Below are 72,089 nucleotides of genomic sequence, written 5' to 3' on the forward strand. Positions count from 1 at the left end.
TAGGGTATCAAGTCTCTTCTTGGTAGCCTGCTATTCTTCTTCTGAGTGCCACCAGGTCTCCTCCTCCAGAGGACATGGTCAAGTATGAGGCACCAGAGTACGTGTGAAAGTCATACCCCACTCTCCACTCAACTGTGGAGAATGTCCTGTCCCATTGGCTAGATCTGGGTAGGGGTTTGAAGTTTACGGCCTGTATTGTCCTTGGCTGGTGCCATAGTTTGAGTGGGACCCCTGGGCCCAAATCTGCCTATCAAACTGTGGTATATTTACACTATGGAATACTACTCAGCTATTAAAAACAAGGAATTCCTGAAATTTGTGGACAAATGGATTGAGCTAGAAATGATCATAATGAGTGAGTTAACTCAGAAGCAGAAAGACTCAAATGGTATATACTCACTTATATCTGCATACTAGCCCAAGGGGCATGTCCCATGAAAGTCTTCACTTACCAGGAAACTGGAACAGAGGGAAGGACATCCTATTGGGACTCTAGATGAGAGAAGCATGGGAGAATAGCAAAGTAGAAGGATCCAGAGGGTCCTAGAAACCTACAAGGTGACTATTTTTTTTAACAGCACCTAAAATGTAGGAGTTATCATTTTAGCTTGTGGTAACTGTCACAAAGGAACAAAAAATAACCAATGAAGGACATGGGAAATCAGGGCAGAGACATTGTAGTGTTGGTGTGTGAGTTGATTCAAGTTAGGAGGGAGCCGTCTGAAGATCGGAGGAACGGTATACTTGGAAGCCTGGGGCAGGGTGGAAGTGAGCTTACCAAAGGCTAGAAGAAGGCCAGCTGTGGTGGGTGACGCCTAGTGGACCTTGCCAATTCTATGGGAGTTGCAGGTTTCTTCCTGTGCGCTTTTCCAGGTGGCCATTGAGAGACTCTGCAAACTGTGGACTCATTGGCCTTGGGTAGGAAGCAGTTGGGCTAGCCCACTGCAAGAGTCTGAGAGGAGCTGCTTACCTGACGTATTTTCACTGTCCTTGGCCATCTGGCTGATGTTTTTGATGGAATGATGACTTAAGACTCCAGTCTTATTAAGTATTAGTTTTGCTAGAAAGCCACTTTGGGGTACAACAGATGGGACAGGGTGTCGCTTTGCCAGCACAGAACCTTAAGCTGGCCTAGAAGACACCATAATCAACGGACATCTTGATTATGAGTGACAGGAACATCCTCTAGCCTTCATGTGTTGTTTTGCCACTCCGAATGCCACTTGGTCACTCCTGGGAGGATCCTCCAGTAGTCAGAGAGGACAATGTTAGTTGCCTGATTTTACAGATGGAGAAACTGAGGCCCAGAGCACAGTCATACTGGGCATTTAAAGAGAAGATAGGCTCCAAGGTTGGATGCCTGCAGTGCATTCTGGGATCAGCTGTTGTTCTGACAGGGCCAGCTGCCCTCACGCAGGCCCTCCACTCATTTGGATAATGGAGCAGGGCTTCATCTGTGTCATGTTTATGTTCCTAATGTTAAATAGTCACCTGGGGAGGCTAGTTGGAAGCTCCACCATTTCCAGGAATGAGAGAGACTAGCCGCTGGGAAAGACCATGTTCAGTGGAGATCCTATACATGTGTGGAGAGAAAGGATGTGACATAGGAATTTGAGAAATGATGGTAAGTTTTCTCATTACTAAATGCATACTTATCTACTAATATTTACCTAGGTGTCCATCCATCCATCCATCCATCCATCCATCCATCCATCCATCCATTCTACTCACCATTCACTTTCACACCTACTCATCCATCTGTCAAAGCTCACTTACTATCTGTCATCTGTCTGTCTGTCCATCCGTCGCCTGCCTATCCACACCCCCATCCACAGCCACTCTTCTAGTAACCCATGCTCCATTCATCCACTCCCTCCGTCCAGTTACATGCCCATACACTCAAACACCTAAGTAAAAGAAAGAAAGATACAGTCAAGGGAAGAAATCAGCCATCCAGCCATGTTTATTTGTCATGCTGTAGCCCAGGTGGGGAACTGGACATGACCTAGGCACTGCTAGGCTACCCAGCACACAGGCCAGGGCGCTCAGGGCTGTGGTCTCCCAGGCATTTGAGTTTCAGCAGCAGCTGTGGAGACACAGTTGAGTTGTAGTCTCTTTGTGGCTCGACACAATCAAAATTGTTCCCTGCTGTCTACCCAGAACCCCGCCCACTAATACAGATACCTGGTAATCGCCCCCTGCTTCCCCGGGACAAATGCTCAGGCTTACAGCTCCATACACATGATCTGATCTCCCAGGCACATAGAGATACATGTAAGCACATGTACATGTGAGCACTCTGGAGGTACTTCAAAGCGCTGGCACAGGAGTGTGTGCATGTGCTTACATGTGCTTACATGCACACAGGTGGAAATGCATGTGGACACACATAAAAAACCCTTCTGGAAGGGTTTCCTGGTTCCGAGACACAGGTGTAGCTGGCTCTACTGCAGAGGGGCCACTTTCACTGTGGTTGGCCAACAATTCTTGGCTTGCCCCTTCTCCCTCCTTTCAGACTCCCTTCTCTTAGGACTACACCTCACCTGCAGGCACACAGGCAGTGGCTGGTCTGTTCTGCTGAGATATCAGCATCCCTGAGCTGGCCTCTGCCTGATGGTGAACGTCAGGTCGCACTGATGATGATAAAATGTGCAGGACACTGGACTCATCCACCACTGCAGCTCATCCTGAGGCCGCCTCCCAAGATTTACCATTTAGTGACCTCATCCTAAGACCTGAGCTCATCAGGCTAACGCTGGGGAATGATTCCTTCTCCTTTAACACAGAGGATACCCCAGCCCAGGCATCTGGGAACTGCTGTGGCCCCCTTGGCAAATGGAACTCCAGAACCCAACTGTGTGAGGGTCCCTAGGGGACCTGCCCACACACCTGGCCTTGTCCTCCTGCCCCTGAGTGAGTACCAGTGTTAAGAAGAAGCAATGGGCCATGGGGCAACACAGGCAGACTCCACATAAATAAAGTATTCATAGAAAAATAGTCTCTTAGAAACCCTCTTATCCAGTGGTTCACTTTCCAGGAGATGGAAACTTCTGGGAATTTATGATTCATGTCCCCTCACACACGCTATTCCCAGTGGAACTTTTTTAACGGTGAGCTTTGAACTGCGGAGGGGAAAAAAAAAAAAAAAAAAAAAAAAAAAAAAAGAATGAGGGTGTGTCCTGCAGACAAACAGCTCCAGATCTGGACCAGCTTAGATTCTGGATAGGTAGCAGCAAACAGCAAAAACAAAACGAAAAAGTACAAATGTGTGGGCATATATATCTATATGTGTATAAAGACCATTTTCTCTTTGTACTTAACACCTAGCACTGCAGAAGGGTACTTGAAAAATCAACTAGTAGAAACATCTGCATAAAGAATGACTATGTACAGTTGTTCTCCGCTCCCAGTCCTAGCGGCAGCCTTCCCACCAGGACCTCAAGCAGTCCACTTTGATTGCAGAAAACGGATCCCGACGAAGTGGAAGAATTCTCTTTAATTAAATAAATTAATATTATTTCTTATCAGAATAAATTGTTAAATATTGCTATGACGAGGCCCGAGGCTCCAGGGCTCCTGCTGAAGAAAACTTTATTCCAGCCGTGGAACAGCTCGGGCAGTATCTGGGGGAGGGAGGCCCAGCAGCATCCGTGTGAGATAGGAGGGGCGAAGCCTCTGAGAGATGCTTCCCACAGGAGTCTGCAGGAAAGCCAGAATGCCCATCCCCCTCAGCAGAAAAGACAAGGACAGTGCTTCTGTGGTTCCCCGTATGAGCACCCAGGCAGTGGCCTACAGGGAGGTTGTGTCCTGCCTGTGGTCTGACTTATGACCGCTGTTCACTTGCATGTGTACATCTCCGTGCGCTCGCTGCACGTGTTGCACTTGACATAGCAGCACCAGTGGAATTTGCAGTTGCACTGCCATACCCGGGCATACTGGTGCGTGTTGTAGCCACGGCCGCAGCACATGAGGTCACAGCCACTAGCCTGAGGGGCTGTTTTATTGCAGGCGCGGCCCTGCGTACCCACGCTGCCTGTCACTGGGTCCTCTTCACAGTAGTTGGGTGACTTCTCGATGTACACCAGGTCAGTGTCCATGGGCTTACGGTAGGACAGGGGCTTCTTGATCTTCAGGAAGGTGGGCCGCTTGTTTCGGCTGGCTCGCACAGGTTCCACATGGACGGCCTCATTGTATTTGTCCTTGAGCACGTAGCCTAGCTCTCGGAATTGTGGCAGTGTGGTCCAGCACGTCTTAGTGGTACAAGAGCCGGACACACCATGGCACTTACACTCTAGTCTCATGTTCTCCTCCAGGATCTGCAGAGAAGCAGGAAAAAGAAAAGAGAGAGAGAGAGAGAGAGAGAGAGAGAGAGAGAGAGAGAGAGAGAGAAAGAAAGAAAAGAAAAGAAAAGAAAAAAGCACAGAACTCGTCACTGTGGCTCATGGCTAAGTGCAGACCCAGCCCAACCATCCAGGCCCTCTTGGCCCACTATAGCTTTCATTCTCTTCTTTGGCACAGGAAACGTGGCCCTGGACTCCAGTCCCTCTGCCTCCATAGCCTTGATGTAGTGCTCTGCCTGCATGTGTGTGCCCTCTTGACTCTCAGCTCTCCCCATTTGGTGAGAGCAGCCCCGCTCGGTCCAAATGCACATTGGTTCTCCTTGGTTTGGTCTGAGTGGGTCTAAGATCAGTTTTAACCTATGCTTACAACACAGGAGGGTTCAGTTTAGAAGACAGGCTTTTCGGATTCCTTGCCAAACCTATGGCATCCATCAACACTTGGATGAGGACCAAAGACCTGCTGGTGTAAAAGCTGGCCCAATGTTGACAAAGCTCTCTATGGTGTCCTGGAGCAACTGTGACTTACTTACTGCCCAGAGTCCTGTGGCAGCAGGTCCCTGAGCTGAAGGCTGGGTTCCAAAGCTCTAGGAGTATAGTGGCCACCCACTGCCTCGTGCAACCTGCCTCTCCCATCAGGCCTCTCCCCTTCCTCTGCAGTCACTGTTGGGCTGGGGCTGTGGTGACCTTGAATGGGCCCTTAATCAGGTGACAGCCAGCCTAGCTCTGCTAACTGTGCACTCTGCAAGTCTCAGAGATCTCACTGTATTCAGCATAGTCACAACTGTCCTGGCCAGGGCTGGCCGCCCATCGGGCACAGACAGCAGCACTGCCCCCCACCTCGGGCACAGACAGCAGCAGAGGAAACACAGTCTTTTATGCTAGCTCCCATCCCTCAAGGTCAGGCTAGATCCTGGCTTCTGAGCAGCCAGGATTCCTAGGCCCCATGCTTCAGGTCAGACAGTGGAGGTTTTGAAGCCCCTATGGTGACAGTCACCAGCACCTTTCAAGGTCTAGTCCCCAGCAGGTACTTGGACTGCCCAAAGGGAGTTCACCAGAGGGACATCTGAACTACTCCCTAACAGGTCACACCTCTGGGTCCCAGGTAAAGGAGGGTTGTATGGGCATACTAGGGTCTGCCACTCTTCAGACCAACACAAGGCCAAAGGGAAACCCAGGAGGAAAGAAAGACACATCTGGGTCTAGCCTCAGCAGGCTGGCCCCTGGAAAATGCTAAAGAGTTTTTGTTCCTGCCAGATTCCCACTGGACCTCATGGGAGGCTGTGTCCCCACCATCAAAAGTCGCAGTACCTGCTGGACACCCTGTCTAGATTCCAGCAGGCCTCCAGTCCCAGGCAGTGGGCCACCTTTTAGACCCACTAATTTTATTGTATGGATTAAGAAATCTATTTGAGTAGTTCCATTCTGATACAGCTCATATGCCAAGATATAAAGTAAAATAATGTTGCTTGTTCTAGGAAGTTTCCCCTGATTAACAAAGTAGGGTCCTTCTACCTGTTACTCTCCTGGGCAGTGTTGAGCCATCCATATATCAGTGTTCTCCATTAAGGCAGAATTCCTTGGGACATACGGGAGCTCTGCCCTAGTGGCCTGTCTCAGGGAACTTAGAGACATCCTGGCCACTCCAACTGAGGCAGTGGCACAGGTTGGTAGCGTGCGCGCGCACACGCACACGCACACACACACACACACACACACACACACACACACACACACACACACACACACACACACACAGAAGCACCTCAGGGCTTAGTTTCCATCTATTTCCTGCAGAGCTCAGATCTGAACTTTGCCCAGCCTCCTTTCCCCGAGAACCCCAACTGGGGCAGTCATCAATCCATGACAACTGGCCTGGTGTAGCAACAGTGCTCACTTCTGTTGGCAAGGAGAATGGAGGGCTGTTTGGCCCCAGGTGCATTCCATCATTCACTTGTTCATTTTGCAAAGAATACTTGCCCTGTGCTGCTGGTATCACCTGTGCTATGGGCAGGGGCAGGGGCAGGGGCAGAGGCAGGGGGCTTCCTCTGGGAGGGCTGGAAACAGCAGACCTTTGCCTGCTCTGAGGTGCACCCTCTTCTGTCTCTGAGCTTATGGTTCAAGACCCAAGGTGTTCATGGAACTTACAGAAACTGGTGGGCACTGTGGGTTGAAGGAGTAGTGGGGGACACGTGGGAAAGGGTTGAGGGTGGGCTCCAGGAAGGCAAGAAGTGTGCAGGATCCAGGGAATAAGGAGGGCTGACTAGAATAGCATTTCCTGTGCCTGTGTGGGTGGGATGCAGGCCCTGGGAGGAAGGCGAAGTAGGCCCTGTGGATGGATGGGTAGAGGCTCAGGGTGGCAGAGCTGAGGAGCCAGCAGGAGGGCAGAGAAATATCTTGGCAGCCAGGAGCTCATTCTGCATGAAGTAGAGATGAGGATGGAGGAGAGAGTGGCAGGAGAGAAGCCTGAGGGACACTGTCCTCGGTGTCTGGGCCAGAGATGATGTAGCTCTAATGCAGGCAGCAGCCATGGGAGGAGAGAAGAGGTGAGATGCAGTGACTGTGAGTGAGGCAGCCATGGGGGCTGAGGGTGGGCGGGAATCTGCACCGAGTCAGGAGGCCGGAAGTTGGGCTTGAGGAAGAATACATGTACAAAACACAGGGGGCACATTCAGGCTGAGGCACTGGCCAGGACGCAGGGCATCTGCAGAGCAGGGGGTCGTTTGGTACAGCTGGATCTTGGCTTCCACCACCTGGCATGTCTCGTGTCGGTTGTGTGGAGTCCCAAGAAGAATTCTGCCCCTTCTGCAGACTAACACACCTGTGAGTGCAGCCAGAAGACAGGCAAACACTCAAGAATTTTTATGTTAAAATCGGCTGCAAACATACAGAATGGGAGAGACTGAGAAAGACTGCATGCTTTGATGACCACAAACCCAGGATTTGCTATAAAACTGCTAGAAAACCAGCAGTCTGAGGTCATGTTGGTGGATGCCTAATGTACACACACACACACACACACACACACACACGAGAGAGAGAGAGAGAGAGAGAGAGAGAGAGAGAGAGAGAGAGAAAGAGAGAGAGAGAGAGAGACAGGCAGAGAGAGAGACAGAGAGAGAGAGAGAGACAGACAGAGACAGAGACAGAGACAGAGACAGAGACAGAGATAGAGACAGAGAGCAAAGTCTTATACTGCACTTGGGGAGCTGGGCTAAGAGAACTGCAGCATAGTGAGGTCCTGTCTGTCAAAAGAAAGGCGAATCAGATGTGACAGAACTAGAAGAGAGGCCAGCACAGCTCAGCCTACCAAAAGCAATGTCCAGGGTCCTTGAGCCTGGATCCATGGGCTCTGCATTCTTGTTTGGGACGGGGTAAGCAGGAAGGACAGTGTGACTAGATTGGACACTGGTAGGTGGGGGTCTTCCTTGGCAGCAGAGCCCTGCTCCTTGAGAGGCTAGCCTTCTCTACCAAGCTCACTCCTGCTGGGAGGGGGCTCTTGTGAAGGGGTAAGCCCTCTGTCTTGGAGTATATACAATCAGCAACTGGCTCTTTGGAGAGGCTTCCTGCACCCAGTGGGTGTGATTGCAGCTGAGATGCTTTTGGGTCTCCCAGCAGTGCCTCAAACCTGTCTAAAGCAGCAGGAAGGATTTTCCGCACCGCCAGGAGGGAGGGACATCAATCTCTTTCTGACAAGTCCTCCAGGAAGTTGCCGACAATGTACCAGGTGCTGCCCAGAGCCCAGAACTCCTCAGGGTGGGGTGCTCAGGTCTGAGGAGGCCTGGGGAGAAACTTGGCTCCAGAAAATACCTTGACTCATACATAATGCCAAGTAGATACTATCAGAACCTGCCCACGGAGGGTCTGGCGGACAGGAGGAGTTTTGAGAGAAGAGAGGTTGGACGTCATCTCTTGCTCCCGCTCAGTCTGTGCTTAGGGCACTGGTCACCAAAGTGTGGGCCACGCAATACAGCGTCCAAAGCATCCAAAGGGCCATCCCACCCTACATGTTGTTTCCCTGTGTGGAACATCATTGTTTCTGTCCACGACCCCCAGCCTGGAGCTACACTGAAACTATCTGAGCTTCTCAACACAGTCAGAGGACTTCCTGATTCCTGAGAGAGATCACCTCTGCTGAGCCCTCCTCAGGAATGTGCCTCAGTCTAGGAATGTGCCCCCCTCCAGGATCTTGGGTCCTATTCATCTCCTACACAGGTCTGGCCTACCCCAGCAGGACACTCTTATTTTTGGTACTTTTTTTTTTAAATCAAGGCTGATATGGCTGACACTGGGTCCTCAGTGAGACTTTCCTTAGTTACCATAATGGAAGTCACCCCACTGGTCACTGATTCCAGCTGCCAACAACCATCTCTCCAGTTCCCCATCAGCCACTTCCCTTTTCCAGTTCCCACCTGTCATTGCTCCTAGTTCCCACAGTCACCTCTTGAGTTCTCACTAGTTATCTCCCCAGTTCCCACCAGTCACCTCCCCAGGTCCCACAGATACCTCCCCACCTCACACCAGTCAGTATTCCCAGTTCCACCCATCACACTAATCATTGGTAAGGGCTCATGGCTTGACCCAATCACAGCCAATCAGAGAAAGTCTTGGGTATTAGGTGTGAACTGAAGACATGTTGCTTATTTCTCACCTGAGATGAACAAATGGGATGGTGAAGTCCACAGCTATGGACAAACATCTTGTTAGTTTGGGAAACTGAGTCCAATACCGACTAAGAAAGTGAGCTGGGAAGTAGGGATGTGAGCAGCTGGTTCCTGGGAATAGTGCTTAACCCCAGGGTCAAGCTGGGCCTCAATTCACTGCCACAGGACCCTTCAGTTTCAGGAACCAGTGAGTTCTCTGTCCTTGAGCCAGCCTGAGTCATATTAATACATTGTAAAGTATCTAGACTGCTACAGAAATCCTTCCATCTGTGCTGGAGGGGGGTTTGTTGTTGTTGTTGTTATTGTTGTGTGTGTGTGTGTGTATGTGTGTGTGTGTGTCTGTGTGTGTGTAAAATAGTCCCCAGCCAATAGGTTTGAGGCCATAGCAACATGGCCTGGGTTGCTGAGGATTGGTTTGCATATTAAAAAGGACTTAGGGACAGGTGGGGAGATGCCAGTGGGTAAAGCCCTTGCTGTAGGATTGGAGGACAAGTTTGGATTCCCAGAATCCACTGGACACAATCACATGTGCATGTGAGTCTGGGTGCTCTTTAGCAAGGTAGGAGGTGGAGACAGGAAACTCCCCAGCAGCTAGAAGGCCAGATATCCTAGTGTATGTCACAATGAAGAACAAAGAGATCCTGTCTCAAAGACGGTAGAAGGTGAGGAGTGACATTTGAGGTTGTCCTCCACACAAATGCCTCATGTCACATGTGCACCTATAAACACACATAACGCCAAGCACACATATACAAAGCACATATACACCACCATCACCGCTGCTGCCACTGCCACTGCCACCACCACCACCACCACCCTAAGCTATAAATTCAAAGGGCATGGGGAGGCCAGGACCTGGGAGCTTATGGCTGAGAATCTGAGTTAGCTGACATTGCTGCTTCCTTCCCTGGTCCCCTCTGAGGCATCAATCCTGGGTCATTTGTACCTCAGGTGGTGGGCAGAGATCCAGGTGTTCAGAGTCTCTGTGATAGCATGCTGAAACAAATCATCCAGAGGCAGGGAACATTTGCTCCTCCCTACTGCTCCTCTTCCTGCTGCTCCTCCTCCAGCTGCTCCTCCTCTAGCTGCTCCTTCCCCACTGCTCCTCCTCCTCCCACTGCTCCTCCTTCTCCTGCTGCTCTTCCACTTGCTGCTTCTCCTCCCACTGTTCCTCCTTCTCCTGCTGCTCCTCTACTTGCTGCTCCTCCCTACTGCTCCTCCCCCACTGCTTCTCCTCCTCCCACTGCTCTTCCTGCTACTCCTCTCCTACTGCTCCTCCTCTCCCCACTGCTCCTCCTCCTCCCACTGCTCCTCCCCCACTGCTCCTCCTCCTCCTGCTGCTCCTCTACTTGCTGCTCTACCTCCACTGCTCCTCCTGATCCTCATCCTTCACTGATCCTTTTTACCTCACTCCTCCCCTTCTGCTCCCCTCCCCTCTTTCTTGGACCCATCCATCATGAGCCAAAAGCTTCCTTGCACTTAACTGCAGCTGTATTCCTCTGGGCAACTCAGACCAAAGAAGGAAATAGCTTTTTCTGTAAATACTTGGTGTATTTTCTCTTTGGTCGCATTCTTTAAGCCATATTGAGTACACTCACTTCAAGCCAGTGTCCCTATCTGGCGCAGGTGGGTGTAGGCACAGCTGCATTCCACAGGCTGGGGCCCCTGCAGCCCTTATGCTGCAGAGCCCAGCACAGAAGACATGCCCTAGAAAAGGGGCTTTGGGCCCAGTCAGAGAGGCTTTCTTGTATAGACTAGAGGCCTCTGGAAATCATTGCCTATCGGGTCAGAGAGGCTCAGCCCCTATTTGTGACTCTCTGCTGTCCTTGAGTTATGGACTTGTCTGGAACCCGTCCTCTAACACTGGGGTCTTCTAGGAACTTGCACTTCATAAGTGGTCCATCTTGTCTCCTTGGGTACACCAGCAGGCCTGGCACTGTTCTGCTGTGGTCAAACAGCAGAAGTAATGCCTTCCCTCCAGTGGGGAAACCCACACAGCTCCACAGGTACACACCCTTGCACTCATTACCATACAAGAGGTGCCAAGTCTCATCTGCATACGCATTGGAACCCTCCCTCAAAGTCACACATGCTCACACACCTCCACATACCACACACAAGACACACTTGTGTATCTCTTTCTTGGTTTTTTGAAACAGGGTTACTCGTGGAGATCTGGCTGTCCTGGAACTTGCTCTGTAGGTCAGACTGGCCTCAAACTCACAGAGATCCTCCTGTCTCTAGAATTAAAGGCATGTACCCCCACCCCCTGCCATACTTGTATACTTTTACATTTATATAATGACATACCTACAGTACATCCCTCACCCACACTACACACACACACACACACACACACACACACTAATCTAGAAGAATGAGGTGGTAGCAGCCTTAGGCCATGGCTCACCTCACTCAGGCTGGGGTTAGGTTCTCAAAAGTGTTTACTATCACAAAGGGGTTGTAGGTATAACAGTTGATTTCTCTCAACTCTTCAATTGAAGGAGGTGGGGACAAATGCAAAAAAAAAAAAAAAAAAAAAAAAAAAAAAAAAAGATAGCTAGTGTTCATGCCGCCCACCAACCTGATGCTCTGACCGGCCCTTGGAAATCTAGGATGTAGCTGGCCTATGCAGCCCATTCTAAGACCTAACATCTGTCAGTCCCTCCTCCTCTTTTGGTCCTAGACTTATGCACTTTTGGAGACAGCTCCAAGGTGGCAGTGCCTAGGCAAATGGACAGCACAGAGGTCAGACCAGAAGGACAAGGTGACATGTGTTCTTTGCAGCAACAACCGTGGCAGTTCAAATGGAACAACTCCCAAAGCCCTCACCAGACAAACAGGGTTTGATAAGTTCCTGCAAATAGAGGCATCTTGTCATATTCCACTAACATACAAAGGGCCATGAGAAACGGGGCGGGGGGCACTCCACCAGTCCTTAGGGCTATTTTCACTCAGCAACTAACCACAGAATAGCCACTGTGACCTGAAAACTAGCTTTACATAGGTAATGCTACCAAGCAACAGTCACAGCTCCTACCAGCGCTCAGGGTGCCATCAGACCTTACCTCAAAGCAAGCTATGTAGATCTCTCTCTACTAAAGTTCCCAACTTCCCTTTGTTTTTCCCCAAACCAGAGTTCTCTAAGGGATGTCTGTATGTGTTTCACATTGCATTCCTATTCTTGGTTTATTTCCCTTAATACAATCTGAACTGGAGATTTAACTCGGCATTTTGTTAGGGTGTTTTTTTTTTCTCCATATAACGGAATAGTCTTCTTCCATGAAAAGGAAAGGAATATTGTTAGTCAGATTTATGTCACTATAACAAAATTCCTAAGATCACTGATGCACAGCGGGAAAGGCTTTATTTAACCTGTGGTTTCCAGGATCTCTTTCCATACTTGCTTGGCCCTGCTGCTTTGGAGCTGTGAGGCACTCAGAGGAAAGCTGCTCTGCAGAGTCAGTAGGGGCTGGATATCCAGAAGCCTGGCCCAGGGTCTATAGGTTCTGACTTGGTCTCAGCTGTGGACAGGCATGGAAGAACATTCAAAGCTCTTCTGATACTGTTAATCAGGGGACATAACCCTTGTCTGTCCTTCCAGAGCCATTTGAGGGCCAGGCCCTCTGCTACATAAAGCCTATGTTAGGTGCTGGTGAAGTGAGGCTGGTCAGGCAAGGTCTCTCTCCTCAGGAGACTCTGCATGGTTAGGGGGACAGACAGGCCAGTGAATCTTTCTTCCTTAGATCTGGCCCACAGAGAAGCCTTTGCATTCTGTATACACCAAGCACGTGATGTGCCCGTGAGGCTTTCTGGAAGAAGGGACCTGTGAGTTTTGAGGCATTCAGGGAAGCAAGGCTAGGGCATTGCCAGGAGCCGAAGTGCCTGGGCAGAAGCCCAGAGGCTGCAAAGACCAAAGGGTGACAGGGAGATGTCGGAGAGAAGCTGGGTGTATCTCAGCAATGGGCAGCATAGGAAAGGAAGGGTGTGGATGGCTACAGAGCTCTGGACAGACTTCCTGGGAGATGTGTACTGGGACATACCCACTCCTGAAAGCCAGGACGCATCTGAGCACAGCTAGGCTTCACTGCCATGGGATGGAGGGCAGTTATCAGAGATCAAGTGGCCACCTCTTAAGAAAACAACTTCGTCCTACCCTCTGGTGCCCAGGACACCTGCTGCCTCTCAGCCATGCCAAACACTCTCAGTAAACAGTTTGGTACCAGGCAATCCTGAGAAGCCATGTTTATTCCCAATCAAGATCCCTATATCTGCCACTGTCATCCTGTGTCATCCTTCTTGTGGGCCCTCAGCTTCAGCACCCCTCCTCTGTCAGGCTCCCTTGCACCATCCTACTTTGTATCCTCCCAGCCATGAGGTTTTTTGAGGACTTGCTGTTTTCCCTGTGTCCAGCTGTGTGGTCCATGAGGCACATGTAAGAAGCCTTCTCCAGGAAGATGCTTAATAGGCATCTGTGAGTTAGGAATGGCTGGCCTCAGGTAGCTGGCATATACAGGCTGGAGCATCTCCTCTGAGATACCCTTTTCTGACTGGGGATTATATTCGATTCCTATTGAATGGAACTGGTTGGTCCTTCTGGTTGAGTGTCTGGTCTTGATCTCATGGAAGTTTCCAGCTGAGTACAATGGACGTCCTCCACTCAGGCACAGAGTGGGCATGGCTGAGAGGACTCTGACTTCCTGGTGCTGCTCTAAGCTTCAGGGTCTGTTTCAGGAGCTGGGACTCAGGACTTCCCAGGACTTGTGCTGTCCCAGCCCTGCCAACCAAAGGGCTTTCCTTCTCACAACAGACGCTCTCTTGGCTTCATGGTCCACGTATCCCTGGCATATCTGTAGAAATAATGGGTAGACGTTCCCCTGAAGCCCTGTCATGCTAAAAGACATACTCTCTTACTGCAGTGGAGAAAGAGTTTCAATATTTTTGCTTCAAGTCCCAGGTCTGTCACCTCCTGGCTGGGCCACTCTGAGGACACTGCTTAGATTCTCTGAAACTGATTCTTTGACCACAAAATTGGGGACTGGTAAGAGAAGCCCCCTCGGGGTTGTATAATCCAAATGAGGTAGAGAACAGACCTGCTGGCCCACCAGGGAGGGGAAGGGGCTGCAGGGACCTAGTGCCGCCTCCTCATTTCTCCAGGATTGGCCTTGGCAGAAATCTACAGCTGCCTCAGGGACCCAGGGAATGAAGCTGCATCTCTCCAGGCAGTCCTAAGTCAGATTCGGAGCTTATAGGGGTACAGGGAAGCATGTGACAGTTCCGGACTTAAATGTGCGGAGAGTATAACACTAGGTCGAAGACAATTATTATGGAAAAGCAGCACCCAAGGCCTCAGTATTCGTATACTGGTTACATAGTGAATGGCAACAGTACATTAGATTAAATAAAATACATTATTCCATTAACAGCATCTTTTTTCCCCCTCCTTCAGTGCTGGGGATCAAACCCAGGGCATTATGCATGCTAGAGACGTGCTCCCTGCCCAAGCCACATCCCCAGGCCTCTAAGACTTCTATAGGATGGTATAGGACCAGATGCCTGCTGCCAAGCTGTAGTCTCCAAGCCAATGTCCCAGCCTGTTTTCTGTGCCTATAATGGAATAATAGAGAGTAGGTAACTTCTAAAGAATACAGAATTATTCAGCTTATTTCTAGAGGCTGAAATCCTAAATGCATGGATGCCACTCACATCTGGGAGGACCTTGTGCTGTGACACAACATGGCAGAGGGTGTCACACACGGGGGACAGAACAGTGTGGGAGCTCAGGCCTCTCCTCATCTTCTTATGAAGCCATCGGATGCCACCGTGAGGGCTGGCCTTAACGCTATCACTCTATCTATCCCTAAGCACCTCCCAAAGGCTTTAACTGCAGATCTCCTTTTGGTTCGGAGGATTAAGTTTCCAGCACCCAAACTTTGGGGATACACAATCCAGCCACAGCTCTCAGCAGCAGGGGTACCTGGAGAGACTGCTGGAGATGCAGAGCCTGAGGCCCTGCCCAGACCTGCCATGGAGTCAGAGGGTGTTTCCACTCTCCAGGCATTTTACAGGCAGCAGGTGAAGTCTGGGAGCCTACAGGGTTCTGGGACCTTGGGTCAGCTGAGGCAGAGCCTCAGACAGACTGGGAGCCCATGCCTGTAGATACATGTTGATTCGTGGTGGCCTCTGACAGAAAGCACGCATCCTATCAGAGCAGAGAAGCAGGGCACTGGATAGCTATGGCCCCATGTCCGTGGACAACAGTGATTTCGGGATGGCTGGGGAATCTTGTCTCAGAGGACGACTTTAAAAAAAATGGATCAATGCACTTAAAATCTCATACTTAACTCCACCCTCACATTCTGCTTTCTTTTTTCTCTCTGAAAACTTGGCCAACAGCACCCAGGGGCACTAAATATAGAAATGGTGAGGGAGTAAATCTCTGAAGTGCCACATGTTGCCCAGGGCCTGTTTCACGGTTGGGCTGCAAACCATTGAGGACTGGGAGCTGTAATTAAAATGCTGATGGCCTCCCAGCTGGGACACCTTCCAAAGGAGCAGGGAGGGGAACCTCTAAAGCAAACTAGCGCAGGTTCCCTGGTCTCCACTGGCTTCCAGGACAGCCAGACACAACTGCCCTTGAAAGCCTTCATAGCCAAGAGGCAAGTTGTTCCTCTCTCAGGTGTGCCTGCTCCAAGCAGATCCCCTCACTACTCCCTAGTGCAACCCTGGGCCCCACACCCCTACCTGTGACCTTGTCACCCCTTTTCTCACTGCTCACTTGGTGGGGCCACACTGGCCTCTGGGCTATCCAATCCTCTGACCCGCCTTCTGTTGGCACCTCACCCTCTCAGGAAGGTCTCTTCCACCTACCCCCAGTAGCGTCCTCTTCCTGTCACCTCTACTCTCTCCCTCTGCTTTATTTTTCTGCCATAGCATTCATTACTCTTTGACAACGAGTCTCTCTCCATCTGACTATTTGTTGTCTGACTTCCCTGTGGAATGCCAGCTCTATAAAGGCAAGTGCCACACCTAATCCCAGAGCATAACACAGCACCGGACACACAAATAGGTGCTTACTGGTATTTGATGAGTGAATGAATGTGTGGATTTGCAACCCTTTCTTTCAGCTGGTCTGGTGATCTCACTGGGAAAGTGTCCAACTTCCCAGCAATGAGCTCAGCTTTTTACTCATTCATTCAGTCAACTAACTATCCTTCCAAATAACTCTCCACCCATCCACCCATCCATGCATCCAGCCATCCTTTCAAATCTTACTTGTCCATATTTCAAATATTTATATATACATATATCCACATAACTGTACATCTATCCATTCAATGTCATACCCATTCATTCGTCCAACTTCCCACTCATTCATTTCCATATTTATTCATCCATTCACCCATCCATCCATCCTCCCATCCACCCACCCTCCCTCCCATCCATCCATCCATCCATCCTTTCCAAAATCCTTCTTCTCTATCTGCATAGTAAAATATCCCTGTATCTATCCATTCACCCATCCTTCTAGCCACCCACTCACTAATCTATCCACCCAGTCTTCTATCTGCTCATCCACCATCACCCACATATCCATCTTTCCACCTTTCTGTTCACTTACGCAATCATCTATCCACACACCCGAGCAGTCGTACTACCACTTAGCCATCTGCTCATTTCAACCAACCCGCAAGCAGAGACCTCCTCTTCTGGGTTCCCACAATGCCCTATATTCCTCTGTGTCAGACTCAGTTTCTGCTGTCAGATCTGCAATAATTCACTTTCCCCCTATATTGTCACGATGTGCAGTCCTCAAAACCAGCAGCCATGCTTCATCTCTGATGTCCAGAGCTGACACATTGCAGGTGTCAACACATGTTTACCAAACGAGAACATTTCCCTGTCTGCGTCTTGAATCATTCAATATTTCCTACTGGACTGTGAACTCCTTGATGAAGGGCACCATTTTTTTTTGGTCATCTATTTTTATGTCCATCTCCAAAATTTATAGTTAACATGAAGTGGACAGATATTTAACAAATGAAGGCGTGGGCAGGTATAAAAGACATGAGCATAGCGAACATAGGCCCTGTGGTTCCTGGATACATGCCCTAGCTCTTTATTTATTGGCTGTGTGATCTTGGGCAAGCCCCTGAACTTGCACCTCACTTTCTCTATTTATAAAGGAAGATTGTAAGAGTGGTTGCCTCACGGGTTCTTATGAGACGATATGCACAAAGAACTTAGGAGAATGCTTGCCATATGATGACAGCTGTAATGGAATAAACCCTTTTCACTGGCTCAGTGGGACAAGGTATGGAGGGCACAGACTCTTGTATGTGGTGGGGAGGAAGCTCCGGGCTCGAGCCCTCCCCCAGGAGGCCTTCCACAGCAAGTGTTCTGACTTTTCCCAGTCATGTTGGGATCTCTGGCAAACTCCCAATATTATGTCAGGTGGTCAGAAGTGCTATGTGGGAAAACAAAACATGGGCGGGAACAGGAAGTGGCGAGACAGATGGGAGCAGTTTCCAGCGGGTGGTCAGGAAAACCCTCCTTAGGTGATATTTGAGCAAAGACTTGAGGATGGGAGGTGGGGTGAGTGGTGGAGGTGCAGCAGTCTAGAGAAATTGGCAAGAAATTGGCAAGTGCAAAGGGCCTGTGGCAGGGGACTACCCAGCATATTTGAGACCAGTGAGGAAAGTGGCGGAGGAGGAAGGGAAGAGGCAAGGGGGAAGCAGGGAGTAGGGTCAGAACAGATGAGGGCCGAAGTCACGGCAAGTCTCGGTGGATATTTTGAAGACTTCACAAGTCACATTTGGAAAGACTGCAGCCTCAAGCCTGGGGCTGAGCAGGGCCAGATTCTGTTTGCAGAAGATTTAAACTCAGGGTCTGGTGAGTGCCGGGTGGCTGTAGGAGGGCAGAAGTGGGGCGGTAGGTGAAGTCCCACCTGTGGGGTGTGAAAGGAAGCTCCTAGCCAGAGGCAAGGCCAAGGCTCTGTCCTTGCGTGGCACTGCATCCTGAAGCAGGGCAGGGAAGTGAAACAGGAGGGGACGTTGCAGGCCACCAGACAGCCTGCAGCCAGGAGGACAGTTGCTGGATGCGGTAGGCAGGGGCACGGACAGGAGGAGGACTGGGTGTAGACAGGGCTTTGTGGACAAGTTTGCAGGCCCCGGAACACGAGATGTATGGGAACGGGGCCAGCGGGAGAGGACAAGGTTTCTCTACTCAGACGCTGCTCAAGTATGACTGATTGACCTAGAGACCCATCCGGGAAATTCACGATGTCACATGATGGCTTGGTCCCCCCTTGCCTCTCCCTGTTCAGAAGTGACAAATCTCAATGGCTTCCAGACAGCTCCTTCTCCCCAGATCTTTCCAACGTGCTGTATGCACAGGGCTTCAAAGAAGGAGGATCTCAGAGCTAGCAAGAGGCTTAGACGCAGAACACAGAGTCTTGCCAGGTGTAGGAGTACTAGAGACCTTCAATGCCAGCACTCGGGGGACACAGGCAGGTGGATCTGTAGGAGTTCCAGGTCAGCCAGTGAGAGCCTTGACTCACTTAGCACCTAGAAGACACTCTGGCTTTCCTGCGTTGCTTCTGTAACCCCTGCTGCTATGACCCAGGAAGTCCTGGAACTGCTACTCAGGGCTCCCAGGGTTCCGCAGTGGAAGGTTGGCCATCCAGGGCTTTGCAGGCATTCAACTTGCGCTGTGGACCCAAGAAGTCTTTTATTGGTGCCTTCCCTGCTTGGGGTGGGGGGTGGGGGGACATGGAGGCTCAGAGACAGGCTGTGTGTCACAACTACATAGCAAATAAGCAGCATAGTCAGGGCTGGGAGGAACCTCTTCCCACACCCAGGCTATTTCTACTGCCAGAGCAGAACAAAAGCCCAACTGGAAGTCTTAGGAGGTAGACCAGGGTGTGTCCAGCAACTCTACCTGCCCCAGATCCCAGCAGCGCAACCCTTGTGGTGCACAGAGACCCACCAGTGCCTCAGTAGCCATGCTTACCACAGAGGCCCAGTGACACTGTTCACTCACTCAGAGTTACAAGGCTTGGCGGGGAAATGGTGTTGTAAACAGTGAAGGCCTTGCAGGAATAAGGTATGTGCAACTTGTCAGTCATTGTGACATCAACATTATCAGACCTGCCATCTAAAAACCATACATGGACACACACAGTTGAGGGCTAAGAAGCAGGTATACAGGGGATGGGTGGGCAAGAGGGTAGCTTGCCAACATGGATGACTGGGCCACCTCAAGTTTGCTCCTCAGCCATTCAGTGCCTCAGTTTCCTCCTGTGGCAGGAATAACAACAGGCCCTCTCTTGTGATGTGAGAATAACTGTGAGGCACATGTGGATTGGGACAAGCATACATGCAGCATTTGTAGTCTTGAGAGGGACATTTGGTACCAGCCAGTAGCTGAGGTTGGCATTGCTCACAGCTAGTGCCCGGGTCTCACTGACCTGGAGGTGCTGGTATCGGAAGAACACCCCCGCCCCAGGGGCCTGCTATGCTCCTTTAGCTGCTGCCTGGACCTCGCTGACCATCCATGCAGTGGGCAGGTGACATATCATCTCATGGGGAACAGGGAAAACTTTCCTGCTGCATGGCAGACCCTCCCACCCTGAGCTACCTGCCTTGGTTCAGATGTAAACTGAAGGCAGAAAGTCCTCTTTACCAATATGACCACACCTGAATTTTTCTGCAAAGGAGACAAGTGTCCAGGATCAGGGAGAGGTGACAGCTGGGCTCCTAGAAGCCAGGGCCACTTTCCCTCCTGGACCATGCCATGCCTCCGAGGCCCTCGAATCCCCGTCCCCTGCCCACCTCCACTTATTTGACAACACCCTGAGTACTAGTCCCTCTCCTGAGGACACAGAAGGCCATTGTGTGCCCAGTGAGCACATTTTGACTTGGTCTCACTGTGGCGTAACTGAGCCCTGCCTTTGCCTCACCTTGCTGCCCCTCCCCTCTTCTGGTTACTTTCCAGTAAGCTCCTGCCAGGACCAAGCCACATGGGGGGATTCTTTCCAGGAGAAATCACATGGCTCACCCTGGAGGCCAGGAAGGTGGGCTGCTACTGAGGCCTTCCCAAGTTTCCCTAACAGTGCTAAGTTCTGAGTGCCCTGTGCCCATCAGCTGTATAGAGAATTTCCTGTACCAGGGAAGTCATATGTCAATCATGTGCCACATGCAGCCACCAAGCACTAGAGACTGAATTTTCCTCACACTTAGTAGCAGCTTGTTCACATAGCCACATGTGGCTTCTGGAGACTGTTCAACAGTGCGACCATAAATGCTTCCGGTTCACTTGATCATTTCATTAGCGTTACTCTGTGAGGTGAGCCCCGGCTTCACAGATGGAAAGAGTCCGGCAGAGAGAAGCAGGAGGAGAACCTCAAGGGTACCTAGGCCAGAAGCAGCAAGGCCAGGTACAGCCTAGTCTGCTGCAGCACACGTGGACAGCAGTGAGACTGGCACTCCCAATCCCACAGCCCACACTAGTTTGTGGATTGGGCCACCCCACGACGTGGAGAGTATGCCCGGCTGGGCTCTGGGAGGTGTTGAGTTGAAGTTCATGCTTGCTTAGACGAGCAAGAAGGACCCTGCAGGTCGGGGCTCAGGGCTCCCAGCCTGCCCTCTGCCTAGCACAAGCCCTGGGCTGTGAAGCAACAGAACTCTTCTCCCCAAGTGGCCTGTTCCAGGTGGAAGATGATGTCCAGGACCCCATGACTGGATCAAGACAGGACACAGTGTCTGAATGACTCTCGGTGCCCAGGTGATTAGAGAGTGGGGTCTCGGGGGCTGAGGACCAAGACTTCTAAGATGCTTCAGAAGGTTCCAGGACTCTTGGATAAAATCATGGAAGCACATGGCATGTCAGGGTTGAACAAAGACATCCCAGACACTGCTCAGCCTGGAGCCAACTTGAATTCAGGGTCTAGGGCAACCTGTGATCTGTTTGGCCTCGGGCCACTACACCTCTATTCTCTCATGTGTAAAGTGAAGAAGGCAGGGAGGTTAGCAGTTGTGGGGATTAAACTGGAATTGTACAGTAGATGCTGGTATTAGACTTGCCTGTGTGCCATTGCCCCCCTCCCCCGCAGAGAACAGCATCTGCCTGTATCAACCCTGACAAAGGCCTTGTGACTGCTTCACCTGAACTTCAACCTGTGGGCCTGAGGGACAGTGACAGCTCACTAACGTCACCTTCTTCCTGGAGGAGTGGCCCAAGTTCCTCTGAGCCACTGATGTCCAGCCATTCTCTGGGCCAAGCCTAGGCTGTTATGTCTGCCTAGGATTAAAGTGGGAAGTGATTTTGGCAGCCCAGAGCAAAGTGATAGCTGGGGACCCACAGGCATTGCCAGTCGCTCCAGGAAGAGCTGTCATGTCCTTTCACCGCTTTCCACTCCTCTCTTATCTTATTCCTCTTTCCCTGGACACTGGTCATGGTTATCATTATGGCATCAATGACAGGAGCTGGCCGGGCCCAGCTCCAGCTGTGTCACTGAATGAAGGGGAAACACCCTAGCTCTCATGAGTACCCTCCACCCTGACCTGGCCAGTCCCCTTCTGACCTGGTCTCTCAGTGGCTTCTTTAGACCATTTCTATCTCCCTCAGTATCACCAGCCTGGTTCTGTTCCTGGATGCTCAACTCCATCAGCGTACCAACCTCTTGCCACAGTTTCTCATACAGCCTGTTTTCCCACAGGGCAGGGGCGGGGGTCTAAGCTGAGCCTGGGTGTCAATCTTGCCCTGCTTCTCCACTCATGGGCCCTCAGAAGGAGAGTCCTCAGATCCAGAATAGCCTACAAATCCTTCTCCTGGTCCAACACAGAGGCTGTGCTCCTTGCCTGGGCACCAGGGCTGGGCAGAGGAACCGACAGAGTCACTGTGAAAACTAGGTTGAAATAGGGATGTTGACACACAATTCATACCTACAGCACGACGGCCTGTAAGACACGAGGCCAGTTCAAGCAAGACACAGAAGGAAAAACACCTCAATCCAGCTTATGCGGTCGCCAGAATGGTCAAACTTATAGAAGCAGAGAGGAAAATTATGTCACTTGGTTGGGAGAGGAAGTGGGGAGTCTATGTTGTGTTTTGTAGCTTCAGTGGGGGTGGTGGTGACTGAAGGCTTGGGTTGTGGTGTTGGGGCAGAGGCCCTGGCACAGGGGTAGGGATGGAGGCCCTGGCACAGGGGTAGTGATGGAGGCCCTGACACAGGGATAGTGATAGAGGTCCTGTCACAGGGGTAGGGATGGAGGCCCTGGCACAGGGGTAGGGATGGAGGTCCTGACACAGGAGTAGTGATGGAGGCCCTGGCACAGGGGTAGGGATGGAAGCCCTAGCACAAGTGTAGTGATGGAGGCCCTGACACAGGGGTAGGGATGGAGGCCCTGACACAGGGGTAGTGATGGAGGCCCTAGCACAAGCATAGTGATGGAGGCCCTGACACAGCGGTAGGGATGGAAGCCCTGGTACAAGTGTGATGATGTCTCCTGTACAGGTGTGATGGAAGTGGGGAAAGTACGATGGAGGCTGTGCACAGATGTGGTCATGTTTCAAGGTACTAACGGACCTTAAGCCACTTAACCATCAACATGAGCACAGTTCAAGTGGAAAGCTTTATATCTGGTGTTTTTAAGATAAATTAAAACTTTAATCAATTATAAAAATGACTTGTTGGCTCAAAACAACTAGTTATAAAATGAATCATGGGTTTAAATGTCTAATTTTCTTTCTTTCTTTCTTTTTTTTTGAGTCAGGGCTTCACTGTATCGTCAGGCTGACCTCAAGCTCACAACCTCCCTACCTAGCCCTCTGAAGCCAGGTTTTACAGGCACCAGGCACCACACCAGGGATTTAAACGTGAAACTTTTAGAAATAAAGCACCCAAGGACCCAGGGTAGCAAAGCGTTCTTAGCTAACCCTGAAAGCACTTTCCTCCCACAGGTTCAAGGCCAGCTGAGCTATAGTGACACCATAACAACAGCAACAAATAGGCCCGCCTTTGCTGGGCGAAAGCCCCTGATGAGGATAAAAGACCAGCTGTAGAGTGGAGAAAGACTCGCAAGCCTGACAAAAGCATCTGAATAGAAGAATAAAAAATGTCCAACCCCAACAGTAGAAAACTAAGCAGTCCAAAACGTGAGCCAGAGGACGGACAGACACATTCCCACTGTACCCACTGGGGTATACAGATGCCCAAGACACAGAGAGATGCTCACCTTATTAGCCACTAGAGGTGTGGCTAGAACCCCAGTGAGATACGGCACACTCCCATCACAAGGGCAGAAATAAGAACCTGTGTTATCAGCGAGCATGGCCATGGATGTGGAGAAGCCAGGTCACTCACAGATTGCTTGTGGGAGTGGAAAAAGGTGACGCCAATGCTGTAGTTCAACCTGGGATGTCACCAGAAGACCCACGTAGTGAAGGGATAAGGTTACCAAGTGATAGTGGAATCTTTAGGAAGCGAGGCTGAAGGGGCAAGGGGCGGGTTCAAGTCATTGAAGGTGCCCTCAAAGGGGAAGGTGGGACATGCTCCACCCCATCCCTGCCTGTCATCGTCCAGACATGCTTTGCTCTGTCATCCATCCTGTTGTGGTAAGCTGCTACAGACCTGAAGCAATGGGATCAACCCACTGTGTGATGAACCTCCGAAACCATGAGCCAAAGCATCCCCTTCCCCTTATGGTCCAGTGGGCTCAGCAGTTGCCATATAGTGATGCAAAGCTGGCATCCCCTCTGTAGGATGGTTTGGTGCCTTATCATAAAGCTAAACTATCAGCAACAGTAGGCTGGCACTCCTGGCATTTAATATGGAGAAGTAGACATTTGCATTCATAGAAAAATCTGTACCCACACATTCACTGTAGCTTTATTTACGACAGCCCAAACCTGCCAACAACCCAGACGTTCTTCAGCAGAATAGCTAAACCAAAGGTGCTGCCTCTGAGCCGTGGACAATCACATGGCCGCCAAGGGGGGGAAAGAATCATTGTGGCTCACAGAGACTTGAATGAGTCTAAGAGATTATATCCAGCAAGAGGGGATTCTATAGGCTGCACATTTTACAACTCCGTTTATACACACTACACAATTATAAACAAGGGAGTGGATTAGTGATGTGTGGCAGCTGGACACCCTGAGGAAGGGAAGGTGGCACGTGGTCCTCATGCTCTGAATCTCTATGGTATCGGCGTCAGTGTCCTGGGGTGACAGCATCCTACAGTTCTACAGGCTGCCACTATGAGGGAGCCAGACAACAGGTCCTCAGAGTCTCTGTTCTTTCAACTGCATGTGAGCCCATAGCACAGCATAGGCTTTATTCAGAATACAAGAAAGAGTTAAATTTGAATTTGATACAGAGAAAGGAAGCATTTAAGTGTGTGTCTCATAAGACATTTGGGACACACATAAATAAAATTGATTTCTTAGTTATCTTGAAGCCAAATATAAGTGAGAATCTTAAATTACATCTGGCACCCTACTCCCAAGACACTCCCAGGACAGAGGACCACTAGCCATTCATTCATGCTCTCTACAAACCTTTCTTGAACCCTACTGTGTGCCAGGTGCCATTATAGGGATAGGTGATTCAGCAGTCCTGAACCTCCTGATGCTGACTTTGTACTGGGCAGTAATAGACAATAGACAGGAAGGGCTGTGCAAAGACAGTAAGTTCAAATGGTGGGGGTTGCCCTGAAAAATACAAGCAGAGCGGTGTACTGAGACTAGGTGGACACGGGAGAGACGTCTTCCTGAGAATGGATCGAGGTGGGCAGCATGTGCAAAAGCGCTGGGTGGGAGCAATATGATTGGCCCAGAAGTTCAGAATTAGAGGGTAGCAAGCAGGAGAAGAAATGGTCCTTGGGAGCTTTGTGTCTTCTCCTACCCTCACATGTCAGACCTAGAAAAGCCTGTGAGGCCCAGGTCCTGCCGCCCCCCCCCCCCCCCGCCCCATGCTGATCCAGATCCTCTGAGGCCAGATGCAAGCCTTTCCTGCAGTTTGAAGGTGAGATCCTACATCCACTGTAATTGTTGGGCAGGACTTGCCAGCACAGTAGCCTGAGGACTGCCAGCCAGCTTCCGGGGAGGTGGGGCCTGGCCTCTCGGGGGCCCTTGACATGCCACACTGTCCACTCTCTCTAGTCAAGTATGCAAGTGGCTCCCAGAAGCAACAAAGTGGAGCAAGTCTTATCTGGGCCTCGCCCTCACTGCCAGGGGCTGGGTCTCTGTTATTCCCCATACACTGGCCTCCCTGAAGCCATGCTTAGAGTAGAAAAGCCAGCCCCCTGGGGGAGCACCCAGACCAGACAGGGCAGGGCAGGAAGGGACAAGAGCAACACCCCTTGTGAGCAAGAGGTGACTCCACGCTCAGGTGGAATTCCATCCCTCTTAGCTCACCTCCCTGGAGCAAAGGCACATTCCAATAGGGCTGGCATGTCCCGGTGGGGGGCCCTGCCCTCCAGCTGCCTGTCCAGTCTGGTCTCACTCCTCACTGTAGACAGGGGCTGCTGACGGCACGTCCTTCCCTGGGACCCTCCAGAGTGCCCCAGCCCACTTCATCCTAAGGGTACAGCAAGGCCTCCACGGCCAGCAGGAAGGTACAATGTCATCGTGGAGACTTGGAGATACCACCGTCAGAAGAAGGCCAAGGGATAGCAGAAGCCACTGTAACAATCAGACCAGGGGAATGTTTCCTGTGCAGTCCAGCAGGGGGTGGGTGGTGGGTGGGGGGCTGGTCACAGGCTGTCCCTGTACTTTCTGGTCACCTCCTTGCCAGTCCCTCCCTCCCCAGAGCCCTCCTGCCCTCTGTTTAACTCCTCCTTCCCTGCACCTCCCAGAGGCCTGGTGTCCTTAGCAGTTCCTGTTGTTCCCTCCCTCAGTGGTTCCCAGGCCTGCTGCACACAGGCATCTCTAGAGGCAGTCAGGTGCCACAGCCCTAGTTGTTACCACCTCTACATCTAGGAGCACCCTGCTGTGCTCCCTAAGACCTGTCTCCTCTGCATAACCCAGGGAGGGGCACACCCCCAAACAGCTCAAAGGCTGCTCCCCAAACTCCTGGGTGTCCACATCCACTACCTCTAGGGCCTTTCATTCCTTTCCATTCTGTGCCAGGGAAGGGTGGGGACCTACACAAAGCTCACCCTGTCAAGCTCCTCCTGGCTACTTCTGACACCACGGAAGGCCTGTATTTGTCTCTAGCCTCCTCAGCAACCTTACCACCTGTTACCCAGCCTCAGACCAGGGAGCCCCTACTGCTGTTTTAAGATTTAATAAAGGCCCATGCTCATTTTTTTAATGCTGGATGCTGAGTGCAGGGCATGGTGAATGTGGACACTCCACCACTAAGCCATGCCTGCTCCTGCTAACTGCCCTCCTCCTTGAAAGCTTCTGCTTATTCCCCCTTCCTGCCCCCACCCCCCCACCCCGACCCCCATGCTGAGGCCTGGCTAAAGATTCCTTTTTCTCTCAGCCACCTCCTGTAGGAAACAGCACTGCCACTGTGTCTGAGCTCTGTTTCTCCTACACTGTCAAAAGTTTGGCTCCTCCGTCTGACTCACACTAACTGGAGTATCTTGAGGACACGAACCACGGGGCAGTTAGTTCTCCCGCGGCTACCCAAGGGACAGGAAAGAGATCATTCAGAGACACTAAGATTGGTGTGAGGATTTCAGGACCACACTGCAGCCCTGAGTCTCCTTCTCCAGTGTCCTGTCATTGGAGCCACCAACAAGAACAAGCGAGCCTAGTACCCTACTAGCCTCCTCGATGGCCTGTGACATCAGTCTAGGGATAATGTAGCCCCAAAAGGCCAACGCGAGAGACTTCAGTTCCCAGCCACCTTCCCCAGAGGCATCTGCAGTCTCCGGCCTGCTCTTTTTTTGTGTCCACCCCCACCATGGCAGAGACTATAAAGCACATCAGCCTGCCATGCCCTGGCCACCATAGCCTGGTCCTGGAGTCTGCTGAGGACAGAAGTGTCGCACTGTCCTCCTCCTTTGTGGGGTACACAGTGGGTACTCCTGTAGCGATGGCTTCTCAGGGGGTACAGAAGGCATGTGTAGCCTTTCTCCTGGCTCTTCTGACCCTCTTTTCTCTCACAGCATATGCTGACAAGCTCCAGAGCCTGTAGCCTGGTTGACTCTTGTCTCCATAAAGCAGTGAGTGATCAACGAGACATAATGATGAACAATGCTCCTTCCCAAGCACCTCTGTTATCTCTGCCCAACTGCTCTGGGCCTTTCCCTGCCAGCCACATGGGGTCCACTGTAGCCTGATACATGCTGGGGAGACCTGGGTGTAGGGGTGTGTGTGCTTTGCAATCAGCAGTATCCTCTGGGATCCAGACATAAGCCAGGGTCCCCAATTAACCTTTGTATCTGGGATAGTAACTGCTTTTGTGGGACAAGGGTCCTGTGGTGGTTTGAGTGGAGCCCCACAGGTTCACATAATTGAATGCTTAATCACCAGGAAGTAGCACTCGTTGAAAGGATTAGAAGGACTGGGAGGGGTGGTCTTGTTGGACTCATTAGGAGTGGACATTGAAGTTTCAAAAAGCCCATGCCAGGCCCTCTCTCTGTCTCTTCTCTCTTCTCTTCTCTTCTCTTCTCTTCTCTTCTCTTCTCTTCTCTTTTCTTCTCTTTATTCTCTTCTCTCTCCCTCCCCCCCACCCCTGCCTACAAATCTCAGCTACTGATCCAGTGTCATGCTTGCCGACATGCTCTCTGCCATGATGATAGTGGACTAATCTTCTGAAACTGTAAACAGCCCTCTATTAAATGCTTTCTTCAATAAGAGTTGCCTTGGTCATGGTGTCTCTTCACAGCAATAGAACAATGGCTAAGGCAGTGGGGAAAAAAATCCTTCCCTCCTATGCTCCCTCAACTCTATCCATACCCAAAGGTCTAGCTGGACTTTGCTGTCTCCACAGCTTGTTTCCATAACCTCTGCCCCTCTCACATGTCTCCACCTAGCTTCCAAAGGGCCCAGTCAGTACGTCTGTGCACAGTATGCCCATCTTCAGATGTAAGAGATACCCTTACAGTGAGCTCCATAGTGAGAAAGCTATGGAACAAAGCCACACCCAAGAAGAGGTGAGGAAGGAAGAAGAAGAAAGTTTCTTTGAGAGGGAGATCACAACTAAGACTTGGACAAGGAGAAGCCACATCAGGACATCCTGTCAGATTTGGAGACTCCCCCTAGGAATCCACAGACTGCACTGTGCAACAGCCATAGGTCTCACCCTTCCGGGCCTTCATGTTGACTAGAAAGTGGAGAGGAACAGCTGGGATGCCCACAGATGACCTGTTTGGAAGCATGGTCCCCAAGGCCACCCGATTTGCCTGAATGTCATTCTGGCGCAGATCAGGTCTCTTTCACTCACCAGGGCTCCTCAGAGGCTATTATAGACAGCATATAGCTGGGGGCTTATGGTGGGAGAGGGACACAAGAAAGGGGGTACCTCCTCTCCTCCTTCTGGAAACAAGTCTGTCTATGCTCTCACAATATGTAAGCCCCCAGATGCAGTCCTGACTGGCTTCCTCTGGGTGCTGCAAATGTGTGCAACACGGACTCATGCCTACCCTGGGCTGAACACTGAGGATGGTGGGTCAGAGGTCCTAGGTGGGCTGCCTTCCCCCCTCACCTTATCCCTGGCAGTTCAGGAATGAATGAGCAAGCCAGACTGAGCTCAGGTGATCCTTGCTAACCATCTCAGCCACCATGGCAGCCATGTACACATCTGTGCAGAGAACGTGAACACTGGGCCAGACATGCCTGGCTCCACCTGCCTGTGCCTCAGTTTCTTCCCCTGTAAAGGCAGGTTCCAATGACACCACCTCATGGAGATACTGTGAGCTGAACCATCCAGGCCAGAAGACATGTGACCCGGGCCGGGGCCTGCTTCACCAGAACAACACATTGTTTTGCCACTATCACCAGGCCAAACAGTAGACTCTCGTATCTGAGCCCTTCTGGAAACTGTCTTTAGTCTTTGCTTCTCCCGTGTCAAGAGAAGTTCTACAGATGAAATGATGGCACAGAAAACCAGAGACTTACACTTAGGGTCTGGCTATCCTGCTCCCAGTGTCCACCCAGCTGTCAGGCCTGAGGATGGGCCCCATCCTTACTTCAACCACAGCTCTGTCTGTGTCGTCCCTATCCACCCTCACTGATACCTCACAGAGAAGAGCACAAACTCACTCCGATCATTCACAGGTCTTCTGGGACCCATCCCAACCTCAGGCGTCAACCAGGGACTCAGCTAGCATCGACCTAGGTGTCCCTCGGTGCCTGGTCCGGCTGCCGATGCATGAATACTTCTAGGACGGGGTTCCCAGCCTGTACTGGTGCCTTTGTGCATTTCAACAACCATGGCTGGTCCTTACACTGACAGGATCTGCCTCCCTATACAGCCTCCAGCTCCTTGGTTTGTCTTATGGACTGTCAGTCTCATCTGCTTCTCCTCAGGAACTGGGCCATCCAATCCAGTTCCCTTCCCTTCTCTTCTAAGATAGACTTAGATCTTGGTTGAGGAGACAGGAAAACGGTAGCTTCTCTAGAGCTGGTCCATGCAGATGCCTCCCTCCGGCAACTGCCTCAGTCCTTCCTTCCTCAGAGTCAGTTTATACAGCTGACGCTGGCGCCCTAAAGAATACCTCCCAAGCCGCCCTCTTCCCTCCTTGAATGAGAAACACCTGTTTGTGTTGGTGACGATTCGAGCATTCAGCCAGTTACATGTCATATTGTATACCATGACACCAGAGTGGAGCAGAAGAAGGGAGCTAGTGCAGAGCTGGGCTTTCCCAGGACCCCATCCCTGTCACCAAGGACCCTCACTGCAGTGTCCTCCCTGCTGCCTACCTTCCGGCCCGCCTCGTTATTGTGTAAGTTCATGAGGGTCCGGGCATTCTGCTTGATCTCCCGGCATCCACGAAGACCTTGGCGAAGCCGATGCCGTAGCGGATGTCGGCAGAGCAGCCACCCCACTTCCAGCCCTCGTCCCGGTGGTACTGGCCTTGCTTCTCCTTGTCGCAGCCGCAGTCGCTCAGGTTGCCCTGGGTGCAGGCAGCTGTGATGGCATGGGCCACACCCGCAGCAATAATTGCATAGGTGAAGGCAGCCTCCCGGCTCCCTGGGGCAGAAGAGTGGAGAGAGCTTTGTAAGAGCTGATCTGGGGACACCCTCCCGGTAAAGACAGCTAGGGAGGAGGTGGGGTCTGGCTCAGGTGAGAGGCTGTGCCACAGTGCGGAGGCTCTCCAAAAATCAACCAGTGCAGAGAGCTCCTTAGGGTGATGACAATGCCTGGGACCCCAATCAAGTACACTCTCACTCTCTTGCAATCCCTGACCCTCAGGAAGGCTGGATTAGGGGTGGGGGGGTGGGGGGGCAGGGGGGGCTCCTATCCCATTTCTACCTACCACCTCTCTCCCAGCACATTTGACAGGATCATGTCACTTGTACTTGTCTGCATTATGGAAAAGCAACACTTATGGAACACATGTGGGCCGCCTGTCCGAAAGCTGAAGCTGGGGCTGGTAATCCCTGTCCCTGTGACTTGACCAGAGGCAGCCCCTGCCCCATGCCTTGGTCTCCTCAGCTGTGGCAGTGACTAGAAGGGTTGAGAGTTTGTCTTCAAAGCTCTAGCCAGTGGCCAGGAAGCAGTATCAGTGGCTCTCATGGTCACTGTTGATAGATACTACTGTGTGACACACTGTTCTTATACATCTGTCCTCTGCGCTCTCCATAGGCTGCTTGTTCCATTGCAAGGAGCAGAGAGGTCTGAGCATCGGGATGCACGCAATAGAACTGCTGAGTATGTGCAAGTGTCGTGCTGCTACTTAGCTTCTCTGGGCCTCAGTCTCCCCTCAGACAGCTAGGTTAAAGAGATGTGTGTGCCAGCCAAACACTGGGCGGAGCACAGGGAGCCTTGTGGAAGAGTGGAAGGAAGCATAGAAGGACCTAGAAGGAACAGGGACACCCCAACAGAGACAACTAACCTGGGTGCACCAGGGGCTTGCAGAGACTGAAGCACCAACCAAGGGCCATGCATGGACTGGGCCTAGGGCCCCTGCACACATGTATCTGATGGGCAGCTTGGTCTTCACATGGGTCCCCTATTAAGGGGAACAAGGGCTGTCTCTGACAAGGACTCTGTTGCATGCTTTTCTATCACTCTCCCTTGGCAGGACCGCCTTGCCAGGCCACTGAGGGAGAGGGAGAGAATGTATCCTGATTGACTTGATGTGCTGGGGTGGGCTGGTGGGGGAGGGCTCCTCTACTCTGAAAGGTAGGTGAAGGGGGATGAGGGAAGAGGGAGGGAGAGTGGGACCATGAGGAGAGGAGGGAGGGAGCTACTATTGGGATGCGGAAGTGAATAAATACATAAATTAATTAATTTTAAAAAGATGCGCATGCACTGCAGGTCAAGGAAACAGGACTTGCCTGTGATGATCACCAAATGAGCACTGGGCTCACAGCTCTTACAGCCTGGGCACTGAAGAAGGAGCTGGAGCAGGTGGATAGGTGGGAACACATACCTCAGAGGGGCGTGTGTTCTGGGAGCTGGGACAGAGATGGCAAGGGGTTGCCGGGGAGACTGAGGAAGCGGTGAGAAACCTGCAAGTAACCCAGACCTTTTGCCCAAGCATCTTGGCCTCCACCTGGGTCTCCCTCCAGCCTGCTTCGAATACCACCTGTCCTGCCCCCAACTGCTGTCTGGTGCCCATCTTGGCTGGACAGAGCCACTATCACTCCAGTTTGCATGAAGCCCATCCTCAGCATCCCTATTAAGACATGCTTATGTCTGGTTTCACGTTGCTGACTGTTGTGGGATAGTCCTTCTTCTCCAAGACTCTGCTGGTCTCTTTAGCTGTGAGCCTGGGGTAATCCCACTGCCTACCTAGGAGGGAATGGGAGGGCCATGCAGAGAGCCTGGCCTAACAAATGTCCAAAACTTGGGTCCTCAGAGTGGAGCCCCTGTCCTTCCTCAAAAGTGTATCTCTACACTGTGGCTTGCCCAAGATGCTTTAAGTACTTGCTGAGTTCCCCAGGATCATAGAGAGGCAAGAGGAAAGTCCTGCTACCTAGGCTCACTCCAGAAAAACCAAACACACAAGAAACAAATCCCTAGGAGAGATATTGACATCAATGTCAAGCCCTCAAGGGCTTTGGAGAAAGAGGCAATCAGAGGCAGCTGTGTTCCACTGCTTTCCAGCTGTGTGACCCCTGGTGAGGGAGCTGTCTCTCTGTGCCCAACTTCCCCCACTGTTAAAGGGGTTGTCACAACACCTGCTTCCCTATGGAGGTTATGAGGAAGAGAAAAAACTGCCAGTGTTGAAGCAGGAGAAAGCATCCCAAACATTAGCCATTACAGCATTTCTGCAGACAGTGCTAGCTGGAACTCACAGAACTGAAGGGGAAAGGGCGGCTTTTCCTTTACTTTCATTTACATTTAATGAGGCTGACAGAACAGTCTGGCACACCAGGGCACCCAGAGTGGAGCTTTCACACCTTCCCTGGGTTGCTGCATATGAAAGAGAGCTGTCCTGGGACTAAATCACTTCAGAACACAGCGATGGCCATTGCTGTCAGACTCCAGCACAATATGCAAACTGAGGATAGACCAGGAGCCCCAGCCCTTCAGTCTTACTCTTCTCAGGCCTTCTCCCTGTGCTGTGGGGGCTGTGTGAGCCCTGGGTTTCCTGTGGTAACTTGGCATGACTTCCTGCCACCCTGCATGTGATCCTTTCTATTTCTCTTGAGTCTCCTGAGCCACAGAGTGATGTAGGTGATGAGTGACAGTCAGCTACCAGAGGGTATGGTGATGGCCATGGCTTCTGCTCACACAGTCCCTGGGGCAAGGGAAGGAAGGGCAGCCATGCTTCTAGTTCAAGTTGTGCCTTACCATCATGGAGTCTGATCCTTGGCCGTGCATGGCCTTGACCTCCCTGACAAGTCAGCTTTTAGCACCCACTGCTCTGAGAAGCAAGGAGGGACAGCTACCCTTGCTTAGCACTGGAGCGCTCAGGGCTGTGTGCTCTGTACCCAGCCTGCTGGGGTTGCTGGGAGCTGCTGTTGACAGAATGAGACAGATCCAAGGGCTCCCTCAGCCTCCCTCAAGAAAGTCACTTAAGCCTTGCTGTGGCTTGTCCAGTCCCTTCTCTGTAAATACCTCAAGCCGAACCCCCAAAAGGAATGAGGGGTAAGCATCATCTAGGCTATAGCACGCACATCAATAAAGGATCAAGAGCAGCTCAAGATTGTAATTAATGAAATCATAGGCTCTTAGGAAGGTGCCGACACCCCCTCCCCAGCTTTCACCTTAGTTTCCTCAAAGACCTTCTCTCATCCCCACTGTCCCTAGAGAATATAATTTCCTTCAGTGTAGCACTCTATCACAAATGTCTGCCTGCTGACAGAGGAATGGAGACCACCTACAACAGCTGCAGCAGCCTCGGGTGTACAGGATGCTCCTCAGTCACAGAACTTAGGAAGAGAATACCTGACTGTCCTCAAAACCAGGCTCATCTGGAGAGATGGGAGTGCTTGTTAAGAGTCAAGAGTGCTTGTTGCTCTTACAGAGGACCTGGGTTCAGTTCCCAACACTTGCAACCACTTGTACCTCCAATTCCAGGGGATCTGATGACCTCCGCAGGCACCAACCATGCACATAATGCTCCACACGCAGGCAAAACACTCATAAAATAAAGGAAAATAAATAAATAAATAAAACAGCCTGTCAAGTGAGCTAGTGACAGCCCCTGGTCTGTAGATGAAGAGACTGAGGTAGGACTGTCTGACCAGGCGTGGATAGAGTCTGTGGTGATCAGGTTGCCTGCCTCTCATCGCAGCCTGTATACCACAACCACAGACCCAACAGTCAGCCCCAGGCTTTGCACAATCAGAGGGACAAAGGTGGACAAGAAGTAACATTTGTTGTGTACCTACTGGGTGCCAGACTTACACCTGGGACTCTAGGCCATACTGTTCAACAGACCCCAATGTAAGACAACGTCCAATTTTACTGACAAAGGTCTCCCACCTAGATAGGCTAGGACCAGAGCTGGGAGTCAAGGCCTTTTTTGGGCAGTATTGTTCCGTAGCCATGCCTCGACATCTGCCTGTCACTGCATCTGAAACCTGTGGTTAGAGAGGGAGGTATCAGCTCTCTCACAGAATGCGTTATTTCTGTCAAGAGATGACATCTAGCCATCAGTAAAATAGTTGTCAATAAGTATTTGGTCAGGCCCTGGTGCCCTGAGAAGGAAATAGGATGACAGCACATCCAGTACAGAAGGGTCCTGGATCCCTACGTTCCACTCTCAAGAATCCACCCAATGCTCTACCCACCCTCGGCCTCTTCTCCTTCCCTAGACTGAGGGTGGAAGACAGAAAAATACAAATGTCACAGAAGCCAATTGAGAAGTCACATGGTGTCCCCATCTGTGACCTGGGCCATTCCTGAATCCTGATGGTCCACATTCTTCCCAGCATGGTCAGGAGAAGCTCTCACTGGGACATTCACTGAGAGCATCTCATTGTGTCTGCAGGATATCTGCAAAGTTTTGAGTGGTTCTTCAGCTTCCAAAACAAGGGTGGATGGGGCCGGATGGCACCACATTCATACAGATTGTGCCAAGTCTTTGGAAATGAGCTGTTGGCTAGGCTGGGTCCTGAACACCTTGCTGTGACTGACAAATTGGGCAACTAATCTGTTAGGGGCAGGCTGACCTTGGTCACCCCTGCACAGAGGCAGATTATGAGACCCAAACACAAGACCTCACAGCTGGGCTCCAGAGTATGACCCACTCTCCTGTAGCTCATGGCTCCTTACTCCAGGCCATCAATTCACAGCCCACGCCTCAGCCAGATCTTCCACACATCTGGTTAGTGGATGCCAGCTCGGTTGAAGCTGGCTGTGCCCCTATGATGATGAGACATCTACCCTGAACTACCAGGGGCAGAAGAAGGAGCCTCATCCAAATCTTGGCCCCTGTCACCTGGGCTGAGAATGTGGCCAGTCCTGACCCTCAGTGGACATTTCCTGAGAACCTACTGTGTGGTAGGCACTGTGCAGTAGGCTGGATGAACTCAGATGTGGGATTCAGGTGTGGCCCTGAATTGCAGGGAGACAGACAGAAGATTACATCACTCTGTTAGCTGAGGACCCCAAAGAAACAAAACAGCACAGTGATGGGAGCTGGGGGTGTCAGAATTTGAAAGATCTGTGGGAAAAGGAGTCTCTAGGACAGGGGCACCCAGATCAATGTCCCTGGCTGGTGTGGGGCAGGTAAGACAGGGATGAGGGAAGTGGGGACTTAGTAGGGGGACACAGGGGCCTGCTGAGACTCTGTCTTGGGCAGAGCCTTCTGTCCCTAGAGTCAGAGATGAGATCTCCAGGACCACAGACAGAAGGAAGGCCTGTCTTAGGTCACCAGTGACTCCAGAAACTAGACTTGAACAGTCCCCAGACCCCCAGTGAGGAATCCTCCCCTCCCCTCTACCTTACCCTCAAATCTCACTAGCCACATATCAGGGGTTTTGACACAGAAGACTGGGGAACCAACCCCAGGTGTCTTCAGCTCAGGCAGGGTGGCAGGGCACTTGCCACCCATTCCCACTCTGCCTTACTCAGCTGAGTGACAGCCCACACTCCGAGTTCCTGAGCCCTCAGTATTCCCATCTGCAAACAGGAGGCCACCACCAGGCTGCCCTAAAGATGGGTGTGGCTTCTCAGGAGCCTCTAGGGGAATGTCAATAACGGGGTGGGGGTGGGGGTAAGTTAGTGCTGAGGTGAAGCCAGAGCCTGGTTGACGCCCTCTGTGTTCGGCTCCATAGCAGTCCCATGGGGACAGAGGAAATGAGCCCTTGTCCAAGCTGGCCCCAAAGATTCCATCCTCCGCCCTTTGCGAACGCTGCCCGTGGTTTGCACCGGAATATTATCTGGGTGTATTTACGGTATCTGACTGGAAACCACAGACTGCATTGTAGTTTTTTTTTTCTCTTTTGCTATTTAAAGCCAATGGGTCAGAGAATGAGTGGTCTACAGTGACACCAGCAGAACTATCTGATGATTGGGAAAACAGACAGATGGAAAAAGGTTGCTCTCGCCAGGCTGGAGTGGTAGCTCTTCACAGCCCAGTACTCTGCCACACGGGAGGGAGTAAGGAGATGCTCTGTGCATAGCCAGGAGATTTAAGGGTTAGGAATCATGTGGGCGGGGGGGGGCGGGGGCAGGAGTTGAGCCAGGTGAGGAGATAGGACACAGAAATGGGGAAAGACATGTGCCATTCACCCGACTGTAACCTGCTGTTCCAATCCCCAATCCAGGGAAGAGGTCTCAACTCTGTCTCTGGGTCCCTAGTGCCACAGACCCAGGCAAAAGCACACCGCTAAAAGTCCCCCAATAGCCACCATTCATTCATTTTGACTCTTCCCTAAACTTAGGGATGATCTTTCAAAGCAGAACCCAGAGGCTGGGTAACCTGGGAGTCACAGTCTGGCGCTGCTTCCCAGCATGACAAGACCCCGGGCAAGTTAACATGCCTCTTGGGCTACAAAATCTTTATTTCTAAACTAGGAATCATGAACAATCTTCTTGGAAGGGTTTCCTTTCTGGAAAGGAGGCCTGACCCACACCTGGCAGAGATCAGCAAATAGTCCCTCAAAGCAGAGGCATTGGTGGTTAGCCTGGTATCTACCACGATGTGGCTGCCATGTCCCCACTTCTGAGGTCCTTCCTGATATTCCCCTCCCTCCATCTGTGGCCAGCACCTTATACATTTGTTTTTGTTGTTGTTTTCTTTTCTTTTTTTACTGACTTGAGTTTTCTTTCTCTCCCTTTGAGGTTGTGGGAACCTAGAATATTGACCTAAAGTCTTTGGGTTGAATGAATGCTGTGTGCAGATGATTGCATGTGCGTGTGTGTGTGTGTGTGTGTGTGTGTGTGTGTGTGTGTGTGTGTGTGCTTGCGCGCGCGCGCAGTGGAGTGTCTACCATGAGTAAGCTGGAAAGACCATGTAACAAAAAGCTCATCTCAAAGAATAGTGTCAGGAGAGCGAAAATCCAGGATGAACTGAGGCTTGCAAAAAAAAAAAAAAAAAAATGCAAACGAGACAAAAAGCCCTTTGTTGGCTGTATTCTAAGCGAGAATGGGGAAAGAAAAGGGCTTTTGCTTGGGCAAGATGGCGCATTGTTAAGAAAGGCAAAGAGAAAGTGGAGCTGGCTGCCCCTCGCTCTATCTCCCTCCCTGGAAAGGACTTCCCATCCATCCTGCCAAGCAGCCAAACACTGCTCCACTTTCACAGGCTGTGGGTAAAAAGACAGGGCATTTTGGGGAGCTGTGAGTTCTCAGGCAAGGGATGTGGACCCAGATAGTCCCCTCGAGTAAAGGGCGACACGCCTCAAACCACTGCCCTGGGGAGAAAGGATGACACAGTTGGTAGCAATGCATCTGAGTTTCCCAGGCGCTGGACAGAGGCGGGTGGACCTGAGGCTGAATCCTAGGTCATGTGTGCCCATCCCTGGAAAAATTCTGCAGGAGGATACTAAACCGGAGGCCATGAGCATTTGGAAAGGAATGTGGCAACCCCTGAGCACATGATGGGAAATCACCATTTCTTTGTTGATAATGCTGGCGACGTAGCAAATTTCTGTGTGCACAAAGAAGGTGATTACCACCCAACATGCTGATCGAATCTCTCGGGCAGCTCCCTGCCTGAGCAAAACCTCTGGATGTGATGTGCAAAACCTTTCCATGGGAAGGTCTGGGAATGATGGAGCATGCCTGTAACCCTAGCCCCGGGGAGCGGGGAGAAGTTTAATGCCATCCTTGGCCACATAGTGTGTCTGAGAACCACTTGGGATTGCTTGTTCTCTCTTTCTTTCTGAAGTCTCCCTGCCATCCCTGTCCATCACCCCAGCATCCTGCTGGCCCATACTCTCTAGAGTCCGGGATCCTGTACAAGTCACAATACCACTGCTGAGCCATCCCTGCTACCTCTCTACATCCTGTCTGTCCTATAGACTAGCCCCTCCTTCAGGTGGTCCTGCAGGCAGCCTTGTGTTACAGTCCACGTGGCCCTCCACTTACAGTGCACTTCAACCCCAGCTTTATCTGTTCCCATCAGATGGTGAGAGTGCTGGGGCAGAGTCTGTGGCTGACTAGTGTGTTGCTCACCAGCTCTTATTGCACAGAGATCCTGTCTGTGGGACAGGGGAGTGAGTATGGGGGCGAGCAAATAGATATGAGGGGATCTTAGCCATAAATTTAACCAAACACTCCTCAGAAGCTGTAAAACGTCCTGGACTTAGGCTTTGGGTCTGAGCCCTTCATCTTCTGCCATGCATTCTTGCCTGTATGTCAGACATGTCTCTGTGTTTTCACTGCCCTGGTGTGGAAAGTCTGGCATCTGAGTTTCCTGGGTGCCTTCTGGGAATTGCTGAGGAACGCTGGCTGAAACAGATGTCATCAGTCCCGACCACATCAGATGCTAGGAAGTCCCCTGTTCCGGACCCACAGAAAGGATGTTGGACCTGAGACCGTGTGACATGACAGTGGCCCCAAACCATGTTCTGAGCTCACTTGCTGGTAGCCAATTGCAGAGTAGCCATTCCCAGTCTATGAGTCTCTGCAGCTCTGTATCATGGATACAGCTGAGACATCTATGTGGAGGCTGCTGAAGTTGTTTCTAGTGCTTTTAGTATACTGACGGACACACCGGCCCTCTCAGAGCAGAGTATTGCATGTTGAGTCTCTGCCCCCGCCTGCCACCCATCACCAACCGTGAAACCAAATCCCTACTCCAGGGCAGCTGATAGAGAGGGGCCAGGACCAGGCAGTGTAGGTTGGGGACAAGTCTGCTGAACAGAACTTGGGCACAGCTGCTCTTGAATAAGGCTAGAATGGTCTTTTTGGCTTTCTACCTAGTCAACAGTCACCCCCACTGGAAGGCAAGGGAGAGATCACAAAAGAGTGAGCGCATCGGACAGCTAGTCAAAAGGGCTTGCCTGGTGGCCACAAGGCTCTGGGCCCTCTACTTGACACTGTAAAAACAGAATGGCTGCCATGAGTAGTGCCATGGCTTCTAGGGACCCAGGTAGATATATGTGGCAAGCAATGTTCAGTCTTATTTGGGCTGGAAATGAAATGCGTTACCTTCCCAACAAAGAAAATAGGGCATTTACAAACTATGTGAGGGGCTCCTGGGCATGGTGTCAAGTGGATTAAAGGGGCTAGCCTGCCCTCCAGGGCTCTAAGACACTGGGAGCACAGGGTGGAAAGAAGTGGTCTTCGCGTACTCCATGAAAATCTACTGTATGCCAGGCCTGGAGGTCCTGGGAGAAGAAGACTGTTTGGTAGACCCAAGTTCCATTGAACCTGGGGCTGGACAGGAAGTCTAACTGGAGATACATTCTTACAAAAGTGAGGAAAAGACACATTGACAAGTTGGTCAGTGCCAGAAATATAACAGTGCACAGTGGGTAAGGGTCAATTGTCTCAGAAAGGAGAGCTTCCCGGAGGAGGTGCCTCTTGAGCAGAAATATGCGTAATACCAGGAAGGCAGGTTACAACAGCTCAGCTGTTTCTCCCTGTGTTGCTCTAGGCACATTCCCTGCTCCAGTATTCTGGGGTGCCCCTATGCCTACTGAGCTCATAGTAGTCACTGGGCCTTCCATGTGCTGGGCCTAAGGCCTCTGCTCCCTACAGATATCTGGTTGAAGAGACAGAGATGATCTCAGCAAAAAAAGGGGGGAGGACACTCACAGGCCTTGTCCATCCTCTAGCCACCTGGGAGACAGGCACCCTTATCACTGTGGTCAGGGCCCACAACTAGGATGCAGCAGGCAGCCTCGGGCCTAAGGCAAATCACCTGAGCTGTCTTGAGCAGCGATGATGTCAAGGAAGATGTGGGAAGGGAAAATATGGATAGGGATGCAGTCTACACTGCAGTAGGGATGATGAGATGTCTCCAAGGGAGTGGGAGAGTGGAGATAAGCAAGCAGATATCTGAGGAGTGGCATGTGGCCAGAGGGGGCAGCAGACTGTGGTGACACAGGACTTGGACAAAAGCAGGGGCCACGTCTTCTGAGAGAAACAGGAAGCACAATAGGGTCTTATGTGGGGGCATCCTTCTTAGAGTGACACTGATGGCTACCTGGACTGAAGATCCAACCAGGGTGGGAGGTCTCAGGAAAGTGACGTCCAGGCCGTGCCTGTGTGAAGATGGCTTGAACCAGGAGGTGAAGTCAATATAAAGAATTCAGATCAGTAACCTGACCAATAATTTCTGCCACACAAAGAATAGGACTTGGGGTATGAGCCCCTGACTTTCTCTTAGATTGGCACACAGGCTCCTTGAAGATGGAGAGGAGATCTAAGTCACCAGGTGCCAGGGTCTTACATCCTGTATCATGCACTACTGCTGCCACCTGGCATGGTGGGCCACGCCAGATGGGCACAGTGGGAGGGCAAAGGTCACATGCCCTCCCAAAGCCATTGGCAACGTAAGGGCAGGGCGGAATGGTAACCTGGATGTGTGACTTCATTCTACCGGCACATCCAGCTGCCTGCACAGCGCAGCAACAAAAAGTTTTAAAATACACAGCTTGACACCGAGATTCTCAAGCCTGACTCACACGCACAGGCAAATCCCTCCAGTGACGGAAAAACCCACGACTGACTCTCAGCCCTGCCACAAAAGCAGCCGCAGGATGCAGGTGACCCTTGCCTCAATTCCTGCCCATGTTTGAGCCTCGGGGAAGATAGCAGAGAGTGAAGCTTCCCACCTGGGTACTGCTAAGGCAACCCTGGGTCCCTGTATCATTAGGTCAGTACGACCAAGCCATCCCAGACCAACAGGAGAGCCTACAAGACCACAGGAAAATGGGCATGAACAGGCAGCTCATAGATGGGCAAAAACAACCTCCTCTCTTTGGTGGGAAACACATATCACAACGGCAGGTGGCAGGGAGCTTATATGTGGCGCCCACTCAACCTGGCAGGAACGTCCAGGACTTGGGAAGTCCTGTTGGGGAGGCAGTGAGTGGCACTATAGATGGACAGAGGTAGAATCTGTCGCAGTTGCTATTAAGCACAACTGAAATGAAATCATTTCATGGGGGAGGTCCACCTGGTATGATGGATAAAAGATTAGCCAGCAGGGACATGGAAACCTCCCTACCCTCCGCTGCATTCACAACAGAACAAGCTTGGTATGGGAGGGGGAGGGGACAGGTCGGGAAAGAAGCTGCCATGATGAAGGAAGGGCCATCACTCATCTATTGGATTTGAGGAAGGGACACAATTTAAGAAAACTAGGGAGCTGGGCGTGGTGGCACACACCTGTAATCCCAATCCCAGCACTCAGAGAGACAGAGGCAGACAGATCTCTGTGAGTTCGAGGCCAGCCTGGTCTATGAAGCAAGTCCAGGACAGCCAAGGTTCTACAGAGAAACCCTGTCTCTGGGGGATGGAAAGAAGAAAGAAAATTGGGGGCATGAGTGGAGGTGTAGCTTAGTGGCAGAGCACTTGCCTGGAATGGTTAAAGCTCTGAGTTCAATCCCTAGCACAGAAGAAAGAGATGGGGATGGGGTGGGCTGAAGGCCTTCTTAGACCTACAGAGGGTCTTCCTGGGCCAGGTCTCAGCTAACTAAACATATCACGTCATATACCACATAGAAAGAGTCCGCGGCCCTGTCAGGAGAGACTCACTAGCTGGAGCCCTGTTTTACTTGAGCCCTTTCCCTGTCTCCTAGGACTTTATTCTCAGTTCCCTTGGCTTTCTCAATGTCTATGCTCCTGGCAAGTGACCAGTGAGTCCCATCCCTTGCTCTTAGACTCAGACCACTCTTCCCACCTTGGGTGTACCACCTCTGAGACCTTCCATCCCTCCAGCACCTCTATTGAGTCATGGACCACACCACTGCTTGCTGCTATAGGCTCAGTCATGTCCCCCATGACTCACACAGAAGATCTGACCCTCAGCACCCCCAGAATGTGACCGCAATTAGAGATAAGATCTTTAAAGAGGTGGTTAGGTTAAAACAAGGTCAGTGGTGAGCTGAATCCCATGAGACTGATATCTTTGTAAAAGAACCATGAGGGTTTGCATGAGGGAAAGGAATGACGAAGCAAGGACACATCAACAAAGCAACTTTAGAGCTAGTGGTAGGTGATTTCTAGAAAGTGCAAAGCCCTGAGTTGGATCCCCAGCATGGGTAGTGGGGGTGGGGAAGCTTGTGGGAGTCCAGGTGAAAGGTCTCAGGAGAGACAACCCTGCCAGAGCTTGATCTTGAACCTCAGCCTCTCGTTGGAATTAATGCCAGCTGTTTAAGCCCCATCCTTGGCATTTTGCTTCTTTTCCATGAGGGATGGATAGAGTGGAGCTCTCATGCTGGCCAGCAAAGCATCTTGCTCTTGAAACGGACACATGACCAGAAGTACAGCCTCATTAAACTGTAATCAGAGGAGGGCAGTGGGGCTTTTACAGTTTGGCTGGAGATAGGCCAAGGCTCTTTCCCCGAAATCTTGAACCTGTTGTGGTCCTGAGGCTACAGTGGCCATCTGTCTGTCCCCCTAGTGTTGCTGGAAAACAATGCAATCTCTGGTCCAGCTGTTCTGAAGCCAGCACCGTCCCTAGCTTTCCAGCTCCTTAGGCATTTCAACAGTCCCTCTTTCACCTGGGTGTGTTGGACTTAGTTTCAATTTCAACTTCCAAGAGGGCCTTGTCTGGACATGCTCACAGCTTTCTCAGATACTCAGAAGGAAAGGCAGGGCAAGGAAACTCAGGCAGAGCAGAGGACCACAGCTGAGATGAGTGGGATCAGGTGGAGAAAGGAAGTCTTCGGACTTCAGCGTAGGGAAGTAGAAACTAGCTATCCTACCTCACTATCTACGTGCACATTCGTAACATCCTGTGCTGATGGCATGACTGCTCTCCATGCAAGTCTGCTGTTTTTTGCAGCTTCACTTGCAGCTAGGTGAAGCCATGTGGCTAAGTTCTAGCCAATGGGATCTATGAAGATGTGCAGGCTGGAGCTTCTGAGAAGTCCCTACAAAGGCAACACCTGTGCCCTGCGGCTCCGAGTGCCAGAGGAACTCCATATGTCAGAGACCTCACCCCTGATCCTCACCGCATGAGGTAGCTCCTCTAATCAGCTTAGGCAATCCTGGAGGTGGGGCTTGGTTGAGGAGCCTACTGCCCAAAAATCCCAAACTTAAGAGATAACAGGATACTTGTTAATGTAAGAGAAAGACCTGACTCATATAAAGTTGCCATGCTTTGTGGGTCAATAACCATTGAATAGTGACAATGTTTAAGACTCAGCCCACACTTTGATATTCATGGCTATGGTCAGAATCTTCCAACAGATACCAAGCCCTAGAAATTCAACCTCCTTAGACTGGGCTACCTTATCTCCCTGCTCTGCCTCCCTACTTCCTCCCATGGTACCCCAGCATCACCATGTCATGTGTTCCCTCATAGTTACCTTTACCTGTTTCAACTGGCATGCCTCTAACCCAGTCCTTTGTTGCTTCCCAGGATACTGATGGCATCCCTCCTCTTTAGACTGATAGGGCTAATCCCACAATATGTAGCCAGGTGTGTGTGTGTGTGTGTGTGTGTGTGTGTGTGCTGTGATCTAGGAGCTCCTCCATCCTGGTCCCTTCAGCCACAACCCAATGGGTATCATCACAGTGTGACCGTGGGTTGGCTAACCCAATTCTGAAACAGCAAGCTGTACGAGATGAACTTTGTCCTGGGAGACCCTGTTACTCACTTTTGCCAAATCCCTTCTGAGCCACAGTTTACTCATCTGTAGCAAGTTTACTCATCATGTCCCAGGAAGGCCATTAGGTTTAAAACAATGTCAGGGCCCCATCCCGGGTATCAGGAATTGAAAGAGGGATAGGACATTGGGGAAGGACAAAGCTGAAAGGGGGCAAGCAGAAGGCTTGGAAGACTGGGATTTCAGAGGCCTCACCCACAGTCTTGATGCTGACACCAGCCTCTCTCACCCACAAGAAAACCAATTCTAAAGTTGAGAAGAAGGAGATGTAGGGAGAGGAGGACTCCATGTAGCCGAGATCCAGACAGGGAGTGCTGGGAAAGGGCTGTACAGGAGGGGACCTGCCTGCTCCTGTCATACTGACCACAGGGCCCAGCTTTGTAGTCAGTACAGTCTGGTAACCAAAGTAGCCCTTCAGCAAGACTGCCTGGAGGTAGGCAGGGAAGGGTGCAGTCACTGGGATCTGGCCGGGAGCCCCTGCCATCCTGGAGTGGGCAGAACGCACTGAGATAGTGTCAGATGTTGGCTGATGCTGAGTCAAAGGAGCAGGTAGTTGGGGGAGGGGTGGTCTCAAGAGACTTGAGAGGGAGCAGAGGATTCATACTGTGGTACTGATCGCTGGAGAAGCACCAAGGCCCTTAAGAGGAGCCAATAAGGCGTGTTTAGAAAGAAGATGAGGCTAGGTGGTCATGAAAAGGCCAAGGTCTCAACATCAGGTGAGCAATGGTTTCTTGCTGAGCGGCCCTCTAAGGGGCCTTTCACAGAATAACACGTGCTCTGGTTTCTACCTTAAAATTGTTCTTGTTCCTTCCTGCTGGGAACAGCAGAGAGGTAGGACAGCCTGGGAGCCCAGGAGGTGGCAGGGAGGCTGGGGAAGCAACCAGAATTTGGAGGATGCCTGACTGGACTGGGGATTTTGAGCATCCCTCTGGAGAGCTAGTGCTAGGGCTAAGGAGAGCATTCAAAGAGGCCTTTGAAGCTGAGCTGTGTGGGTGAACCTAGCCCAGAGAGCCATGTTATTGTCCTGTGCCTTGGGGAAGGTCACAGTGCAGACATGAGTCTGTTACCATCTTGCCCACCCCCCCCCCCAAGTCTGGACACACACAAGAAGGCATCTCACGCCCTCCCCAACAGTCCGGGACCTCCTGAAGATCAGTGACAGTCTCTACTCCCTTCCCTTCCCAAGCTTATCATGATTGCTTTGCAAGTGGAATACATGTGTGCACGTGCTCAGGCATACACACATGTCTGCACATGCCACTCCCCTGCCCCAAAGCACTGCTGTAGGAATAAGGCGGATTCTGTCACAGGACTGCGCATGCTGGACCACAGCAGGGAGTGGTGTGGATTGTGGCAGAGAATGGGTCACCCATACCCTAGCCTCGGGAGCTCTATCATAGTGATGCCAGTGTACACGAAGTGACCAATAGATCTGCCCATTTCCCAAGAGGCTGCAGCTCCCTACTGTGGGCAAAACACCCCGCATTTAAATTTGGGCCTCATACTGAAAACATGTTAGATTTGCCAGCGAGCCTTTGGGCCATCAGTTGGTGCGCGTTGTTCTGCCTGTAACCAGCAAAAGTGGCATGGCTTCCAGCTGTGGTCCTGGACTTCAGTGGGAGATCCTAATCAAGCCATACATGCCACAAAGACAGTCAGCAAGGGTGTTAAAGCACAGTGCAGATAAAGGCATCACAGAGGGCTCCTGACTCTCTTCATAGCCCAGAAGGTCCTGCTCAGGGTGTCTCTGACGATTACATACCCACTTTAAGCTCCTTTCCGAAGACAGTGCGCTCTCCCAGCGCCGAGCAGTTCCATCGGCCATTGCGGAACTGAAACTGACACTCGTCCAGGCCCATTTGCGAGCCTTCTCCTATGACGATGATGGCGTCCGGCCGGCTCTGGCAGATTGCCCGCTGTCTGGGAGCCAGGCCTGGGATCTTGTTACAAATGATGCTCGCACCCAGAGCTACCACCGAGGAGAAGCCACTGGAGGGGACACAGAGACAGAGGGTGAGACCTGGAGGAAGGCTCTGGACGGCAGGTGCTGGAGGGAACGCCTCTCAGCTACTACAGAGGACCTCCCACAGAGCCACAGTGGGCGGGGGAGGTCTGAGGTGGAGCAGGGCAGAAGGATTTTGGCTACAAGTCCTCTAAACACCTAGCTGACCACTAGGAAAATGTCTGTTCCTGCAGAGTAATGACACCATGGGTGCTAATTTCAGAGAGAAAATTTTCTGGTGCCCCAAGGGGGCGGGCGCTTTTCCATCAACGCCTTCCTGGAGAAAGTTCACGCCCACTCTGTGTAGCTCAGAGCTTGCCTTGCTTAAACAAGAGCTTCTGATAGTCAGTTTACGCCCTGGAAAGCCTCTAAGAAGCACATATTGAGCTGCCATTTCTAGTATTTTTTTTTGCAACTAATGGCTCCCAGGACTAGGAGTTATTTGAACAACCCAGGTAAAATCAAAATGTCACAACTGTGCCATACACAGTGGGTGACACAGGAACCGGTCTTACCTACCACACTGGGAAACCCCAAGGGACTTGGAGGCCCTTACCCTCAGACCCAGGAGCCAGCAGAGCGGTTCAAAGTCACTGCAACTCATAACTGGGACCTTCCTCCAACTACCCCAGAGAGAAGGCCACGCCCTCATGACCTCGCCTACCCCCACCTGGTAGCTGGGTCCCTAGGAGCCTGGAGAGACCAGGGAGGTTTATTCTCTGCTGTTTTTCTGTTCTCCGTTCTTGAGTGTCTCTGCTCCCTCCTCACTCCCCCACCCCCGCCTCCGGTTTCTAATTAAAAAGAAGGACAATACCTAACGCGGCCAGAGCCAATAAGCTCGACCTCGGCTTCCTGGATGCTGGATGAGTGAGTGGATGAGCGCAGGGCGGTAGTGCGCGGGCCAAGACGAAGATTAAAGCAAGTGGGAAAAAAGAAAAGCCATCCAGACGCGGCGAAGATCAATAACACTTAAAACACACCCGCAGGCAGGCAGTGCGCGAGCCAGAAGGCCGCCTCTAGATCCGCGGTCGGGCTGGAGGCCGCCTAGTCCCACTCAGCGCACACTTGGTTTCGAAATCCCGGTCCAGAGAAGTGGGGTTGGGGAAGTGGGAGGCCTGAGAGTGTCAGTGGAGAAACACAAAGGGTCTGCCCCCCCCTTGGGTCCAGTTCTCCTCAAAGCAGCGACAGGAGGTTCACAGGTAGTGGGGGTGTGTAGAGAGGCAGGTATAAAGCCCAACAAGGTGGCCCTTTGGCACCAGCACCTCTGTCCATGACTAAAGCTCCCCCACCGAACCCCACTCAGTCCCTCAACCGTGCTACACACAAGTCACTTCCTAAGTACAAAGGGAGACACTGTGCAAGGCAGCACAAGCAGTATATGGAGCCACCTGCTTCCACTTTCCCGTAGAGTGTCGCCTGCCCCACCTCCTGACACGCCTGACCCTCCTTGGCGCCTACCCCAGGGACCCCAGCATCAGGCTGTCTGGATTCCCTTTGGTGGTGGCCAGAGGGCATCTCTCTCTGGTTTCTCCGACCAACCATCGACTGTTTCTGGTCTTACTGTTTGGTTCTGATTGTTGAAAGTGCTGTTTTCTTAGCTTGGGAAGGGGGGTCTGAGGGTCGCAGGAAAGGATGCAGTGCCAGGGCTCTGAGAGGTGGCTTATGCTTTGCCAGGGACCGTGCCCGCTCCTGGGTCCTAGTTTGCTATCTCAGGAGCCTTGCCTGCAACATCGCTGCTGCCGGGAATTCTGAGATCTCTTAGGGGTGGCTGTGGTCCTGACCGACCTGCTGTGCTTGTGGCTTGTAAGGGGGTGAGTGTCCTTGAGGACCCAATAGAGCACCTATTCTCCTCCAGAGTCAACAAGATTTCTGTTTCTGGGGGTTCCCTGACTCTGTGATTCTTGGGATGGCCAATCCCCTGCTCCGGTTTGTGGAACCCGGGGTGGAGGGTGGGGGTAATCGGCTCGCGGGGAGCCTTTGTGCCCTCAGGGCTCCCGCACAGCCCACTGCCTCTTCTCAGCTAAGTTGGGCAGCGCACCTCTCTCCCGAGACCCAGCCAACTTTGCCTCAGCGGCACCCGCGGAGACGACGCACGCGTCGCTTACCCGATCCGGAGGTAGACTATGCCCAGGCTGAGAAAGAGGTGGCCCAGGCAGCGCCGCGCTTTCCGGGTCATAGTCCCCGCTGGTGGCGGGTGCCGCGGGCCGGGCTGTGCTGATCCCCGCCGGCCGGGCCCGGCGGGGCAATCCACATAGCCTGCGCAGGGGGCGCGGGCCGAGGCTCCCTGGGCAGTCCGTCGGTGCGTCGGTCCGCGCTGGGCGCTGGAGACTGTCCCAGAGAGCGGGAGCTTCAGAGCAGAAGGAGGGAGGGACGAGCGCTCAATGCTGGGCGACGCTGCGCGCCAGCGATCGCGGCAAGTGTTTGAGGCGCGGGGACTGCGGGGCGCTGCTGCCGCCCGCCCCCGCCCCTCCCTCTCTACCCTTCCCCCGCCCGCCTCCCGGAGCGCCCGCCCCGCGCCCGAGCGCCCGCGGGTCGAGGATGTCTGCCCCGAGCGCGCTCCCGAGGCACTCCTCCGAGCTCGCGGCGATGGGAGGCGGGGGCTAGGAGCGGAGCGGAGTTGGGGTGTGGGGTGTGTGTGTGGGGGGGGGGGGGGAGGCGGAGGAATCCCGCTCGCCTGGCATCCTTCGCAAACTCGCAGGTTGAGACCAGCAGGTGCCCAAGGGCCATGCTCTGGGTGAGAGGATTTAGGCTCATTCCAGAACCCTCGCGCCTGTTAAAGCTCTGTCACAGCGGCCAGAACTTGGGAGGCGACTCCCGCAGAACTACTACCCCACAAATTCTTTCTTCACCCTCCTCAGTGCGGGGGGGGGGGGGGGGGCAGGATACTCCGGAATCTCACTGTCGGTGGATACTTGGAATTGGACTCAAACCCAAAGACTGATGATAGCCGAACCTGAGAGCGCGCACAGGTGAAAAGCTCAGGGCGCTCTCGCGGCGACACCTGCTGGGTGTGGCAGGCGGTGCATTCTGACCCTGGGTCTTTCGGATCAGAGAGGTACTGATCCTTCCTTTGATAAAACATCCCAATCCAGAGAGTTGGGGGCGCGGGGGCTGGGGGTGGGGGTGGGGTGGCGGGATAAGACACAAGAAGTTTCCGCTGGAGAAACTGAGCCTCGAGGAGGTGAAGCCAAAGTTAGACTCAGTGTCACCAGCTGGTGAATAGTCAAATTGGAACAAGGGTAGCCCCAACTCTGGTGAACTCTCTCTCCACTCTACTTTTCTCCACTCCAGGCCTGCCTGCGTACCCTCAGAACTGCAGTTCTTCATGCCCACACTCATGTACAGGCTTCTTCCATGTAGGCATCCATGGCCTACAGACTCCAGCCAGGCACCTTGGTGAGCACGGTGGATTCAAGGAACACGGAAGACTTTAGTGAGCATGTGCAGAGCTTCAGATGGCACAGGCTGGTGGGAAGGTCCACAAGACAGGGTTCTGGGAGAGAGGGTTCTGGGTACTGTAACGTTCATTTTTAGCGCTGAGGAGATCCCTAGCAGGTCATGGGATTTGAGGACCCATTATAGTAGAAACTGGGAGGTGGGTCAGGATGGAGCTGGGATTAAGAGAAAGAAAGACAGTGATGTGGGAGGAAGAGAGGGCGCTGCAGACCTGGAAGGCTTGGAGTCCAGGGGGAGACGCTGGAGAATAAAGCAGGTGGCTCCTTTGGTGTGTATATTCCAAAGCGTTCTCTGGGTGTCCCATGGAGACACTGATGGGACCAGCACTTTCCCAACTAAGCGATAATCCTCAGCCTGTGGGGGAGGTTTCAGAACATGGCCACTACATTGGTCAACCATTGTGCTGTTGCAAGGGGTTCCTCTGTGTCCTCCTGGCTTGTCTCTGGGCAGGCCTGTGATGGCTTCAATGAGAGGGAAAGGGTAATGGTGCAGGTGGTGCTAAAAGGATGCATGCAGGAGCCCCGAACCACCCTGCCGGCTGAGAGGAAGTCAGGGATGTGTAGAGCAGCCCACAGTCCCAATTGTGTGCCTGGTTGGAGTCATCCGCCCTGAGGGCTATACAGGTAATTGAATGCCCTCCAGATGCCAGCAGCCATCTACTTTGTCTTCCTGGCTCCAGGTTTGCCCTGTCAAGGCATTATGGATAGTGACCCATGTGTCACACTGTGTGCCCTCTACACCCATAGCACAGGCGTTTGTATTTTTCCTCTGTCTAGTCATCTTCAGACAAAGCATCAGACTCTTTCTGGTCTCTTCCAGAACATCTCTCTGGTGTGTCATTTCCAATATGCGCCATTGTCATCTTAGAGCAAAGAGTCATTCATGTCCCAGATGTTGGGGCACTCATGACCTGGAAGAGTGTGGTAGCTGTAGTGACAGAGCAGGTCAGGCAAATGCTGAGGGCACCTGCTAGGAAAAGAGAGGAAGAGGAAGACTAGATTGGAGAACATGCCAAGACAGGGGAGTGGGTGGAAAGAACCCAGTCTCTGCCCTTCTGCAGCAAGCAGCCTGAGGATGCAGTGATCAAGCCCAGAGGCAGCACTGCCCTGTGCCTGCACTGCCCTTGGAGCTGCAGCATCTTAACTCAGAGCCCACTGACAGAGGCTGTGAGCCCTTTTCTGATCATCATACCACTGTGTGTATAAGGGGTGTAATCATGGAGGATTAAATATCCCCATAGCCTCACAGGCAATAGTATATGGGAGAGCTAAGATCTGAACTTGGAGCACTGGCTCCAACCATAGCTTCTACGCTACCCCTTTATTCTCGTGTGTGTGTGTGTGTGTGTGTGTGTGTGTGTGTGTGTGTGTGTGTAAAAGAGCAGGGTCTCATGTAGTCTAAGCTGGTCTGATCTTATTGTAAAGTTAAAGATATCTTTGGACTGATCCTCCTGCCTCTACCTCCAAAGTACTAGGATAGTATTTATACTTCCATGGTGGCGTTAACTTACAGAGGAAGGAAGACCAAGGCCACTACAGAAGAGACTTTGCTGAGAACTAAGATGGTTGTGTTAGTTTTCTGGCACTGCGGTAAAATACCTGAGACGAAAAGGTTTTGTTTAGCTCATAGTTTCCAATGTCTCAACCCATTGGCTTTACTACCTTTGGACTTGCGGTAGCAAAAGGGCTGGCATTTATGGTAGCTGGGAAGCAGACATGCAGAGAGAGCCAGAAAAAGACTGTGCACTTCCCCTGATAACTTAATTCCCTGCCATTAGATGCCATCTCTTAAAGGCCCTGCTACTTTCCAGCACTTAGGAGGCAGAGGAATGTGTTTTCCATGAGTTCAAGGCCAGCCTGACCAAATAGTGAGACCCTGTCTGGAAAAAAAACCCCACAACAGACAGAAACGTTTCTACAACTCCTCAGCAGTGTCACAGGCATTAGTCGTTGGGGACATTTACATTTCCCAACTGTGGCATAAGATCTGGGATGTCAAAAGCAACTGAGGTCTCTATGGCCAAGAATGGACCATAAATCAAATCAGATTACTGGTAGGACACTTCAGACCTAAGATCAATGGGGGTGGGGCATGTTGCCTAGAGCCTCAACAGCTCAGTCTGATTGACAAACAACTTGGGAAGGAAGCCAGAAAAGGTGGAGAGTTCTGAGGGAGAAACTGAGTCTAATCCATCCAAAAACCAGAACCACAAGATCAGTTGTCTGGGACTAACTACAGAAGTTCTTCTTCTTCTTCTTCTTCTTCTTCTTCTTCTTCTTCTTCTTCTTCTTCTTCTTCTTCTTCTTCTCCTCTCCTCCTCCTCCTCCTCCTCCTCCTCCTCCCTCTTCTCCTTCTCTTTCTCCTCCTCCTCCTCCTCCTCCTTCTTCTTCTTCTTCTTTCTGATTCCTGCTAGCCTCAGTCTCTCTTCCCATCTGCACACCCCAAATGAAAAACAGTTGTGAATCATGAATTTACCAAGTAGAAGACCGGGGACCAAACCCCAAGCTTAGTGACCCCAAAATGTCTGATCTCTTCTGCAAGCCCTGGTCCTGGTTTGACAAAAGCCACGTGCAGTTGTGTAATCAGAGTTGAAGGACCTTTGGTATGAGGTCTCTATGCTCTAACGAGAGGCAGATAGTGTGAGTTCAGACATCCTTTAGGATGCAGAAAGGATCTGTCAAGACCAGCACAGGGGCAATGGAAACCCAAGGAAGAATTACAAGAAAATACGCTGTCTTCAGATACAGACCTGGTCTTATGTAGGGATGCGTATCTGACTCAAAGATCAGCAGAGACTATATGGCCCTCTATGTCCCTAACTGCCACTGAGCCCAGCACACTCAGAGAATGAATATTTGACAAAGGGATGAAGAAAAAGCCAAGAACTATGGACAAAGGCAGGTGGGTCAAGGCAGGCTTTTCAGGCGAGTGGAGACATGGGTGGGCCTTGGAAGATGAGTTGCAAGTTTACCAGGTGGAAAGAGTGCTAAAGGCACTTCAGCTACATGCAGGGGAAGGGCAGAGTGCAGCTTGGAATAAATCACAGCCGTACTCAATGTGCATCTAATACATTACACACACACACACACACACACACACACACACACACACACACACACGGTCTGGGGCTTTTGTCCTAGTTCTGTCACTTGTTAAGTTCACGGTACATGACAGTTCTTCATGTGCTTGCTTGTTGAATGTGCTCTGCAGCTAGTAACTTCTAGGTCACTTACTCACTAGGGCTGGAGAGTTCTGAGGGAGAAACTGAATCTAATCCATGCTAAGAATCAGAGCCACAAGAACAATTGCCTAGGACTGACTGCAGATACTATTTTTTTTTTTCAGATTCCCGCTAGCCCCGGGTCTCTCTCCCCGTTTGCAACCTCTACTTGGATTATTGAAAGGGACATCTATCTCCCTTGACTCATTGCCTGTTACATCTTCAGGCAAACCATGCATACCAGGGCAGGAGCACACTTGGCGTTGTGCTTTGTCGCCCCCTGCTGGATTCAGAAGTAGAGAGAAACAAAGTAGGACACCCAACATCTTCTCTTGCCTCTGTGGGCTCACACAAGGCACAGACTAATATACACTCATGCACATACCACCCCTATAAAACACACACACACACACACACACACACACACACACACACACACACACACACACACACACACGAAAAGAAGAGAAATAAATTTAAAAAATTATAGACTGCAGAAAACCTTTTACTACATGGGGATGTAAAGTGAATATATAAATTAAAATAAATTAAAATAAATAAATTAGAAATGAAGTAACTGGCCATTCTCCCAAAGCTTGTAGCAACCAGGGACAGACAGGTGTGACCTCTATGTGCCAGGCCTCTGCCTGAACTGGGCCCCTGAGCAAGCACAGCATCTGTGAGCTACTCCCTGTTCCCCTTCATGCTCCATCTATTGGACCACACCCCTTTGTGCATTCCCAGAGGCTAGTGGCCCCCAAGGGACCACCAAGTAAGACCCCTCCACCCATAATTCCCAGCTTGCCCTGTCTTCCCAGAAAACCCAGCAGTGAAGAACCCTGCCCAGCCTCCTGCTCACTCCATTCCTCACAATGCAGCCCCCATCTCCAGAGGTCCTGGCCACCAGGGACAGACAGATAAGGTCTCTACTCACCAGACCCCTGACTGCAAGAGGCCTCTGGGCAAGCACTGCAGAAGCAGCAGCAGCAACAGCAGCAGCAAGCTATGCATTACCTCCTGCCTGTTCTATCTCCCATATCACAGCAAAACTTACATCCCCAGAGTCCTGGGGCCATCAGGGATCATCAGGTAAGATTCACCCTAACCCCAGCCAGCCAGACCCCCTAAAACACTCCCAACAGAGGTAAACCACACCTTCTTCCCAAAGCTCCATTTTCTGGCCCATATTTCAGCCAGCATTACCTGAGGCCTGCCAATACCAGAGACAAGCAGATGTCTAAAGGCCAGTGGAGGAACACGAATAACAAGAGCCAGGGCTTTATGGCAACTCTAGAATTCAGTTATCATACTAGCAAGCCCAGGATATTTTTCAACAAAATCATAGATGGAGGAAAAAAAGATATTCTAAGACAGAACTAAATTTAAACAATATCAATCAATAAATCTAACTCTGTAGAAAATAATAGAAGGAAAAGTACATCACAAGGAGGGGAACTACAACCAAGAAAATACAGGAAATAAATAATTCCATACCAGCAACAACAAGAGAAAAGAAACACACACACACACACACACACACACACACACACACACACTGACACCACCAACAGCAAATAACAGGAAATAACAGTTATTGGTCATTAATATTGCTCAACATCAACAGAGTCAATTTTCATCGGTAAAGACACAGGCTAACAGAATGGTTGTGGAAAAAAAGGATCCATAATTCTGCTGCATACAAGAAACACACATCATCCCACAAAGATAGACATTGCCTCAGAGTAAAGGGCTGAAAAAAGGTTTTCCAAGCAAACAGACACAGGCAGCAAGCTGGAGTAGCCATTCTAATATCTAACAAAACAGACTTTCAACCGAAATTAATCAAAAGAGATGGAGAAGAACATGTCATACTCGTCAAAGGAAAAATCCACCAAGATGGTCTCTCAATTCTGAACAATGCCAAATGTAAGGGCACCCACACTGGTAAAAGAAACATCATCGAAGCTAACTCATACGTTGAACCCCACACATTAATAGCAGGAGATTTCAACACCCCTCTGTCCCCAATGGACAGACCATTGAGATAGAAACCAAAGAAATAATGAAACTAACCTAACCAACAGATATCTACAGAACATTCCATTCTGCATGCAGAAAAAGGCAAATAGATCCATATTTATCATCCTGAACAAAACTCTAGACCAAGTGGATCAAAAAAACCTCATCAATAAACCAGATACACTAAATCTATCAGAAGAGAAAATGGGGAAGGGCCTTTAACTCATTGGCACAGGAGACAACTTCCTGAACAGAACACCAACAGCTCAGGCACTAAGATAAAGAATTAATAAATGGGACCTCATGAAACTGAAAAGCTTCTGCTAGGCAAAGGAAACAGTCAGTAAGACAAAGTGGCAGCCTACAGACTGGGAGAAGATCTTCACCAACCCCACATATGACAGAGGTCTAATATACAAAATATATAAAGATCCCAATAAATTAAATGCCACCAAACCAAGTAGCCCAATTAAAAATGGGCACAGAGCTAAACAAAGAATTCTCAGTAGAGGAATCTCTAATGGCTGAGAAGCCACTTAAAGAATGTTCAGAGAAAAAAATGAGGTTGGACTCAGAGATGTTTCTCTTTTCATCTTTCTTTGTTAGGTTTGGAGATAGGGGTTGAAAAGAAAGAAGGGGGAAAATAGAAATATATAGGGATGATAGGACAAACAGTAGGTCATTGAATCAATCCTCAGCTTAAGGCCTTAATTGTTACTGACAAGGTTATTTTTAGTTCACTGATACATAATTTTGTATCTTGATGCAAAATAAGTTTAATTTTGATACATTCATATAGAATTCTAATTTAAGATTATCCTTCACACACACAATTTACATACATACATGCTTTATTTTTTACTGTAATATGAAGCATTGTGCCCATACAACTCAAGTAGAATACAAGGTTTACCTCCAATACTTTGAAAGTGCTATTGCAGGCTGTTTAGGATAAGCAAATTTACAAGTTAATTGTTTAGTTGATCAAATCATGGTCATGTCAATTACTAGTCTATTTTTATTACAAGAATATACACCCTAGGTTTAACATATAGACATGGTTCTATAGATTCTATAGATAGATAAGGTAAAATAGATAGAAAAGGTCTCAAAAAATGTCAGAGATCTACAGAATATGGCATTTAAAGATGTTTTTACTATTTTAAAGATGCTTTGACAATAAGACAGGTTAACTCTTGGCAACACCCAGCCTACCTCAAAAAAGATGATGAGTATCAAAGAACCTCCTTATGGAGATGGCTTCAAATGTAGCAAACCAACCACTGGGGAAAATGTCCTTGTTTCAGCCACAGACCGAATTCTGCCCCCCAAATGGGCAAACTTGGATGCAGGCAGAGTTGATGGCCAAATTCTGTCAAGACAGGGTAAGCAAGTCCTCAAAAGTTCCTGCCTCACAAATATGTATGTCAGATATACTGAGTCAGAAGGCTGAAGGTGATGCTTCAATGTTATAGAGAGTTTTGGGTGATTGTTCAGGCATCAAACTGTCTCGTCATTCTTTTATTTTGGAAGTTGCTAACCTACCACTTCATGTCTATTCAGGTAATTAATTTTATTCCTTCTCAAGCACTCTGATGGGGTTGAAGACCAAATGCTTAGTTGTTTAGTGGTTAAGATGTTTAGGTCTAGACAGATGTGTTAGTTGGTAAAGATAAGATATGGTAGATATTGATTTACATCAGAATTTTAGACTTACCAAGATAGGAAATGTTTTCTTCAGCTTGCCAAATACAAATAGCCAAAACACTATGAATGTAACATTAATATACTTTCTGATTTTTGTATTCTTCTTTCTGTATGTAGTTTATTTATATATGTATAATAATATAAATCTGTATATAAAATGTAAAACTTACTAAAATAAAAGAAATGTTCAATGTTCTTGGTCCACCAGGGAAAAGCAGATCAAAAGCTCTGACATTCCACATTACGCCCTCCAGATTGACGAGGATCAAAAACCCAAATGACAGAGCACAATGCTGGCGAGGATGTGGAGAGAGGGAACACTCCTACACTGCTGGTGGAGTGCAAATTTGTACAACCACTTTGGAATTCAATCTGGAAGTTTCTCAGAAACCTGGGAATGGATCTACCTTAAGTCCCAGCTATACCACTCCTGGGCATATACTCCAAAGGTGCTCTACCTTGCTCAACTATGTTCATAGAAGCTTTATTCATAATAGCAAGAAATGAAACAACCTAGATGTTCCTCAGCAAAAGAATGGATTGAAAAAAAATGCAGTACATTTACACAATGGAATATTAATCAGCTACTAAAAACAAAGAAATAATGTAATTTGCAGGCAAATGGATGGAATTAGGAAAGATCATGCTTAGTGAGATTCTTAGGCCCAGAAGGACACTCATGGTATCTACTCACTTATAAGTGTACATTAATCATAATATACAGTATAAACATGCTATAATCCACTGACCCCAAGAAGCCAAAGGAAGATGTTTGAATTTCTCTCAGAAGAGGAAATAAATAGACGTCTAAATTAAATGGAGGGAAAGAGCTATGTGGGAGAGGGGGGTGAGAAGGGTAACAGGAGATGGAGCTCAGATGTGGGGAGAGCCTAGAGGGGAGAACGGAGGGAAGGACCAGGAGAGAGAATGGGAAAATCCAGTGGAAAAGCATCTCTGGGACAAGGGAGGGCCCAGGAGTCTTGGTGTCCTAATATCCCGGGATATGGATCCTGAAATTGTCACCTCCTGTATAAGGTCTGACTTTCCAATGAAGGGAGGGACACCAATTCCACCTATAAAATCTTCACCCAAAATATATCCTGTCTACAAGAAATGTAGGGATAAAGATAGAGCAGAGATTGAGGGAATGGCAAATCAATGGCTGGTCCAACTTGAGACCCACCTCCTGGGTGGGAGCCAAACCCTGACACTATTAATGGTACTCTGCTATGCAGGCAGATAGGAGATTAGCATTTCTATCTTCTGAGAAGCTTCATCCAGCAGCTGATGGAAACAGATGCAGAGTTACACAGCCAAACAATAGGTGGAGCTTGGGGAGTTCTGTGGAAAGGTGGGAGGAAGGATTGAAAGAGCCAGAGGGGTAAAGGACACCACAAAATGACCTGCATAGTAATGTAACTTGGGCCCATTAGGGCTCACAAGACTGAAACACCAACCAAACAGCTTGCATGGGCTGGACATAGACCCCCTACATATATGTAACAGATGTGCAGCATGGTCATCGTGTGGGTCCCCTAACAATGGGAGTAAGGGCTATCTCTGACTCCGTTGCCTGCCTTTGGATCCCTCCTCCCTAGCTGGGCTGCCTAGTCTGGCCTCAGTGGGAGAGGATATGCATTGTACTCCTGTGACTTGAGGTGCCAGAGTGGGTTGGTACTCCTTAGGGGACTCCATTATCTGAGAAGGAGTGGAGACGGGAATGGGGGAGGAGGCATGAGAGTGAGACCAGGAAGAGGGAGGACAGGCCTGGGATCCGGCTGTAAAGTGATTAATTTTAAAAAATCAAAAAAGGAAGTAACTGGACCTCCTGGGGTGTGAGGCAGACCTCTGTGAAAGAATGAATGAAATAGGATGGTGCTCATAGGAAAAGCACACAGATGTGACAGAGTGGCTTGTGGATAACCTCAGGTAGCCACAAAGAAGGTCTCTGACAAGGAGTTTGTGCTGGCATAGGGTGATGAAAAGTACACACAGCCCACCCTGAAAACCCCCACCAGGACAGTGGCTGTTGTGTTGCCCTGACTTGGCCTGCATGCTGGCCTGTTGCCTGGCCCAACACAAACATCTACCAAAGAAATGGATATGTCACCCAGGTGATGCTCTCAAGAGCTTTAGCACCCAGCCCACGGGGGCGTGACAGTCAGAAAGAAGCAGTCAGAAAGAAGTGGCAGCAGCCACCCTGGGCTCCATTGTGAGGTGCTCAGGGCTTCTTCCTGAAGAGGACATCCCAAGGTTTCTGAGCAGGACTGTGGCCCTGCACGATATGGGACTGTGTAAGTGAGGTGAGTCTCTGCAGTGTGTGGCTGTCCTTCACGCCACTGCCTTGTGACCACCTCTGTATAAACAGCCCCATCTTGTATCTGGTAGGAGGGCACTGGGCCTCTCTCACAAAAGCTTCTGGATCTCCTGCCCTGGAGCTCTTGCTTTAACGTCCTGTCTCCCAGTTTGGGAGCAGGTGGGACAAGATGAGGAGGATGGAAGACCCCATTTCCACATCTAGAGAACAGCAGAAATCCAGAAACCCATCACAATCAGCTGCCAGTCACTGTGACACATTATCCCCACGCCTCTAACTTATAGGAGGAAGGCTTTAGTTTGAGGTTTTGGTCCATGGTTACTTAGCCCTGTTGCAAGGCAGCTCATCATGGCAGGGGGCTGTTGGGAAAAAACATATTCAACTCATGACATCCAGGAAGCAAGAGAGGGACTTGAAGAAGCTGAGGTTCTGTACTCATCTTCAAGGCCTTGCCTCCAGTGACTTAACACCCTTCCAGTATTCCTTACATCCTGAAGGTCCATTTATCTCCTAGCAGTTGGGGACAAAGCCCATCCATGGGCCTTTGGTGACAGCTAAATTCCATCTGGTTAAGGGAGGAAATGGCTCCCTCTTGTGCTCTGTGAAACCATGACAGTTGTCAGGGAGAGCATCCTGCTGCAGTCCATGGTGAACTTCTTGCACAGGGCACACAAGTGACGTGGGCAGTTTCTCCTCATATAGGTGACATGAGAAGATGAAAGGAGAGCAGGCCCTCAGTTCCCTATTGGTCTTCATCTCCTCAACACAGAAATCCAGCCTGGCATGCTAGTGCTGAGTCTAATTCTCCAGAAAGTGCTGCGTTTTGGAAAAGAAATGCTCAAGTCCCCAAGAGTGAGACATTAAAGCATTCTTGTTTTCAGATGGACACAAGCCAACACACCCTCCAATGCTTCCATGCGTGAGTCTGTGTTTGTGCCAGTGGTTGTGAGCTAAACCAGCTTCATAGTCTGCAGCTCTTGGGAATAAAGCAGACTGACAGGCTGTAACTTACACACTGTCACCCATGCTGTGGAGGAGACAGGCAAGTGGAGAGGGCTAGGAGAGCTGGTTCCCATCAGCACACGGAGCTGTACAGGACCAGGAAAGAGCTGCCTTTGTCAGAGTAGGTCAACACCCCCATTTGTCAGTATCTGCCACGTCAAAGCTGAGTTTTGAGGCATTGATCATACTTTCTTCTGTTGATTTGAGAGCAGCACAAGATATCATAATGGCTAATTTTCATTGTCATCTTGCCTGCACCTAGAACCAACAAAAATGAAAGTCACTAGGAATGAGAATAAAGCAATAATACCCTCTGGTGAAGGAATTTCTCTTGGTCAAATTGTTTAGAAGGAGAAGACTCACCCTAAATGTGCATGGCACCTTCTGGTGGCAGATCAGATAAAGGGCATGGAAGAAGGGGACAACTTTGCCTGCTTGCCTTTAGTCTTACTGACAAGTCCATCCATCCTGTTGCTGCAGTACTTCTCCACCGATATTAGAGCCAAGTTCTCTGAGATTATACTATAGAGTGAGGACCAGAAGCTATTCAGGAATCCTCCAGAATTCCCATGTCAGATAGGGACTGAGGAGACATCCAGCCTCGTGAACTGAGCAACTGCCAGATTCCCGGCCTTTCATTCTTGAGGCAGCCATTGTTGGACTATCAGGGCCATTTCCTGTAAGTCAGTCTAATAAATCTCCATATATATCAGTTTTGTTCCCTTAGAGAACCCTGACTAAAGCAGGCACATATATGTACTTAACTGGTGATTCCCTGAAAGTGGGTTAAATAAAGCACTACTGGGTGTGACAGGGATTGGTCAAAGCCATTTTCCCATGACAAAGAACATGCTTGGTCTTCTGGTCTGAGAAAGAAGTCCATGTTGACTGCCAAGGACCATAGCACCTGTGCAGCTTAGGAGCCCAACAGTGGGCCACCCAGTGAATAGGATTTTTCTATTGAACTTGAGGTTGAAATCATTCTATGACCATTTTATCTTAATTAAGTAGTGTGGGGCTGAGGATATAGCTTAGTTTGTAGAATGCTGGCTAGCATGTATGAGGCCTTGGGTTTAGTCCCTAGCACCACATAAAACAGGTGTGGTGGCACACACCTGTAATGGATGCAGGAGGCCAGGAGTTCAGGATCAGTCATGACTATATATCCCAATGTGGACCTGCTATGTGACTTTGGGCTGGTGAGTGTACCCCTCTGTGTCTTAGCCTTCTGACTTCAACACAGAGGAAGACAGCTCCATCTCCAGTAGTTGTGAGGATAAACTACAGTGCAGACACACTGATAGCTGAAACCCCTGGTGAGCAGAACTCAGACAATGGATTTTATAAAGCTTGGCCACAGGGTGTAAACACTACTGTGGTGTACTTACTACTATCCAGAGCTTTAGAGTGGGTAGACACAGGTGCAAAGACTCCATTACATAATAATGGAGCCAGGAACAGATCTGCAGCCTGTCAGAGACCCCATTACTCATCTATCAGATGGGGAGAGCAGTGCATACTTCCCAGAGTGTCGTGAGAGCAAGGAAGTAGTAGGTAGGAAGTGGTTTTTGCACAGTGAGTGCTCTCTAAGTAAGCCAGTGGAGGTATCCCTTTGTGTATTCTCACCAGGGGACACCCTGCAGGAAACTATGTTCCTGGACTATGGCACATTTTAAACTGATGTCTCTAAGTGAAGGAGTGTGGCTGTTGTCATTGTAGACAAAGTTGAGGTAAGCAGTATGGGTTACTGTGATGACAGAATTGCTCTCTGGCTTTTGACTGAATATAAAAACTACATTCCCCATTATTATTTAGATGTTAACATAGCCAAAAGGTTCTTAACTGAGAAGAATCTGTGGAAGACACCAGTTTTGGGTTACCCCCTTTCCCCTGCTCTTATGAGCATTATTAGTAAGATTACTAGATGGAAATTGAATTGTGGTCCATGATAGCCTAGTAAGCGCCATGACAGTCTACATTGCTCACGGTGGGAATTATTTTTCCAGGGCAAAGGAAAATCTCTCACCTTTGGTCTGTTTGTTTCCTAGTGAAAGGACACCAAGCACTGAGATCTGATTCTTAGTACTCGGTCTCTGGAAATATTTAAACCCAGAGCACCAGCAGCCTGTCTCACTAATTCCCTCCTTAGATCCCTGAGGCTGGGATAGAGACACCACACCTTCCCAGCCCTCTCCTGAGCCCTGTCCAGCATGCTCTGGCCTCCTCAGGAGACTTACATGCAGAGAATCTCTTCTCTAGGTACCTACCAAATGCCTAAGTCCGGGACCCTGGGATCTTAGGGCTCTCCTGAGCACTGTCTTTAGATCAAGAAAATGCTTCTCAGAATCTCCAAGATGCTCTGACTTGCTAAGGGCAACAGGACACGGAGCAGAAATTGCATTTCTCATCAATGAAGCTGAGGTGTGCAACTGAGAGATCCAGACAGAGCTCCAATGGGAAAGAATCAAGGTCAGGATAGTGACAGTGCCTTCAAATATACCAGGACCAAGATAACACCCCCATGGGAAGCATGCCAGAACTCAGCGATGAACCCACAGTACAGCAGCAGCATGTTAGGCATGGATAGACTGTGAGGGACTGGATTTCCAAATCTTTCTGAACATAGAGAATAAGTGCTAAGATCCATAAACCACATGATATTTGTCTTTTTGTGTCTGGGTAACCTCATTCAAAATGGTTATTTCAAGTTCTATCCATTCATTGAAATTTTTACAATTTTGTTTTTCTTAGCAGATAATATTCCATTGTGTAAATATGCCATATTTTCATTATTCATTAATCAGTTTAGTGTCATCTAGGCTGTTTCTATGTCCTGACTACTGTGAATAGAGGTAATGCATGAATGTGGATGAGGAAGTATCTTTACAGTGTGATGGTGTGATTTAGTGTCCTTTGTGTATATGCCATCGTGTGTATAGCTACACGATGTGGTAGGTCTATATCTAGCTGTTTTTGAGACAGGGTTCCTGGATGGACTGAAACTTACCACATAGCCTCAAACTCATAGAGATATGAACCCAGAGTGCTAGGATTAAAAGCGTATGCCACCTTGATCAACTATTTCTAGCTTCTTGAGAAGCCTTCATATTGATTTTCATAGTGATTGTACCAGTTTACACTCCACCATCAGTGAATAAGTGGTCCCCTTGACGCACATCCACAGCTTTCCTCAGCAGTAATGATAGATATAACCTAGGAGTAAAAAGAGGATATAAGAAGTTATTCCAAGAAAACGGAACTAAAAAACCAACAGGTATAGCTGTACTAATACCTGAAAAAAATAGGCTTAAAACCAAAATTAGCCAGAAAATATGAGGAAAGAAGATTTCATTGTCATTAAAGGAAAAAAATTACCAATAGAACACTGAAATACTAAAAATGATATATGCACCAAATGTGGGGCAATCAATTTCATAAAAGGAACACAAGTAGGCCTACAATCACAGACTGATCTCATGACAGTGACAGTGATCACGTCAATACCACACTCTTACAAATAACAAAGCAGAGAAGCTTTGGAGTTAAGTGACACCATACACCAAAGGACCCAAAAGATATTCCACTCAAACACTAAAGGATTCACGTTCTTCCCAGCAACTCATACAGCGTTCTTCAAAACTGACCATGTAGGACACAAAGCAAGTCTCTACAAATGTAAAAAAAAAAAAAAAATGGAAATCACATTCTGAATTTTTCTAAGCACAATTTAGTAAACTGGAAATTAACAGAAATAGAAAGTTCAGAAGCACACAAAAACTAAACACACTACTGAATGTTAATTGGGTCATGGAAGAAATCAAGAAGGAAAAAAATTAAATTCCTAAAATTGAATGAAAACGAAAGCACAACATACCAAAATGTATGGGACAAAATGGAGGCAATGGAAAGAAGAAAGTGGCTTGTAGGTGCCTAATTTAAAAGTAAAACATTTGAGAGATCTTAAATTAATAACTTAATGGTGCACCTGAAGATCTTGGAAAAACAACAAGCAAGCATCTTCCTATTCAGGTGGGAAGCTGTCCAGAAAGCCCATAACTCCAAAGCCTGCAAAGGTATCCCAGTGGAAGAACATCCTGAGATAAGGAAGGCTGAGGAATCCCATAGCTCTGAGGTGGGACAGTGTCCTAATAGAAGGGCATCCTGAAACTCGGAAGTCCCGGAACCATACAGGTCTGAAGTAGGACAATATTCCTGTGGAAGTGTATCCTGAGACAGGGAAGCTCAGGAACCACACAGCTCTGGGGTGGGACAATATTCCTATATAAGGGTATCCCAACACACAGAAGCCCAGGAACCACTCAGCTCTGAGGTGGGACAGTGTCCCAAGGGTAGAGTATCCTGAGATGTGGGAGTCCAGGAACCACACAGCTCTGAAGGGAGGGGTCCTCATTAGAGGTGTTGTAGCTCCTAAGAGAGGGTTTCCCCAGCCCTCCCTGAACTGTGGAGGTTAGAAACCCCAGCCGACCTGAGGCGCTCAGGAGACTCAGTCCCACCCATTCTCCTGCCATTGCAGCTCCCAAGGGAGGGTTTCCCCAACCCCAGATGAGCTGAAAAGCTCACATGCTTCAGCCCCCCTCTTTCTTTGCTTCTTGTCTCCTAGGTTTCTTGGCTTTGAATGATAACAGAGTCACACCAGACAGCAAATCTCTTAAAATACATTTATTGGAGGGACAAATCTAGAAGAGGAGGCATGAATCCAGTAGTGGCTGACTCTGATCCAAGAAGACAGCAGGGAACTGAGCAGACACAGCCTTTAGGATTTCTTAAGGGCTTCAGCGTTTTAGGGCAGAGATGTTCAGGGTGAGGATGAATAGAACTTCAATCCTGAGCTTGAGGAAGCATAGGGATTGGTAGGTTTTCCATTTGAGGGATTGGTTGGTTCTTCCGCTCAAGGAGTGGTGGGTTTTTGTGGGAAGCTGAGGGACAGGTGGGTTTGATTCCTCAGGGATGGTGAGTTTTGCTCAGAATTTACACCTAAAATTAGCATAATATGGGAAGTGTTCTACTGATGGACTGGAGAGGCCATTTGACAGTTAGAGAGGTGTGTGTGGGAGGAGCTTATTAACTCATACCTCAAGGGGTTTACACAGAATTGAACTCTAATCTAAACAAAACAACTTTCCTTAACTTAACTATAAACTAAGGGGACAGATTCCTGGTCCTGGTCCCTGGCTGGCAATGCCAGACCATGTAAAGCTCCCTGTTTCAGAAAAATAACTAGTTTATACATTACTGCCAGAGATAGTGACAGAGCTCACAGACTAGTACCAGTTGGGCACGCCTCCATCCCCCTTGAGTTCCCTGTCAGCAGCAGCCATTGCTGAGGTCTCAGGTGCTGCTGCTTTCTCTGTGGCTTCAGCTTTTCACTTCTCCACGTATCTGATCTCAGGTCCCAGGACTGTGAAGATTTAGCCTCAGCCACTATAGATCTGAGCACCCCTTTCAAGGATCTCAAGGGGTGACACCCAGGAAAGATGAAGAGCTGAAGAGGGGGCACCCATGCAAAGATTTAGGGGGATCTCAGAGTCAAAACTTGAAGAGGCCCAGTCTGGCTGCTGAAGAGCCTCAGGAAGAGGACTGAAAATGTTTCTGCAAAGTAGACAAGGGTGCACACCTTTAATCCCAGCACTTGGGAAGAGAGATAGATGGAGCTCTGTGAGTTTGCAGCCAGCCTGGTCTACAAAGAAAATCCAAACCAGCCAAGGCTACAGAGAAACCCAAAACTACAGAAAAACCAAACCAAACAAAACCAACCAACTAACCAAACAAAAAACCAAAGTATACAACATCTACAAAAGCAGTCCATGGCAGGAAGCCTTTCCCTGTGTCTTGGGTCAGCATGTACAGCCAGCATCCTCCATACCCCAATATGTAGACAGGAAGAGACAATGAAAATCTGAGCTGCACAACAAAAGCAGCACAAAGAGTCAATCAAAGAGTTGGTTCTTAGTAAAGATGAACAGGATTGACAAACAGCCAAATTAACCAAAAGAAAGAGGGAACAAGAGAGATGGCTTAGCAGTTAAATCATGAGCTGCTTTCCATCAGACGGGAGTTTGCTTCCCAGTACCCATGTGTTGACTCACAACTGTCTATGACTCTATTTCCATCCTCTCCTGGCCTGAGCAGGTACCCGGCATGCACACACTGAACATATATACATGCAGGCAAAATAGCCATACACACTAAATAATGTTTTATTTAAAATAATTTTAAAAAATTGTATTCCATCAAACTGAAAAATCTAAAAGAAATGAATTTCTAGAACTATCAGGCCTCCCAAAGCCAAACCAAGATGAAACATATAATTTAAATAGACACAACATCTAGTGAAATAGAAGCAGTATCTAAAAGTCTCCTGGTTAAACAAAGCTTAGGGCCAGGGGAATTTGGTGTAGATTTCTACTAGGTCTTTAAAAAACTCACACCAATACACTTCAAATTATTCCAGATATATAAAACAAAGGAATATTTCCAAAATCCTTTTACAAAGCCAGCAATACTACCCTGAACCCCAAACCAGATAAAGGCCCAAAAAAATTGTAGACCGGTATCTAACATGAACATAGGCACAAACCTTCTCAATAAAATACTTGCAAACTCAAGTAATTGGGAAATCAAGAAAATATACATGAAAAAGATTATCCACCATGACCAAGCAAGTCAACTTCATCTCAGAGGCACAGGGTGGCTCAACATATCTAAATCAATAATGATAATCCACTGTGTAATTTGACCCAAGGAGAGAAACCACATTATCATCTCATAAATGCAAAAGGCCTTTGCCAGGATTCAACATCCCTTCATAAGAAAAGTCCTGAAGCCTCTAGGGATACAGGGGACACATTTCACAGACCACATCATGCTAAATAGAGAAAAACTTAAACATTTCCACTAAAATCATGAACAAGACAAGAATGTCCACTCTGTCCCCTCCCATTCAAGACTTGAAGTCTTCACTAAAGCAATAAGATAAAGGAAAGAAATCAAGGGGATACAAATATGAAAGGATGATATCAAAATATTCTAGTTTGAAGATATTATCCTATATACATAACTTGAGTTATTTCTAATTGCATTTGTCATATTTATAAAATAATTCAACAACATTTCCAGAACTGCTGTAATATCCACTTAGTAGGATGGGGACACTGAATTGCTGGATCAGACAAGCACCTGGCACAGCATGGCATGCACTGTAGTCAAGTGCCTGGCACAGCACGGCATGCACTGTAGACAAGCACCTGGCACAGCACGGCATGCACTGTAGACAAGCGCCTGGCACAGCACGGCATGCACTGTAGACAAGCACCTGGCACAGCACGGCATGCACTGTAGACAAGCACCTGGCACAGCACGGCATGCACTGTAGACAAGCACCTGGCACAGCACGGCATGCACTGTAGACAAGCGCCTGGCACAGCACGGCATGCACTGTAGACAAGCGCCTGGCACAGCACGGCATGCACTGTAGACAAGCGCCTGGCACAGCACGGCATGCACTGTAGACAAGCGCCTGGCACGGCACGGCATGCACTGTAGACAAGCGCCTGGCACGGCACGGCACGCACTGTAGACAAGCACCTGGCACGGCACGGCACGCACTGTAGGCAGGCGCCTGGCACAGCACGGCATGCACTGTAGGCAGGCACCTGGCACAGCACGGCATGCACTGTAGACAAGCGCCTGGCACAGCATGGCATGCACTGTCCTGAGACAGCCTGGAATTCTGTTCTGCTGAGCACATGCTGTTCCTTTTATCTGCAGTGCCCTCTCCTCCTCGCTTTCCACATTTCTGCTCCTTTTAGACCTGCCTCAATGTGAAGTATTTCCTGACCTCTACACCAGGCCAATCAGACTCTCCCTGGAGACTGAGAAGCTGAGCAGTGACAATGGGACAGCAGATGGCTTAGTGTTCACTTGCAGGAGGCAGTGTTCCAGGAGAACTGTTAGGCAAGGGGTTGGTACCAAGTCCACATGGTGCAGTACAGCATCTGCTTTTTGACCTTGGCCCTGGGGCTTCTCTACCTCAGGACTCAGGTCAGTTCCTGTGCTTGCTTCAGTACCTACCTGCTGCCCTGACCCCCAGTGTTGAGTCTGTGCTGCATGAGAATTGCTGGATGGACTGAAGTTACCCAAAGATCATTATGAGAAGCCAGTACTGTCAGCAGGTGCATTTTGCATGTGGACAGATTAGTGAGAGCTGAGAGGGTGACCCCAAGTTTTAATGTGGGAGCCCAGAATTTCCCAGAGCCCAGGTTCTCTCAGGCACGGGAAATCCCATGACACCTGCACCTTATCTTCCTTCTGAAAGGAGCTCCCAGGGAGGCTGGTGTGAGAGGGTCAGGTGCACAGGTGGGCTCATTGGCTGAAGAGGAGACAGAAAAGTCCTGGCTGAGGTGAGCTGTGCTTGATATGAATCTTCTTGGGCTCAGCAACACTGTGCAAAGAGGCAAATAAGAGATTCCAAAATGGATACTCTGCAGGATGAGTGAGTGGTCAGAGCCAGTGACAGGAAGCTAAGTGAAAGAGGTGAGGCAGAGCCCTGTCAGGTGATGAGCTGAAGGGATGAGGATGAAGTACCTGAGGTCACTTAAAGTGAGGAGTTATGGGATAAGTGGTGCTGAAGTGCTGACTGAAATGATGGGAGGCACAGGAAGAAGGAATGTGCAGAGATAAAGGATGGGCAAGCTCCAGGGAAAGGAGGGGCTAAGAAGTGAGGGAAAAGGGATTCACAGAGTAGAAGAGATGAGAAGAGAAAAGGATGGGGTGGAAGAAGGATCAGAGGGGCCAGGCGAGCAAGTTAATGATGGGTGGGTCCTCTTGGGTGAAGTAATGAAATGGGAAGAGCTGAAGGGGTGAATAGAGATGAAGGGAAAGGTTGGAGGCTGAAGGGTGGGAAGGGTGAAGGAGCTGGAAGGGCTGCTGACACTGTCAGAATGTGAGTAGGGTGGGCCAAGGAGAGAAAGGTACAGGGCACTGAGAGGTCCAAGCTACTAAGTCACCTGAGGGAGCAGCTAGGACAGGTGGTTTTGGTGACCTAAGGGAGTAGTTGTGACCACTTGCCATGCTGACATCAAACGGGAACAGCTGAGATGGAAGGTGCTTTGAGGTAACATGGAGTCCTGAGAAAAGTAGTGAAAGGGGCTGATGATGTCATAGGGTCACCACTGCCAGAGGAGGTAGCTGGATAATGGCTGCCTTGACATCACAACCTTCCTGTCCACAGCCTCAGCAGTGAGGAGCTTGTCTTCTCCATGGCTGAGTGTCAGCACATAACCATCAATATAAAGGTAGAGGATGACATTAGCTCCTCACCCCAGGCCAATGTTGCCATGGAGATCTGGATCGAAGGCGCAGTGTCTGGGTGAATTCCTTGAGATGCTAGACTGAACTACAAAGAGGAGGATGGGGCCTCATCTAACCCAAGAATCCCAGGGTGACAAGGGGTGGAGCTCAGACCCCAATCAGAAGTCATCACAGTGGCTGTTCCCACAGCAGAGCTACTCTATAAGTTATCTCTTACCTGCCACCTCACTACCAGTCATGCATGGCTACTCCAACAGGAGTTGGCCTCCCCCAGTTTTCTATTGTTGGCCTTCCTGCTCAGATGAAAGGGTGTTCTGGGATGCAGGAACCTAGGGACCACACATCTCTGAGGGGAGAAATTATTCTAATGAGGGGCATCCTGAAACACAGGAACCCAGGAGCCACACAACTCTGAGGTAGGATGATGTCCCTATGGAAGGACACCCTGAGACATAGGAACCAAGGCACCACACAGCTGAGAGGAAGCCTCCTCAGCAGAAGATCTCTCAGGGGAGAGTATCCCCAGCTGAGCTAAGCAGCTCAGATGCCTCAGCCCCACTCCACTTCGTCACTTTTCATTACTGTAGTCCCTGAGCAGAATAACCAAAGCAGCACACCTCCTCCACCCACACCTACACCCAAGAGCTGTCAGTATAGCATACTTTAAAGCTGATGTGGGACATCAGAACTGTCAGAGGCTATTCTTCTTTTTCCAGGTTGTTCAGCTGCTACAAAGACAGTTAAAATGGCCTGTCCTGTCAGAGCAGCTATGCCCACTCTGTGAGAGCTGTCCATGGTGACCATTCCTACCGCAATCTACTGACGTCAGAGGAGCTGTCCATGGTGGGAACCTTTCCTGGTGAACCTACTGCTCTCATGGGAACTGTCCACAATGATGACACCTTTCCTGCTTCAGCCTTCTGTCATCATGACCATGATGTCCATGACGTGGCACCCCCCTCTTCAGTGTCTGTTGGCTATTCATGCTTCAGGGAAAGGCTTCACTACTGTGGACTCCCTTTGTAAACTTTGTAAACCCTCAAGGTGTACAAGTGGCCAGATCCCTGCCTGAGGGTCTCCAGCAGCCTGACCCTCTCCCCCAGTCCTCTCTAACTGTCACAAGGGTGATCTCCAGCTCCTCAACAGGATCCATCTTAGATTATGCTAATTTTAGGTGAAAAGTCTGAGCAAACCCCACCAGTCCCTGAGGAGGGGAGCCCACCATTCCCTGAACAGGAAAGCTCACCAATCTCTGAGATCCTCAAATTCAGGACTTGAAATCTCACCAATTCTCAATCTGAAAATCTCTGCTCTCTAAGAAATCCTGTATAAAGGCTGTGTCTATTCAGTTTCCTGATGCTTTCTCCCAGGAAAAGAGGCAGCCATTCCTGAATTTGTCTCTCTGCTCCTCAATTAGTCCCTCCTTTCCTGGATTCATCCCTCCAAAAATCTCTTTTAAGATAGTTATTGCCAATAATCTTCGCATTCCAGATCCACCATCCATCCATAAGTATCTATTCTATTTCCATTTCCTAATGAGATCTATCTGTTCCTTCTAGTCCTTTACTGTGTACCTACCCTCTGTGGTTCTATGGTCATAGGTTGGTTATCACTGACTTAATGACTAATATCCACATATAAGTGGATACATAGGATTTTTCCAAGATGGCAGCACCAGTCGCACACTGCATCTGATTAGCAGGAAATACAGAACTGCACAGCGACCTAAAGACCAAACAAAGAACTACAAAACACCAGTGCTTCTGATTCTCAGGTGAGAGAGATCCAAATTGTATAAGGCATGGGAGGGTCTGACCCCTGGCCACCCAGCTAACCTATGGAAAAACCCCTGGGAACAGCCCACATTAGCTACCATCTTGGGAAGGGCTGTGGGAAATTCCTGCAGCATCGGGCCCTCACTGCTGGCTACCATTTGTGAGACCCCTGGACAGAAAAACTGTGGGATATACTTGCAGCTCTGGGCTCCCACTTCACCCCACCCCCCGCCACTGCCCCAGATCCTGTCCACAGCTTAATGGATCCAGGATAGGGAGTGAACAGGCAGAGCTTAGTCCCAGCACAGGACACAATACACATTAGCTGCCTCCTGAAAAAAGAGTGCAGGGCACCCAAGTGCCTTTGAGCCCTGAGCTATCTCAGACCCCCAGCTGCTTACCTGTCTAGACTGGCTGGGTCATGGAGCAGATAAATATACCCCTGCCATCCTAAGAGGGCCTGTGGAACTTGTGAGCAGCTTGGAGACTTGATTATACAACTCTCCCAACTGCCTACTAGCTTGGAACAAATCTTGTGGCTGGTGAAGCCGAATTCAGGCTCCAGCCACAGTTCACATTAGTTGCCATCCTACGAGCAACTTCAGGCCTTGGTCTGTATACACACACCCGCCTGAAGTGCACCACTCAGATACAGCTAAGGCACAAGGCAAGGCCACTGAGCAGAAACCTGCTTGGGCCACATTACTCAGTAACTGCAATCCTGTTAGCAGCATCTGGCACTGATCTTACCCCACCCACCTACAGCCTATTGGCCAGATCAACGTAGGTCACAGACCAGAGATTTGTGCAGGTCATACCCCACATTCACTGCTGTTTCATAAGAAGCTTGGATCTCTAATCTCTCTCTGTTGGCCTTACCCAAATGGAGCACAGAGAACATCTGTAACACAGCAGATAGACAGAGCCCTGGCATCTTGAAGAGGACTGTAGGGTTCCTGAGTAACTTTGGGCTTAGAAATATATCAACTCAATCCTCCCCTGCACAACCCAACTGGAATACAGTCATGGAACCCAGATGAGCTGAGCTGGGTGCAGGCTCTAACACCCAATGTCCAACATCCTAAGGAGGCCTCTAGGGAGCCCTAGCAAACAATCTTTGGCTTGGAGTTCTCCTTACTTGTTCTCAATCTGCCTGGCCAACCTGGGACACAGATAGCGACCTCATTGGAGGAACCCCTATGCCTGCTAACACCAGAGACAACCAGATGGCTAGAGGACAGGGCAAGAATACTAGCATATAAAACAAACAAACAAAAACAAAAACTGAGAGCTGTATAACAACACAGGAAACCAGTGATCCTAACACAGCAAGCCCTGGAAATATGAACATCTATGAAATGCAAAAAGAAGACTTTAAATCTGAGGTGATAAAGCTTTGAAAGAGGAAAACAAATCACTCAAAGAAACACAGGAAAATACACTCAATCAGA

The 72,089-nt window shown here is 49.9% G+C and overlaps 1 protein-coding gene across 1 annotated transcript; it reads right to left on the bottom strand.

The window, feature by feature from the left end:
- Positions 1-3,144: 3,144 nt before the first annotated feature.
- On the bottom strand, positions 3,145-48,250 carry Wnt7a (Wnt family member 7A). The gene is given in 5 exon segments (XM_051154912.1): positions 3,145-4,316; positions 29,882-29,946; positions 29,949-30,152; positions 45,573-45,799; positions 47,918-48,250. Coding segments are annotated over 5 exon segments (1,047 nt in total). The 5' UTR covers positions 47,989-48,250; the 3' UTR covers positions 3,145-3,836.
- Between the last annotated feature and the right edge of the window lie 23,839 nt (positions 48,251-72,089).

This window comes from Acomys russatus, chromosome 13 (assembly GCF_903995435.1).
Source record: "Acomys russatus chromosome 13, mAcoRus1.1, whole genome shotgun sequence".
In the NCBI taxonomy this organism is placed as follows: Eukaryota; Metazoa; Chordata; class Mammalia; order Rodentia; family Muridae; genus Acomys; species Acomys russatus.